This window comes from Pristiophorus japonicus, chromosome 7, assembly GCF_044704955.1.
Source record: "Pristiophorus japonicus isolate sPriJap1 chromosome 7, sPriJap1.hap1, whole genome shotgun sequence".
NCBI classification, from domain to species: Eukaryota; Metazoa; Chordata; class Chondrichthyes; family Pristiophoridae; genus Pristiophorus; species Pristiophorus japonicus.
The window spans coordinates 230,061,388-230,133,172 of NC_091983.1; the positions used below are offsets into that span (position 1 = coordinate 230,061,388).

Consider the following 71,785-nt stretch of genomic DNA (forward strand, 5'->3'; position numbering starts at 1 on the left):
TGCAAATGGACAAACTTGCAGAAAGCACTTGGACTAAAACAAACTGCGATTCACAGAAAGCCATAAGCAACCTGAAGAGGACACCACCAATTTCGACCCTCCGACGCACACACAAGTGGCAACCGACATAACGGTTGACCATGAAGCTGAACTCATCACCCTCTGCAGCCCAGCAAGACCAGCTGCGCAGCAACCCAGTGAAGAACCAACCAACTCACCTGCACCTGCATTTGTACTGAGGTGATTAACGAGGGAACGAAAAGCCCCAGATCGTCTCACCCTGTAAATAAGTGTACGATTGACTTTGGGAGGGAGTGATGTTATATATGCAACCCTATGTAACCAGCATTCTACCGCCACCAGAGGGCATGTCTGTTGGAGTCCCAATGAATCCCAGCATCCCTTGGGAGGACTGTATATAAGCAGGCCTCCCATGCTGTTCCAACACTCTGGAGTTAGAATAAAGAGACTAAGTTCACACTTACTCATGTCTACAGTACTCAATCACATTACTCTATTCTGGACATAACAAGATCCAGTCTCAACCCACTGAAATTGGCTTTCTTCCAATTAAGTATTTTTACTCTAGATTGCTCCCTGTCTAAACCTTATAATACTATGCTCACTGTTCCCTAAAGGCTCCCCTACTGCCACTTGCTCTACTTGACCCACCTCATTCCCAGAACCAGATCCAGCAATGCCTCCTTCCTCATTGGGCCAGAAACATACTGTTCAAGAAAGTTCTCATGACGCACTTCAGAAAATCTTTGCCCTCTCTGCCCTTTATACTATTACTATCCCAGTCTACATTAGGATAGTTGAAGTCCCCCATTATCACTACTCTATAATTCTTGCCCCTCTCTGAAATTTCCCTGCAAATTTGCTCCTCTATATCCTTCCCACTAGTTGCTGACTTATAGAATACACCAAGTAGTGTAATGGCACCTCTAGTGTTTCTCAACTCGAACCAAATAGATTCTGTCCTTGACCCCTTCAGGACATCCTCTCTCTCCAGCACTGTAATAATCTCCTTAATCAATACTGCCACCCCACCTCCTTTCTTTCCTTCCCTATCTTTCCTGAACACCTTATATCCAGGAATATTTAATACCCAATCCAGCCCTTTATTGATCCAGGTCTCCGTTATCACCACAACATCATATTCCCATCTGTCCATTTGTGCCTGCAGCTCACCAACCTCATTTACCACACTTCATGCATTCACACACATGCACTGTAAACCGCTCTTACACCTTCTTGTGTTCTCTCTTAGTCTGACCCTACCTAATACCGTAATATTTCTTACTCCAGTGCTATCTGTCTCCCCAATCCTTTGCGCACCTTGTTTCTCCTTTCTAATATAAGAAAAAGGAGCAGGCGTAGGCCACTGGCCCCTCTTGCCTGCTCCGCCATTTAATAAGATCATGGCTGATCTGATCTTGGGCTTAGCTCCACTTCCCTGCCCACTCCCCATAACCCTTCACTCCCTTATCGTTCAAAATCTGTGTCTCTCCACTTTCAATATATTCAATGACCCGGCCTCCATGACTAATGACACATCCTGGTGGCCATCACAGCGAAATTAGTTTAAACCCTCCCCAACAGCGCAAGCAAACCCCCCCACTTCGCCCCCCCATCCACCATCCCCCGCCCCCCCCAGGCCACCCATGAGGAAATTAGTCCCAGTTCTGTTGAGGTGTAACCTGTCTGGCCTGTACAGGTCCCCCCTCCCCCATAACCGATCCCAATGTCCCAGGGGTCTGAAGCCCTCCCTCCTGCACCAAGCCATGTATTCATCTGCTCTATCCTGCTATTTCTCTACTCATGTGTTACTGACATATTTATAATTAAACACCAGCCTTTTAATTCCATGTAAACTGCGCTGTAGGAGCAGTGGCTGATGTTGCTGGGGTGCCGAGATCAGGGCAGTCATTTCATTCATTGACATTCTCTGTGAATGTGGAGAAAATCGATGGTTTGTTCCTGACACACACAGCAGGACAGACACAGGGCAGGCAGGAGGGAGAATCACTTAATTCATTCTCCGCATGTTGGCATTGCTGGCAAGGCCGGCATTTATTACCCATCTCTAGCCGCTCTTGAGAAGGTGGAGGTGAGCCGCCTTCTTGAACCGCTGTGGTCCGTGTGGTGAAGGTTCTCCCACAGGGCTGTGAGGGAGTGAGCGTTTGAAGGGAAGAAGTCTTGGCGAGTTGCTGCAATGCGTTTGTAGATGGTACACTCTGCAGCCACGGTGCGCCGGTGGTGGAAAGAGTGAGTTTGGCACTAATTAGATGTCAGCTATGGCTCAGTGGGCAGCACTCCTGCCTCTGAGTCAGAAGGTCGTGGGTTCAAGTGCCACTCCAGACACTTGATCCCATAATTAATGCTGACATTCCCAGTGCAATACTCCCAGCTGCACTGTAGGAGGGGCAATACTGAGAGAGTGCTGCACTGTCAGAGGGGCAGTACTGAGGGAATGTTGGTTTCAGAGGGGCAGTATTCAGAGTGCGCTGCACTGTAGGAGGGGCAGTACTGAGAGAGTGCTGCACTGTCAGAGAGGCAGTACTGAGGGAGAGCTGCACTGTCGGAGGCTCAGAACTGAAGGAGTGCTGCACTGTCATAGGCTTAGTACTGAGGGAGTGCTGCACTGTTGGAGGGGCAGTACTGAGGGAGTGCTGAGAGGTGCCATTATTGAGATGAGATGTTAAACCGAGGTCCCATCTGTCTTTTCAGTTCAATGTATAAGATCCCACTGCATTCTTGATGAAGATCTTACTGTGCGCAGATTGGCTGCCATGTTTCCCACATTAAACAGTGACTACACTTCAAAAATACTTCATTGTCTGTGAGGCACTTTGTGACGTCCTGAGGTGGTGAAAGGCGCTATAGAAATGCAAGTCCTTTCTTTCTTTACTGTCTGCGGCCCAGAGCTGGGGGGTTTCAGACCTGGTTCTCGCTCAGAGTGAAACGACTGCCTTTGTTCCCTGGGGACGGACAATAAATGACGGCAGATTTCAGATTACGCTCTGCCCCCGAGTCTCGGCCTCAGCTGATGTTTCCCGTCACGTTTCTCAATTCTCCTAGTTTTATTTTGCTAGATCGGGCTGTCCATTGAGGATCGAATTACATCGAGCTTTACTCATTTATCTCGCCCTGTTTACAGATTGGCCTTTATTGCAAGGGAGATGGAGAATAAAAGCAGAGATATCCTGCTACAACTATACAGGGTATTGGTGAGGTCACACCTGGAGTACTGCGTACAGTTTTGGTCTCCGTATTTAAGGAAGGATATATTTGCATTGGAGGCAGTTCAGAGAAACATAGAAACATAGAAACATAGAAAATAGGTGCAGGAGCAGGTCTTTCAGCCCTTCTAGCCTGCACCGCCATTCAATGAGTTCATGGCTGAACATGAAACTTCAGTACCCCCTTCCTACTTTCTCGCCATAACCCTTGATCCCCCGAGTAGTAAGGACTTCATCTAACTCCCTTTTGAATATATTTAGTGAATTGGCCTCAACTACTTTCTGTGGTAGAGAATTCCACAGGTTCACCACTCTCTGGGTGAAGAAGTTTCTCCTCATCTCGATCCTAAATGGCTTACCCCTTATCCTCAGACTGTGACCCCTGGTTCTGGACTTCCCCAACATTGGGAACATTCTTCCTGCATCTAACCTGTCTAAACCCGTCAGAATTTTAAACGTTTCTATGAGGTCCCCTCTCATTCTTCTGAACTCCAGTGAATACAAGCCCAGTTGATCCAGTCTTTCTTGATAGGTCAGTCCCGCCATCCCGGGAATCAGTCTGGTGAATCTTCGCTGCACTCCCTCAATAGCAAGAATGTCCTTCCTCAAGTTAGGAGACCAAAACTGTACACAATACTCCAGGTGTGGCCTCACCAATGCCCTGTACAACTGTAGCAACACCTCCTTGTCCCTGTATTCAAATCCCCTTGCTATGAAGGCCAACATGCCATTTGCTTTCTTAACCGCCTGCTGTACCTGCATGCTAACCTTCAATGACTGATGTACCATGACACCCAGGTCTCGTTGCACCTTCCCTTTTCCTAATCTGTCACCATTCAGATAATAGTCTGTCTCTCTGTTTTTACCACCAAAGTGGATAACCTCACATTTATCCACATTATACTTTATCTGCCATGCATTTGCCCACTCACCTAACCTATCCAAGTCACTCTGCAGCCTAATAGCATCCTCCTCGCAGCTAACACTGCCACCCAACTTAGTGTCATCCGCAAATTTGGAGATACTGCATTTAATCCCCTCGTCTAAATCATTAATGTACAATGTAAACAGCTGGGGCCCCAGCACAGAACCTTGCGGCACTCCACTAGTCACTGCCTGCCATTCTGAAAAGTATCCGTTTACTCCTACTCTTTGCTTCCTGTCTGACAACCAGTTCTCAATCCACATCAGCACTCTACCCCCAATCCCATGTGCTTTAACTTTGCACATTAATCTCTTGTGTGGGACCTTGTCGAAAGCCTTCTGAAAGTCCAAATATATCACATCAACTGGTTCTCCTTTGTCCACTTTACTGGAAACATCCTCAAAAAATTCCAGAAGATTTGTCAAGCATGATTTCCCTTTCACAAATCCATGCTGACTTGGACCTATCATGTCACCATTTTCCAGATGCACTGCTATGACATCCTTAATAATTGATTCCATCATTTTACCCACTACTGAGGTCAGGCTGACCGGTCTATAATTCCCTGTTTTCTCTCTCCCTCCTTTTTTAAAAAGTGGGGTTACATTGGCTACCCTCCACTCCATAGGAACTGATCCAGAATCAATGGAATGTTAGAAAATGACTGTCAATGCATCCGCTATTTCCAAGGCCACCTCCTTAAGTACTCTGGGATGCAGTCCATCAGGCCCTGGGGATTTATCGGCCTTCAATCCCATCAATTTCCCCAACACAATTTCCTGACCAATAAAGATTTCCCTCAGTTCCCCCTCCTTACTAGACCCTCTGACCCCTTTTATATCCGGAAGGTTGTTTGTGTCCTCCTTAGTGAATACCGAACCAAAGTACTTGTTCAATTGGTCTGCCATTTCTTTGTTCCCCGTTATGACTTCCCCTGATTCTGACTGCAGGGGACCTACGTTTGTCTTTACTAACCTTTTTCTCTTTACATACCGATAGAAACTTTTGCAATCCACCTTAATGTTCCCTTAAGGTTCACTAGGTTGATTCCAGAGATGAGGGGGTTCATTTATGAAGATAGGTTGAGTAGGTCAGGACTATGCTCATTGGAGTTCAGAAGAATGAGAGGTGATCTTAGCGAAACATATAAGATAATGAGGGGGCTCGACAAGGTGGATGCAGAGAGGATGTTTCCACTCATAGGGGAAACTAAAACTAGGGGGCATATTCTCAGAATAAGGGGCCGCCCATTTAAAACTGAGATGAGGAGAAATTTCTTCTCTCAGAGGGTTGTAAATCTGTGGAATTCTCTGCCCCAGAGAGTAGTGGAGGCTGAATCATTGAATATATTTAAGGTGGAGATAGACAGAATTTTCAGCGATAAAGGAATAAAGGGTCATGGGGAGCGGGCAGGTAAGTGAGCTGAGTCCATGATCAGATCAGCCCTGATCTTATTAAATGGAGGAGCAGGCTCGAGGGGCCAAATGGCCTACTCCTGCTCCTATTTCTTATGTTCTTATTGTCGCTGTAAATCCTGTGAAATGAGCAAAGCTGGGAGTTGGGGGATTGGGACTAATATCACACGGAGTGATTTAGGGAAATCACGGTGTGTGCAGCGGGAAATTAACAGGCAATCATCGTTAATTCATTCTCAGGATGTGGGCGTCGCTAGCAAGGCTGGCATTTATTGCCCATCCCTGGCTACATAGCAACAGGAGGAGGCTATTGTGCCCCTCGAGCCTGTTTCACTTTACTCTCCATGTAACCCTTGCTATACCTGCCCTGGGAGTGTTTGATGGGACAGTGTAGAGGGAGTTTTACTCTGTACCTAACCCGTGCTGTACCCTCCCTGGGTGTGTTTGATGGGAGAGTGGAGAGGGAGATTTACTCTATATCTAGCCCCATTATGTACCTGTCCTGGTAGTGTTTGATGAGGCAGTGTAGAGGGTGTTTTACTCTATATGTAAACCATTCTGTTCCTGCCCTGGGAGTGTCTGATGGGACAGTGTAGAGGGAGCTTTACTCTATCTAACCCGTGCTGTACCTGCCCTGGGAGTGTTTAATGGGACAATGTAGCAGGATCTTTACTCTGTCCCTAACCCGTGCTGTACCTGCTCTGGGAGTGTTTGATGGGACAGTTTGGAGGGAGCTTTATTCTGTATCTAACCTGTGCTGTACCTGCCCTGGGAGTGTTTAATGGGACAATGTAGCAGGATCTTTACTCTGTCCCTAACCCGTGCTGTACCTGCTCTGGGAGTGTTTGATAGGACAGTTTGGAGAGAGCTTTACTCTGTATCTAACCCATGCTGTACCTGCCCTGGGAGTGTTTAATGGGACAATGTAGCAGTCCTTTACTCTGTCTCTAACGCATGCTGTACCTGCCCTGCGAGTGTTTAATGGGACAGTATAGCGGGATCTTTACTGCTGTGCCTGCCCTGGGAATGTTTGATGCCGTCACTGGGTGATGAAATGGGAATGTGTTTCTGTCCCAGCACCAACATCCTTCACCTTCAGGAGCACAAGAGGAATGAATAAAGCTCCAGATTCTCATGTGATAAAAATACAATGTGACTTTATTCAGAGTCCCAGACCATAAATAATTCATTCCTTAACAGCAAATATTCATTGCTTGAGAGCTCGGCTTGTGACTGGAGCTCTGCATATTGATGGTAACCTGGTTACTCTCGATCACTGACTGCAGATTGATGGTAACCTGGTTACTCTCGATCACTGACTGCAGATTGATGGTAACCTGATTACTCTCGATCACTGACTGCAGATTGCTGATAACCTGGTTACTCTCGATCACTGACTGCAGATTGATGGTGGTTACTCTCAATCACTGACTGCAGATTGATGGTAACCTGGTTACTCTCGATCACTGACTGCAGATTGATGGTAACCTGATTACTCTCGATCACTGACTGCAGATTGATGGTAACCTGGTTACTCTCGATCGCTGACTGTAGATTGATGGTAACCTGGTTACTCTCGATCACTGACTGTAGATTGATGGTAACCTGGTTACTCTCGATCGCTGACTGCAGATTGATGGTAACCTGGTTACTCTCGATCACTGACTGCAGATTGATGGTAACCTGGTTACTCTCGATCATTGACTGCAGATTGCTGATAACCTGTTTACTCTCGATCACTGACTGCAGATTGATGGTGGTTACTCTCGATCACTGACTGCAGATTGATGGTAACCTGGTTACTCTCGATCACTGACTGCAGATTGATGGTAACCTGGTTACTCTCGATCACTGACTGCAGATTGATGGTAACCTGATTACTCTCGATCACTGACTGCAGATTGATGGTAACCTGGTTACTCTCGATCGCTGACTGTAGATTGATGGTAACCTGGTTACTCTCGATCACTGACTGCAGATTGATGGTAACCTGGTTACTCTCGATCACTGACTGCAGATTGAATTAATCCCACACTTTGCATGAGAATGGAATTGTCACTGTGAGTGTTTAATCCCCTCTCACTGCACTTCATGGGATTGAAGGCCGATAAATCCCTGGGGCCTGATAGTCTGCATCCCAGAGTACTTAAGGAAGTGGCCCTAGAAATTGTGGATGCATTGGTGACCATTTTCCAACAGTCTATCGACTCTGGATTAGTTCCTATGGACTGGAAGGTAGCTAATGTAACACTACTTTTTCAAAAAGGAGGGAGAGAGAAAATGGGGAATTATAGACCGGTTAGCCTGACATCAGTAGTGGGGAAAATGTTGGAATCAATTATTAAAGATGAAATAGCAGTGCATTTTGAAAGCAGTGACAGGATCGGTCCAAGTCAGCATGGATTTATGAAAGGGAAATCATGCTTGACAAATCTTCTAGAATTTTTTGAGGATGTAACTAGCAGAGTGGACAAGGGAGAACCAGTGAATGTGTGTATTTGGACTTTCAAAAGGCTTTTGACATGATCCCACACAAGGGATTGGGATGCAAAATTAAAGCACATGGTATTAAGGGTAATGTATTGATGTGGATAGAGAACTGGTTGGCAGACAGGAAGCAGAGAGTCGGGATAAACGGGTCCTTTTCAGAATGGCAGGCAGTGACTAGTGGGGTGCCGCAGGGCTCAGTGTTGGGACCCCAGCGATTTACAATATACATCAATGATTTAGATGAAGGAATTGAGAGTAATATCTCCAAGTTTGCAGATGACACTAAGCTTAGTGGCGGTGTGAGCTGTGAGGAGGATGCTAAGAAGCTGCAGGGTGATTTGGACAGGTTAGGTGAGTGGGCAAATGCATGGCAGATGCAGTCTAATGTGGATAAATGTGAGATTATCCACTTGGGTGGCAAAAACATGAAGGCAGAATATTATCTGAATGGCAGCAGATTAGGAAAAGGGGAGATGCAATGAGACTTGGGTGTCATGGTACATCAGTCATTGAAAGTTGGCATGCAGGTACAGCAGGCGATGAAGAAGGCAAATGGCATGTTGGCCTTCATAGCGAGGGGATTTGAGTATAGGAGCATGGAGGTCTTACTGCAGTTGTAGAGGACCTTGGTGAGGCCACACATTGAATATTATGTACAGTTTTGATCTCCGAATCTGAGGAAGGGCATTCTTGCTATTGAGGGAGTACAGCGAAGGTTCACCAGACTGATTCCAGGTATGGCTGGACTGACATGTGAAGAAAGATTGGATCAACTAGGCTTATATTCACTGGAATTTAGAAGAATGAGAGGGGATCTCATAGAAACATATAAAATTCTGACGGGATTGGACAGGTTAGATGCAGGAAGAGTGTTCCTGATGTTGGGGAAGTCCAGAACCAGGGGACACAGTCTGAGGATAAGGGGTAAGCCATTTAGGACCGAGATGAGGAGAAACTTCTTCATTCAGAGAGTTGTTAACCTGTGCAATTCTCTACCGCAGAGTGTTGTTGATGCGAGTACCTTAGATATATTCAAGTGGGAGTTAGATATGGCTCTTACGGCTAAAGGGATCAAGGGGTATGGAGAGAAAGCAGGAAAGGGGTACTGAGGTCAATGATCAGTGATGATCTTAATGAATGGTGGTGCAGGCTCAAAGGGCCAAATGGCATACTCCTGCACCTATTTTCTATGTTTCTATTCGCCTGTGGGACACAGTATCCCAGCACAGTCCCCCATTCCGCTGTGGGACACAGCCCAATATCCCAGCAAAGTCCTCCATTTCCCTGTGGGACACAGCCCAGTATCCCAGCACAGTCCCCTATTCCCCTAGAAGGTGCACGGCCCGGAATTTTTTTTATGGGCAACAATAGTTTTAGGGTGGAAGGAGGTTACAGAGATAGGGACGGTGTAGGTTGGAGGGGATTACAGAGATAGGAAGGGGTGTAGGGCAGGAGGGGGGATACAGAGATAGGGAAGGTGTAGGGCTGGAGGCGGTTACAGAGATAGGGAAGGGTGTTGGGCTGGAGGAAGTTACAGAGATAGGGAGGGGTGTAGGGCTGGAGGAAGTTACAGAGATAGGGAGGGGTGTAGGGCAGGAGGTGGTTACAGAGATAGTGAGGGTGGAGGGCTGGAGGAGGTTACAGAGATAGGGAGGGTGTAGGGCTGGAGGAGGTTACAGAGATAGGGAGGGGTGTAGGGCTGGAGGAGGTTACAGAGATAGGGAGAGGTGTAGGGCAGGAGGGGGTTACAGAGATAGGGAGGGTTGTAAGGCTGGAGGAAGTCACAGAGATAGGGAGGGGTGTAGGGCGGGAGGGGATTACAGAGATAGGGAGGGTATAGGGCTGGAGGAGGTTACAGAGATAGGGAGGGTTGAATGGCTGGAGGAGGTTACAGGCATAGGGAGGGTTGTAGGGCTGGAGGAGGTTACAGAGATAGGGAGCGGTGCTGGGCTGGAGGGGGTTACAGATAGGGAGGGGTGTAGGGCTGGAGGGGGTTACAGAGATAGGGAGGGGTGCTGGGCTGGAGGGGGTTACAGATAGGGAGGGGTGTAGGGCTGGAACAGGTTACAGATAGGGAGGGGTCTGGGGCTGGAGGAGGTTACACAGATAGGGAGGGGTATTGGGCTGGCGGGGAGGCAGTTACAAAGATAGCGAGTGGTATAGGGCTGGAGGTTATAGAGGTTGGGAAGGGTGTAGGGTTGGAGGAGGTTACGAGATATGGAGGGGTGCAGGGCTGGAGGAAGTTAGAGAGATAGGAAGTGATGTTGGGCTGGAGGAGGTTACAGACATAGGGAGAGGTGCAGGGCTAGAAGGGGTTACAGAGGTAGAAACATACAAATATCGAAAATAGATGCAGGAGTAGGCCATTCAGCCCTTCGAGCCTGCACCACCTTTCAATAATATCATGGCTGATCATTCCCTCAGTATCCCTTTCCTGCTTTCTCTCCATACCCCTTGATCCCCTTAGTGTAAGGCCACATCTAACTCCCTCTTGAATATATCCAATGAACTGGCATCAACAACTCTCTGCGGCAGGGAATTCCACAGGTTAAAAACTCCCTGAGTGAAGAAGATTCTCCTCATCTCAGTCCTAAATGGTCTACCCCTTATCCTAAGACTATGTCCCCTGGTTCTGGACTTCCCCATCATTGGGAACATTCTTTCCACATCTAACCTGTCCAGTCCCGTCAGAATCTTATACGTTTCCCCTCTCATCCTTCCAAACTCCAGTGAATAAAGGCCCAGTTGATCCAGTCTCTCCTCATATTACAGTCCAGCCATCCCTGGAATCAGTCTGGTGAACCTTCGCTGCACTCCCTCAATAGCAAGAAGGTCCTTCCTCAGATTAGGAGACCAAAACTGAACACAATATTCCAGCTGAGGCCTCACTAAGGCCCTGTAGTTAGATTTCCCTGCGCCTATACTCAAATCCAGTATCTGTGAAGGCCAACACACCGTTTGCCTTCTTCATCGCCTGCTGTACCTGCATGCCCACTTTCAGTGACTGTTGAACCATGACACCCAGGTCTCGTTGCACCTCTCCTTTTCCTATCTGCCGCATTCAGATAATATTCTGCCTTCGTGTTTTTGCCCCCAAAATATATAACCTCACATTTATCCACATTATACTGCATCTGCCATGCATTTGCCCACTCACCAAACCGTCCAAATCACCCTGCAGCCTATTAGCGTCCTCCTCACAGCTCACACCGTCACCCAGTTTAGTGTCATCTGCAAACTTGGAGATATTACACTCAATTCCTTCATCTAAATCGTTAATGTGTATTGTAAAGAGCTGGGGTCCCATCACTGAGCCCTGCGGCACTCCACTAGTCACTGCCTGCCATTCTGAAAAGGACCCGTTTATCTCGACTCTCTGCTTCCTGTCTGCAAACAAGTTCTCTATCCATGTCAGTACATTACCCCCAATACCATGCGCTTTGATTTTGCACACTAATCTCTTGTGCGGGACCTTGTCAAAAGTAGGGAGGGGTGTCGGGCTGGAGGGGGTTATAGAGATACGGAGGGGTGTAGGGCTGGAGGAGGTTACAGAGATAGGGAGGCGTGTAAGGCTGGAAGAGGTTACAGAGATAGGGAGGGGTGCAGGGCTTGAGGGGTTTCAAGAGAGAGGGAGGGGCGTGGCCCTGGAAGGATTTGAACACAAAGATGAGAATTTGAAAATCTAGGCGTTGCAGAGATCCCAGTTTTATTTCAGTGACAGCAGAGTGTGGAATTTTGAAGCTCTGTTTATATTTGGATCGATTTCTTTGTCCTCAGATATCTTTTAAATCTAACCTCAGGATCAGTTTACAGAAGTCTCTCTAAATACCAATAAATCGCGAGTTATTGCTTGTGTTGTTCTGGGGTTTATCAAACGGACACGTTGATTGTTGTACATTGTTCCTTGGGGGAACAGTGTGGAGCAGAGTTTGGGAGAGAATTCCTTTCACCGTATCTAACCGCACGGCCGAGGGTCTGATCGAGTCGATGGTCCAGCCAGCGATCCGAAGCAGCTCGATCTGGGTGTGTGGCGACGCTCTGATCCGGATTGACGGGCTGAGGAGTTGCTGCTGCAACAATTGAGATGCCTGAAGGACAGAAGTTTATTCGGCGAGTCTCTGCGATCCGGTCACTGGGCGTGTTGGTCACTGAGGCTTCGGAGCGGGAAATCTGCGGATGTCCCAGATCAGGAGGGGTGGGTAATGGTTCAGAAGGTCCAAGGGCCCGGCACAGGGACATTATGGGATGGGGAATGGGCCGGACAGGGGCAGGGGGATATTGTAGGATGGGGAGTGGGCTGGACAGGGACAGTGGGATATTATGGGATGGGGAATGGGCTGGACTTGCCTTCATTTCTCGAGTTAAATGCTGCAGGCCGATGGGTCCATGAACCCCCACTCCAAGGTTTATGTGTTTAATCCTTCCATACAATCAGACAGCAGAGGAGGGGGCCATTCGGCCCATCGTGCCTGTACCGGCTCTTTGAAAGAGTGATCCAATCAGTCCCACTCCCTGCTCTTTCCCCAGAGCCCTGTATAGATGGGATATTAGTCAGCTCTCCCAGGAAGATTGTAAAAAGCAACAGGACAGATCCCTGAAGCAGTGCAGACATCTGACCTCCACCCTGACTGTCAGCTCCCCTCCCCCATATTATTAAATCTGTCATTACCGCATTTTATATGGAATTTTATACATAAGTAACAGCAGAACATTTTTCACAGCTCACAACCGTGCTGAATATCCGATTCGTTTTGATTGGGGTGGAAGAGTGTTAAAGGAATTGGATATTTAAATCTGGAGGGCTTTAGGACCGCGCGGAATGCTGAGCTGGGGCGACGTTCCCAGTCTGAGCCCCTGGATTGAGATTTCAGTTTTCTCTCTCTGTGAGTCTCGGGATCGCGATTTCTCTCTCTCTCTCGTTTTCTTTCCCCTTTTCTCTTTCTCTATTTCTCTCTCTCTCAATCAAATTTTCTCTTTCTGTTTCTCACTCCCTTTACTCACTTCTGTCTCTTTCTCTTTTGTTCCCTTCCCTCTCTCTCCCCTCCCTCTCTTCCTCTCTCTCTCTCCCTCAATCTCTCTCCTCTCTCTCCCTTTCTCACTCTCTTTCGCTTTCCTTTCCTCTCCCTCTCTCTTTCCCTCCCTCTCTCCCCCTCTCTCTCACTCTCCCTCCCTCCCTCTCTCTTCCTCTTTCCCTCTCCATCAATCTCTCTCTCCCTCCCTCCCCCTCCCTCTCTCCCTCTCCCTCACTCTCTCTCTCCCTCTCTCCCTCACTCTCACTCTCGCTGTCTCCCTCTCTCCCTCACCCTCCCTCTTCCCCTCTCCTCCCTCCCCCTCTCCCTCTCCCTCCCTCCTTCCCCTTGAGGGCAGATTCTGTGCTAAACTCCTCCGGTCCATTGAGGAGGCTCCTGGACTTGTTGCTGAGCAATGCGGAGCTGTGTCCGGGACCTCGCCGCGCCCGGAGCTCGCTGATCTCCCCCAGAGTGAGTCAGACTCTGTCCCGGGATCTCCCGGGATCGCCTTGCTGTTTCCAGCAGAGATTGGCGGCTTGGCGCGGGGATCAGACTGGTTCCTGTGTGGATTGTATCGGAGGGCTGGAGAATTGGAGAGGACGATTCTGTGTGCATTCTAGAGTAGCAATCTTCCATTGGATAAGAGTGCATTGTATCTGAGGATTGCATGCATTGCATAGGAGAGCTGTGCATTGTATCGGAGCGCTGCAGCAATCTGTACGATGAAGGAACACATTGGACAACAATTTGCGACTCAACCCAGTAAAATATTCCAAGGCGCTTCACAGGAGTGTAAATCAGGTGTGACTGGAGATGGTGAGTGTGTGTTGGGGTGTGACTGGAGATGGTGAGTGTATGTTGGGGGTGTGACTGGAGATGGTGAGTTTGTGTTGGGGGTGTGACTGGAGACGGTGAGTGTGTGTTGGGGGTGTGACTGGAGATGGTGAGTGTGTGTTGGGGGTGTGACTGGAGACGGTGAGTGTGTGTTGGGGTTTGAGCAGGAGGAGTGACGTCAGGCCCAGAAGGTGACTGTGGATTGTGATGCTCGAGCTGAAGGGGAACAGCATTACGGGGGAGGAAGTGAGACATTCAGAGACTATTCCTGCTCGCAGTGCAGCAGTTTGTAAAAGCTCATTGAATTCATGATAGAAAATAGATTATAAATATCCCTGTTACTAATCTGTATATCACTCACAGCCCAGAGTAACACCTTGTGTCATAAAACAGGCTGTGGGAGGGTCACCAAACACAGAGTCTATCAGTGTTTAAAGGGGCGACTTTTTAAAGTAGGCAGTAGAATAATTTTGCTTTTCCAGTGTGAGCTCTGAGATTGAGGTGAGATGATGGAGTAAGGAGAATAGATTTTGCTGAAGGAGCTGACTCAATCCCACTCCTGAGACTCGAGCCCAGCATCCAGGCTGACACTCCCAGTGCAATACTGAGAGAGCGATGCACTATCGGAGGGGCAGTACTGAGGGAGTGCAGCACTGTCGGAGGGGCAGTATTGAGGGTGTGCAGCACTGTCAGAGGGGCAGTACTGCGGGAGTGCAGTACTGTCGGAGGGGTAATACTGAGGGGGTGCTGCAATGTTGGAGGGGCAGTACTGAAGGAGTGCAGCACTGTCGGAAGGGCAGTACTGAGGGAGTGCTGCACTGTCAGAGGGGCAGTACTGCGGGAGTGCAGTACTGTCGGAGGGGTAGTACTGAGGGGGTGCTGCAATGTTGGAGGGGCAGTACTGAAGGAGTGCAGCACTGTCGGAGGGGCAGTACTGAGGGAGTGCTGCACTGTTGGAGGGGCAGTACTGAGCGACTGCAGCAATATCAGAGGAGCAGTACTGAGAGAGTGCTGCAGTGTCGGAGGGGCAGTTCTGAGGGAATGCTGCACTGTCGGAGGGGCAGTACTGAGGGAGTGCTGCACTGTTGAATGCTCCATCTTTTGGACAAGACGGTAAACCGAGGCCCCGTCTGCCTTCTCAGCTTCACATCAAAGATCCCTCGGCTTTATTTCAAAGAAGAGCAGGGGATTTCTCCCCAGTATCCTGAGCAATATGTATCCCTCAACCAACATCACTAAAATAACATAATTGTTCATTTGTCTCATTTGGTATATTAACGAGAGTGATTTAGCCACCTCCTATTGGCTGCGGTGATTCCCAACTGGTGATTATTTCTGTGTAACGCTGCAGCTAATGGGAGGCGATATTGGAGGGTGGGCTCGAAGATCAGGAGCAGCACCTGTTCCGAAATGCATTGATTTTATTTCTCTCCGCATAGGGAACTGATGGCAGAAGGAAGAGATGATCGATGGGAAACAGACTCTGGTCAGGAAACAGTCATCACATTGGGCCCCAGTTCTGACTGATCAGCCAATCAAAGCATCTGTCTGACACAGCGGCCAGCTGGGTGGGAAACAGCTGGAATCCCAACACCTGGAACATCTGTACCAACACTGGGAAAACAGCTGGAATCCCAACACCCGTAACATCTGTACCACCACTGGGAACACAGCTGGAATTCCAACACCCAGAGCATCTGCACCAACACTGGGAAAACAGCTGGAATGTTAACACCGAGAACACCTGCACCAACTGGGAAAACAGCTAGAATTCCAACATCCAGAACATCTGTACCAATGCTGGGAAAATAGCTGGAATTCCAACACCTGGAACATCTGCAAGCATAGTGATCGCCCCTCTTTGAGCGGGTCCAGTCGGAGCAGGGCCCCCCGAATCACCCCCATACGGACTGAGATCGCCCCTCTCTGAGCGGGTCCAGTCAGAGCAGGGACCCCCTGAATCTCCCCCAGACGGACCGAGATAGCGCCTCTCTGAGCGGATTCAGTCGGAGCAGGGACCCCTTGAATCACCCTCAGATGGACTGAGATTACCCCTCTCTGAGCGGGTCCAGTCGGAGCAGGGACTCACTGAATCACCACCAGACGTACCGAGATGGCCCCTCTCTGAGCGCGGTCCAGTCGGAGCGATGCGTCTGTCCGGTTTGTTGCCCCTTCAGGCCCTTTGGGCGGCCCTGTCTCTCACTGCGCAGCACTTCCCGTCCTGGGGTCACTACGACCTGTGTAAGGCCCAGCTTCACTGGGACCAGGCCATGAGTTGGGATTACATGGCCTGCCAGCCCGAGGCCGCCCTGCTCACCAGGTCACTGAAGGTCAGCTTGGATCCCTCCGACAGTACGTGTGGAGAGACCCCCGAGATGTACTGCACGCTGGTGAGTAGAAGCCTTTCTGAGACAGCCTCTGTTATGTGTCGCGCTGTGAATGGACGCTCACTGAACGGCCTTTATCAAAGTGAATTCCATCCAAACTCCTACATTTGCTTCATCGAGTGCAAAAGCAAGGGAGTCATGGTGAACCTTTATGCATCATTGGTTAGGCCCCAGCTGGAGTATTGTATCCAATTCTGGGCACCACACTTTAGGAAGGATGACAAGGCCTTGGAGAGGGTGCAGAGGAATTTTAATGGAATGTTTCCAGGGATGAAGGACTTCAGTTATGTGAAGAGACTGGAGAAGCTGGGATTGTTCTCCTCAGAGTAGAGAAGGTTAAGGGGAGATTTGATGAGGTGTTTAAAATCATGAAGGGTTTTGAAAGAGTAAATAAGGAGACAATGTTTCCAGTGGCAGGAGAGCCGATAACCAGAGGACACAGATTTCAGATAATTGGCAAAAAAGCCAAGGGGGGAGATGAGGAGAATGTTTTAATGCAGCGAGTTTTTATGATCTGGAATGTGCTGCCTGAAAGGAAGGTGGAAGCAGATTCAATAATAACATTCAAAAGGGAATTGGATAAATACTGGGAAAGGAGAAACATACAGGGCTATGGGGAAGGAGCAGGAGAGTGGGACTAACTGGACAGCTCTGAGCCAGTGGCAGAGACAGACGATATCACGGAGGTGAAAGTAGGCGGGCTTGGTGAAGGAGGAGATATGGGGATGGAATAACAGTCTGATAAGTTGCATTTACTGGAACTGTGAGGAGAAGTCAAACTGCTGGGCTGAACAGGAAAGGTCAGGACACGTAAACCACAAAACTCGCTGCTTCCCAGTGTCGCACCGTAAGGGGTGGCAGTGTTTGTAAAATTAGACACGGAAATAGATGTGAGGAGGGAGGTCGAATGTTTATAAACAACCCCTGGAGCTCCTGACCCCTGTGTCTGAGCCCTGCCCAATATCTCCAGTGGGGAATATGTCCCATTGTGTCTGAGCCTTGCCCAATATCTCCAGTGGGGAATATGTCCCACTGTGTCTGACCCCTGCCCAATATCCCCAGTGGGGAATATGTCCCATTGTGTCTGAGCCCTGCCCAATATCTCCAGTGAGGAATATGTCCCATTGTGTCTGAGCCCTGCCCAATATCCCCAGTGGGGAATATGTCCCATTGTGTCTGAGCCCTGCCCAATATCCCCAGTGTGGAATATGTCCTTGAGATGTAAATTCAAGCCTCTTTCTAAATATTAATGATGCTCTTGTTGAGTGAATCATCTCCTCAGGATAATTGGTTCCTACATCATTGTTCGAGGGGAAACACCTGGTTTAATAATCAGCCGTATGTTTCAGCAATAATTGAAAATGTATAATTTATTGCAGAACATGCAGTTCATAAGAGGGAATTATTCTCCAGCTCAATTAGTAATCTGTTATAAAAATAATACGAGTCTTTGAGGTAAACTTCCAGCTGTCCCATATCGCACTGTGGGAGCTGTGTGTGAAACAGGGCCCGGACCCAGTGAGACCACACTAGATGTTACTGTCTCAGTTTTACACCTCAGGACGTCCCAAAGCGCTTCACAGACAATTGAGGACTTTTTGAAATCGCAATCATTTTTTCTTTCACCGATAAAAACGCGGCTGAATTTATTGGCCTTTTTTTAATATGTAACAATTTTTGACAGGTGTACTCGCTCCTTCTTTCCAGATGTGTCCCGACTTCTGAACTTGTGTTCCCTGATTGTGTGTTGACTGTGAGTGGGTGAGTGAGACAGAAAGACTCCAGGGTGAGAATGTATTCAGACTGTGGCTGTAACCTTGGTGCAAAGACACGAATTCCTGGTCATAAACTGTTGTGATCGAATTGGGCATGGTGGTGCAGGGCTTCTGTGACTGGACCAGTAATCCACAGAACTGCACTTCCAATCCCTCCATGGGCTTTGAGACTGGGCAGAGGGAGATACTGCCGGTCCTGCTGGGAGACTCAGTCCCAGGCACATCCTTCAGTTTTTTATTTGTTCCTGAGATGTGGGCATCGTTGGCAAGGCCAGCATTTATTGCCCATCCCTAATTGCCCTTGTGAAGGTGGTGATGAGCTGTCTTCTTGAACCGCTGTAGTCTGTGTGTTGAAGATTCTCCCACAGTGCTGTTAGGAAGGGAGTTCAGGATTTTGACCCAGTGACAATGAAGGAACATTGAATATATTTCCCAATCAGGATGCGGTGTAACTTGGAGGGGAACATGGTGGTGTTCCCATGGAGACCATGGGTTTGTGAGGTGCTATCGAAGAAGCCTTGGTGAGTTGCTGCAGTGCACCTTGTAGATGGTAAACACTGCAGCCACGGTACGCCGGTGGTGGAGGGAGTGAATGTTTAAGGTGGTGGATGGGCTGCTTTGTCCGGGATGGTGTGAAGCTTCTTGCGTATTGTTGGAGCTGCACTCATCCAGGCAATTGGAGAGTATTCCATCACCCGCCTGACTTGTGCCTTGTAGGTGGTGGAAAGGCTTTGGGGAGTCAGGAGGTGAGACACTCGCTGAGAATACTTGCCTCTGACCTGCTCTTGTACCACAGTATTTATGTGGCTGGTCCAGTTAAGTTTCTGGTCAATGGCGATCCCCAGGATGCTGATAGTGGGGGATCCGACAATGGTAACGCCGTTGAATGTCATGGAGAGGTAGTTGGACTCTCGCTTGTTGGAGATAATCATTGCCTTCCACTTGTGGACCACAAATGTTACTTGCCACTTCGGTGTTGCCGGACTGGGAAACAACGTCGGTGAGTGAGCACAGGGGCGATGGGGGAACAGGACTTGTGTGTGTTAGGACACGGGCAGCACAGGTTTGGATGAGCTGAAATTTACGGAGAGTGGAAGATGGGAGTCCGGCCAGGAGAACATTGGAATGGTCGAGTCTTGAGGGAACAAAGTATGGATGAGGGTTTCAGCAGTAGATGTGCTGAGGCAGGGGCGGAGACGGGCGATGTTACTGAGGTGGAAATAGGTGGCCTTGGTGATCGAGTGGATATGATTGTTTGTTTTAGTTCTTCTCGACCAAAAGGCACCAGTTAATGCTCATCGATCTCCGTGTTAGAAATAGAATCTCCCGCTGGTCTGTAATCCCCAATTTGATTCATCTCTGGCACCAGCTCAAAGTATTCGCCTCCAATTCCACTTCAGTGCCGATTTGTTCATTGATTTGAGTGTTTCTCGTGCTGCAAAGCAAAACTCACAGTGTCTGAGCACAAACTGAGGGAGAGGCACATCTGGAATACTGCGGGCAGAGTGGGCTCCTCATTGTAGGGGAGAGATGGGACACAGTGACACAGTGTGACCGGGGGTGAGGGGGTGAGGGGGTGAGGGGAGAGAGAGATGGGGCACTTCTTCACCCAGAGAGTGGTGAACCTGTGGAATTCTCGACTACAGAAAGTTGTTGAGGCCAATTCACTAAATATATTCAAAAAGGAGTTAGATGAAGTCCTTACTACTAGGGGGATCAAGGGGTATGGCGAGAAAGCAGGAATGGGGTACTGAAGTTGCATGTTCAGCCATGAACTCATTGAATGGCGGTGCAGGCTAGAAGGGCCGAATGGCCTACTCCTGCACCTATTTTCTATGTTTCTATGTTTCTATGACACGGGGCACAGTGACACAGTGTGACCAGGGGTGAGGGGGTGAGGGACTGTGTTATGAGGTTAGCTCGAACAGTCAAATTAAAGGGAGAATCGTCTCCACTTCTGTAGAAACACAGTCTGTGCCTTGCTCGGGTAAAATTCTGACAGCTAATTATTTCTGAATCCGATCACCAATTCTGGAAATCCCAGCGAGTGGTGACAGCTGGTGAATGTTAACGTGGAGTTTCTGGGTAATTTCTGTAAGCTGAGTTTGAACTGATTGTAAACTGGTGCCTGGGGATTGTGTCTGATCCTCTCGGGATTGTTAACATCTGTATCCGTTCCCCTGCCAGCTGTTCACACACTCTCACAGCACAGCAGGAGGCCATTCGGCCCATCGTGCCTGTGCCGGCTCTTTGAGAGAGTGATCCAATTAGTCCCACTCCCTGCTCTTTCCCCATAGCCTTGCAAATTTATCCTTTTTCCCAAATTTATTAAGTATATTTTTCCCTGTTTTAAGGGAGTTTAGTTGAAGCAGGTTCAAACAGCTCCTCAAAGAATGGGTACAGGCACGATGGGCCGAATTGCCTTCTGTGCTGTGAGATTCTGTGATATTTCCCTTGTTTTAAGGGAGTTTATTTTCAGCAGATGCGAGCAGCAGACGGGATTTCAGTCTGAACGAGCCAAACATTCTCTTTGTAATATCGCAGTCCATTCTATTGGGTCTGGGACTAAACCTTTATTACTCAGACGGGAAATCGAGGGTTTGGGAGAGGCCGACAGGAAGTGGATTAAACCTGAGGCCATAGACTTTATCCCCATGAATCCGCCCCCTGCCCAATATCTCACTCACTGCCCACTGTCCCCAGTAAACCGGCTGCACATTAAACTTTCCCAGTCTCTTGATTCCTGGATCAGAGCTCCCTCACTGCGCTGCTCTCTGACAATGTTCCACTCACTTTAGCAGCTCAGACAGGAGAATGCTTGAAGAATGATTTACTGTTGTTGTGGCACTGACTAACTGACCCCTGAACCTGTCACCAGTGGATGGATTTTTCCATCGAGCAGTTTGAATGATGAGGAGTCTCGGTTCCATCTCCTGTTATTCTCTGTTACCCATTCTCTGTATTGACCACGCGCAAATTTCATTATAAACACAGATAGAGGCAGACAGGCAAGGTCGAGGGTTCAAGTCCCACTCCAGACACTTGAGCACAAAACCCAGGCCAAGACTCCCAGTGCAGTACTGGGGGAGTGCTGCACTGTTGGAGGGGCAGTACTGAGGGAGCGCTTCCCTGTCAGAGGGGCAGTACTGAGGGAGTGCTCCACTGTCGGAGGGTCAGTACTGAGGGAGCGCTTCCCTGTCAGAGGGGCAGTACTGAGGGAATGCTCCACTGTCGGAGGGTCAGTACTGAGGGAGCGCTTCCCTGTCGGAGGGTCAGTACTGAGGGAGCGCTGCACTGTCGGAGGGGCAGTAGTGAGGGAGTGCTACACTGTCAGAGGGTCAGTACTGAGGGAGCGCTTTCCTGTCAGAGGGGCAGTACTGAGGGAATGCTCCACTGTCGGAGGGTCAGTACTGAGGGAGCGCTTCCCTGTCGGAGGGTCAGTACTGAGGGAGCGCTGCACTGTCGGAGGGGCAGTAGTGAGGGAGTGCTACACTGTCAGAGGGTCAGTACTGAGGGAGCACTACATTGTTGGAGGGGCAGTACTGAGGGAGCGCTGCACTGTCAGAGGGTCAGTACTGAGGGAGCACTACATTGTCGGAGGGTCACTACTGAGGGAGTGCTGCACTGTCAGAGGGTCAGTACTGAGGGAGCACTAACTTGTCGGAGGGTCACTACTGAGGGAGTGCTGCACTGTCAGAGGGTCAGTACTGAGGGAGCACTAAATTGTCGGAGGGGCAGTACTAAGGGAGCGCTGCACTGTTGGAGGGGCAATACTGAGGGAGCGCTGCACTGTCGGAGGGGCAGTACTGAGGGAGCGCTGCACTGCTCTCATCCTGAGATAGTCAATGGCGCTTTAGAATTCAGTCTTTGCTCTCTCTTTCTCTCCTCTCTCTTTCTCACTCTTGCTCCCTCCTCCCCTCCCACATTACATGGGCTCATTCACCAGAAACACCCTGTTGCCGAATTTGCCCTCCGACCGAAAGGGGGCACACTCACTGAGCGAGACGATTTTCCCCGCCCCAATCCATGGAGTGGAGAGTTGAGCAAAATTCAGCTCTTTGTAGATTGTTTTTGTTGCGGGCGGTGCAGTCAGTTTGCGGCGGGGTGGAAGTGCGTGGGGAGCGGGGCGGACGGCGGTATATGTCTGCGAGCTCCTGTTTTATTTCCCACCCCCAGGAACCTGCTGACTGACGGAGCTGAAATGAGCCTGGGATTAAAGTGTTTGTTTAAACCTGGTTTGACAGACAGTCGGTGGGTTCCCTGAACACCTGCTCACAGCCCTGAGTCTCCATGAGGCTGGGGCACTGGGGACATTAGTTTGGAGAGAAGGCCCTTTATTGGGGACCTTTCATTAGAAGGAGGTCACCCATTGGGGACGGACGGTTTAAAATTGGAAGCTGGGTGTTTAATGAACGATGGCTGTGGTCTATAAGGACCGATCGACACAGGCCGGTCAATAATGTGGGATTACACCACAGCTGGTTGAAGATTTGCTGCAGATTCTCAATCCTTCCCCAGTCTGGTTTCTTTCTCTGAAACCTCCCTCTGGTCTTCTCATTGCTGAAATGTTTAGACACAAACACCAGGTGCAGAGTTCTGGGTTTCATTAACTTGAACAAACATTCATTTCTGCCGGCTCATGTTCTTTATAATTAAATTCCAAAGTGTAGAATCCCATCGAGCTCCCAGGCAAGATATGGACTTAAAACCGCCGTTCCTTTATTAAATTAATTCTGGGGATGTGGGCATCGCTGACACGGCCGGCATTTATTGCCCATCCCCAGGTGCCCTGAGAAGGTGGGGGTGGGCCGCCTTCTTGATCCACTGGGATCGGGTTTGATACAAACTGAGTGTCTCGCTCGGCCACTTCAGAGGGTCATTACTAGTCAACCACGTTGGTGTGGGCCTGGAGTCACATATAGGCCCGGGCAGGTTACAGAGGCAGGTTTCCTTCCCTAAAGGACATTACTGAACAAGTTGGGCTTCACGGCAATCTCCCTGAGCTGTGGGCCGTGGGGAGATGGACCCTCTCCCTGACCCACTGTGGGCCGTGGGGAGAGGACTCTCTCCCTGAGCTGTGGGCCGTGGGCAGAGGACCCTCTCCCTGACCCACTGTGGGCCGTGGGGAGATGGACCCTCTCCCTGACCCATTGTGGGCCGTGGGGAGATGAAGCCTCTTCCTGACCCACTGTGTGCCGTGGGGAGAGGACCCTCTCCCTGACCCACTGTGGGCCGTGGGGAGATGGATGATACCAGAAATGAGAGGGTATACATATCAGGAAAGGATGAACAGGCTGGGTCACTTTTCTCTTGAAAAGAGAATGCTGAGGGGTGATCTAATAAAGGTCTTTGAAATTATGAAAGGTTTTGATAGAGTGGATACAGAGAGAACCAAGAAATCCAATCGGGAATTCAGAAGAAACGTCTGTCCCCAAAGAGTGGTGAGAATGTGGAACTTGCTACCACAGGGAGCGGTTAAAGCAAATAGTGTAGATGCAGTTAAGGCGGGGGGGGGGGGGGGGGCGGTGGGGGTGGCTAGATAAGCGTATGAGGGAGACGGGAATAGAGGGTTGTGGATAGATTTAGATGAGGAAAGACGGGAGGAGGCTCGAGTGGGGCATAAACACCGACATGGACTAGTTGGGCCGAATGGCCTGTTTCTGTGCCGTATATTCTATGTAATCCTATATGTAATCCTATAAGTAATCCTATGTAATCTTTCAGCTCAGTACTGGCCCACTAAATACTGCTAACTGAGCAACTCTGCTCGAACATTAACTCCAACAAAGGGCCTGATTACTGGGTGATGGGGAGTGACAGCAATCTGCGAGATTGTACTTTATGGAGCCACTAACTTCTGTCCTCAATAATACACTAATTTACATCATTAACCAGGGGACTGAACCGTGCTGATCGCGAGTGGTTTAGTTGGTGATAACGACAGGCTCTTCGTCACACCACACAGTGTAAATCCGAGACAGCAACACTTAAACCCCCGAAATAAATGTCAAGGGGTGAGTGGATTTGTGGAAGGAACAATGATTTATAAGATGCTCCGTTTATGCTCCAGTGTTGCAGGAGCAGTTTCTGTAATACATGATCCTTCTATTGAAATATCTTCCCTTCCCCCGTTGATGCAGCCACACACAGCAGGAGCCCGTTGTGTCTCTCTCTCCCTGGGCTGTATGGTGAGGTTTAATTCTTCTCTTCTTCTTCGGCTGTCCCCCGGAGTTGAGGATGACTTGCTTCCACATTAAAATGAGTTCTCAGGTGACTGATGAGACCAATGTGGGATCCACAGTCTCTGTCACAGGTGGGGTAGATGGTGGTTAGAGGGACGGGTGGGTGGGGTGCTTGGGTTGTCGTACGTTCCTTCTGCTGTTTGTACTTGGCTTCCGCATTCTCCCGGCAAAGAGACTCGATGTGTTCGTCGCCTTCTCGGATGCTTCTCCTCCATTTTGAGCAGTCTTGATCCAAATGTTCAAAATGCGGCCACTCACAACAACATCGAGCAGACAATAGGGGTGTTCAAGCAGCGTTTCTGAAGCCTGGACCACTCTGGAGGCAGCCTACAATACTTCCCTCAACAGGTGTCGCTATTCATTGTGGTGTGCTGCATGTTGCACAACTTGGCCATCATGAGGGCCAAGGCCTTACCAGCGGGGAGTGCAGCCCCAACTCAGGAGGAGGAGAAAGAGGAACAGGAGCCTGGCGAGGCCCCGACTGGCCAGCCAGAGGAGGAGGTGCAGCAGCCACGGAGGAGACACCGTGGCACTGCTCCCGATACAAGGGCCACATGTCAGCGGCTCATCATACATCGGTTCTCCAACAACACAACACAACCCCTGACCAGCAACCAATAAACATTTAACAACAGCCCCTTGAAACACCATAACACACAATTAACATCAACAATATCTGTACACAGGCCCCTGCCATTTGTCATTCCTCAACAGTATCCATGTGCCATATTAGGCACATACACTTACAACAATAGCAGGCCTCAAAAACTGCAACCAGATCGTGACAAACATATTTACAGGGTGAGGCCTTCTGTCCATTGTGGCCAAAGTTTTTATTGAGACTAGCTCTGGCATTTGCTACCCCTTACCTTAACCCCCTCCCCCACCTCCTGCTCCTCCTCAATGTTGCCTCAGTGCCTGCAGCAAGGCTGCTTGAGGGCTGCTGTGTGTAACACAGACACTACAGATGGCCGAGTAGGATACATTGGACCAGCTCTGGGCCTGGAAGGCCCGGCTGCGGACTGCACCTCCTCAGCATCGGCGGCAGCAGTCTAGGTTGGCTGGTGTGTAGACCGCGGCAAGTGGAAAGGCAGAGTGGCAATGGTGGGAGCCAGAATGCTGTCATCTTGAGCAAAGACAACAAGTTTCATTTCCCACAGCCCACTGCCACTCCCCCAGGGCGGAACCTCAGCATCCGGAGCAATATGCGGGAGCGCGGATTACTGGCCTCCTTCGGCACCGTTACCTCCCCGTTTGATTTTGGGGAACAGAGAGGATGGCAGCAGTCAGTGTTTGCATGGCATCACTCTGTGACTGACTCAGAGCAGCCTGAGTCTCAAACGCAGCGTTCTGAGAGTTGTTGCCACAATCATTGACAGTATCACATCACAAAGGCTTTGCGTGGCTTGGGCCTGTGATGTGATAGCTGCTGCCACGTCAACCATGGCACGCGCTCTCCCCTCTGCAACTCCACTGTCGCTGGTTGAGTCCATCTCCCTCTGTAAGTGGGCAAGGATGGGTTCATTGAACTGCTGAGAGGCAGGGACAATGCTAGAGGCGGCCTCCCCCAACCTCAGGGCAAGTGTATCCATGCTCTGCGGGACCTTCTCCAATGCACTCTCTGGACATAGCCTCCAAGTCCAGGTCCACGTCTGACTTTCTCTGAGCAGGACTGATGGGTCGACTCACTGTCCGGGGAGATGGTCCCCGAGCTTCCCCTCGCTCTGGGCGCTGCTGCAGGCCACTGGATTCAGGAGCCTCAGGCTCTTCAAAGCCCAGGAATGTTGGTCCTTCCACCACGGTGGTGTCCCCACTCGATGCAACTGATGGAGGGTCCCACACAGGCACCACACTTTCCTCACCTTCCTCATCATCTTCCCCGTCAGTTGAAGTGGACGGCGTTTACTGTCAAGGGTCAAGGATCTCACAGAAATGCCAAAGGGCATTCACATACCGTCACGGTCCACAGGGGGTGCTGCTTCTCCGTCCACTACCGCACCAACTGGTGTGCCCATGGGGATGGACACTCGCTCCTCCACCTCACTGAGGGCTTGTATGTCAGGCTCCCCTCCACCGGTGCACTGCTGCTCTCTCCTGTTGTGAGCTAGTTTCACCTGTAGTAAGAAGCACAAGAAGGTGTGAGTGAGTGTGCAGCTCATCGTGTGCCACATGTGCCTTCCATAGTTGAATAGTTGCTGCTGTGTGGATGTGTGTAAACGTCCATTTGAATCTGCGTGGCTGCTCACAGTGCATGTGTGAACGGTGGGATGAGGTGAGAAGGGCCTCAGATTATGGTTGAGGCTGAAGTCTTGTGAAAGGGTAGTGTGAGGAGGGGTGAGGCTGAGTAGGGAACAAGAAGGTGAGCGAGGTTTGGATGGGCCGGGCATGGCTGGTGACCTGAGCTTGAACCTTTATGGTGCCTTCACCAACAAAGACCACGGCCTGGGACACACAGTGACGGAGCAGTCGGAGGTCAGTTGTAGCGCTGGGGCATGGTGCTGTTAATTATGTCCCGAGGACACGGCAATTCAGGAGCACGTCACATCTGCACCGTTCCATTATTCATTTATACTTTACACAGCTTTAGGATTGTGGTACTAATGTTACTCCATTCCTTCTACATCGAGTATTAAAAATAACCAATCCAATATGCGGCTTGAGTCACTGCCTTTAGTCGATGCTGTGACAATTATAGATTCATTAATCTCTATGATCTCTGTATATTGCCGCGCTCTCCATCTTTATCACACGCATTAGTTTTATTGATTGCTGCAACAGCCACTTTCTGATTATTTGGAAAAAGATGTCGGGCTGATTCTGTTTTGCCGATGTCAGGCAGAGTCCCAGTGTGTCCGATCCACAGGATGCACTGCAGCAACTCGCCAAGGCTTCTTCAGCAGCACCTCCCAAATCTGCCACCTCCAGCACCTAGAAGGACGAGGGCAGCAGGTGCCTGGGAATACCATCACCTCCAAGTTCCCCTCGAGTCATACAGTGTCGCGGCTTAGAATCACAGCATCATAGAATGATATAGCACAGAAGGAGTCCATTCGGCCCATTGTGCCTGTGCTGGCTCTTTGAAAGTGTTACCCAATTAACCCCACTCCCCGCTCTTTCACCACAGCTCTGTAAATCTTTCCCCTTCAAGTATTTCTCCAATTCCCGATTGAATCTGCTGCCATCGCCCTTTCAGGCAGCGCATTCCAGATCACAACATGTGGAGCTGCCGCTGTGTCCATCGCTGCTTCACCGCGGAAGGTCAATGAGCTGAAGTGACCCCAAGGGAGCCCTGCCACCTCCGACTGCTCCCTCACAAACCAGCCTGAGGTAAAGCATCATTAGGCCCACAGGCTGGGCGAGGGTCCGACACACAGAGCCCAGGGGTAAGGCCTGAGCACAAATAAGGGATTGTTTTAACAATAGACGATAAAAAGACAAGTTCCCGTCAATCATTCCGCTCACAAAACTTTTGTCGTTTCTCTCTCTCTAACCCAAACAGACAGCTGCAGTGAGACTCATTTTCCCATCTCTAGAGGTCAGAGGTCGGAGATTCTTTCACTGAACATGAACTTTGGAAAATCTAAACAAAGAAAACGTCCAAAATGTTGTCATGTCAGCTCCCTGGTCTCCTTGCAGTCCATTTTATTTTGCTCAAAACGATTCCCAAGGATGATTGGGGGACTGAGAGGATCTAACTATGGGGAAAGGCTGAACAGGCTGGGGCTCGTTCCTGGTCCCAGGGATGTGGGACTTCAGTTGCAGGGAAAGACTGGAGAAGCTGGGATTGTTCTCCTTACAGCAGAGAAGGTTAAGGGGAGATTTCATACAGGTGTTCATGGTCATGAGGGGTTTAGACAGAGTAGATAGAGAGAAACTGTTCCCATTGACGGAAGGCTCAAGAACCAGAGGACACATATTGAAGGTGATTGACAAAAGAACCAAAGGCGACATGAGGAAAATTGTTTTTGCGCAGCGAGTGGTTAGGATCTGGAATGCACTGCCTGAAAGGGTGGTGGAGGCAGAGCCCAGCGGGAGAATTGTGTCCAATTCTGGGCACCACACTGTAGGAAGGATGTCAAGGCCTTGGAGAGGGAGCAGACGAGATTTACTGGAATGGTCCCAGAGATGAGGGACTTCAGTTATGTGGAGACTCTGGAGAAACTGGGATTTTCTCCTCAGAGCAGAGAAGGTTAAGGGGAGATGAGGAGACCCCACTTTCTACCTTCTGACACTCTGAATAGCTGCCCTTTACCCCTACTCTCTGCTTTATGTCCTGAAGCCAGCGAGCTATCCATTCTGCTACTGGCTCCCTGACTCTGCATTCTCTGACCTTATTCATTAGTCTATTATGTGGTCCCTTATCGAAGCTCTTTTGGAAATCTGGATAAATTACATCGACTGCATTACCCTTGTCTGCTCTCTCTGTTACCTCTTCAGAGAATGCAATGAGGTTGGTCAAGCAAGACTTTCCCTTTTGAACTCCATGCTGACTATTCATTATTATACTTTTGCTCTCTAAATGTTCTTCTATATTCTCCTTTAGTAAGGATTCCATTATTTCTCCTACCACCGATATTAAGTTGACGGGTTTACAGTTCTCTGGACATGTTCTATCTCCCTTCTTAAATATAAGTATTACGTTAGCTATCTTCCAGTCCTCGGGTATGACACCTTTTTCTAACTAATTATTAAATATGTGCCTCTGCTATTTCTTCCCCAGATTCATTTAAAAAGCACAACGTGTTCCGTCCACACCTGGGGTTTTCTTTAACCCGTGCTGTACCTGCCCTGGGCGTGTTTGATGGTACAGTGTAGAGGGAGTTTTATTCTGCATCTAACCCATGCTGTACGTGCCCTGGGAGTGTTTGATGGGACAGTGTAGAGCAGCGAACCCGGGGACTGGGAGAAATTTAGAACTCAGCAGAGGAGGACAAAGGGTTTGATTAGGGCATGGAAAATGGAGTACGAGATGAAGCTTGCAGGGAACATCAAGACGGATTGCAAAAATTTCTATCGATAAGTAAAGAGAAAAAGGTTAGTAAAGACAAACGTAGGTCCCCTGCAGTCAGAATCAGGGGAAGTCATAACGGGGAACAAAGAAATGGCGGACCAATTGAACAAGTACTTTGGTTCGGTATTCACTAAGGAGGACACAAACAACGTTCCGGATATAAAAGGGGTCAGAGGGTCGAGTAAGGAGGAGGAATCGAGGGAAATCCTTATCAGTCGGGAAATTGTGTTGGGGAAATTGATGGGATTGAAGGCCGATAAATCCCCAGGGCCTGATGGGGATCAAGGGGTATGGCGAGAAAGCAGGAATGGGGTACTGAAGTTGCATGTTCAGCCATGAACTCATTGAATGGCGGTGCAGGCTAGAAGGGCTGAATGGCCTACTCCTGCACCTATTTTCTATGTCTATGTCTATGACTAAGGAGGTTGCCTTGGAAATAGCGGGTGCATTGACAGTCACATTCCATTGACTCTGGATCAGTTCCTATAGAGTGGAGGGTAGCCAATGTAACCCCACTTTTTAAAAAAGGAGGGAGAGAGAAAACAGGGAATTATAGACCGGTCAGCCTGACATCGGTTGTGGGTAAAATTATGGAATCAATTATTAAGGATGTCATAGCAGTGCATTTGGAAAAAGGTGACATGATAGGTCCAAGTCAGCATGGATTTGTGAAAGGGAATTCATGCTTGGCAAATCTTCTGGAATTTTTAGAGGATGTTTCCAAAAGGGAGAACCATTTGATGTGGTATATTTGGACTTTCAGAAGGCTTTCGACAAGGTCCCACACAAGAGATTAATGTGCAAAGTTAAAGCACATGGGATTGGGGGTAGTGTGCTGACATGGATTGAGAACTGGTTGTCAGACAGGAAGCAAAGAGTAGGAGTAAATGGGGACTTTTCAGAATGGCAGGCAGTGACTAGTGGGGTACCGCAAGGTTCTGTGCTGGGGCCCCAGCTGTTTACACTGTACATTAATGATTTAGACGAGGGGATTAAATGTAGTATCTCCAAATTTGCGGATGACACTAAGTTGGGTGGCAGTGTGAGCTGCGAGGAGGATGCTATTATGCTGCAGAGCGACTTGGATAGGTTAGGTGAGTGGGCAAATGCATGGCAGATGAAGTATAATGTGGATAAATGTGAGGTTATCCACTTTGGTGGTAAAAACAGAGAGACAGACTATTATCTGAATGGTGACAGATTAGGAAAAGGGGAGGTGCAACAAGACCTGGGTGTCATGGTACATCAGTCATTGAAGGTTGACATGCAGTACAGCAGGTGGTTAAGAAAGCAAATGACATGTTGGCCTTCATAGCGAGGGGATTTGAGTACAGGGGCAGGGAGGTGTTGTTGCAGTTGTACAGGGCCTTGCTGAGGTCACACCTGGAGTATTGTGTACAGTTTTGGTCTCCAAACCTGAGGAAGGACATTCTTGCTATTGAGGGAGTGCAACGAAGGTTCACCAGACTGATTCCCGGGATGGCGGGACTGACCTATCAAGAAAGACTGGATCAACTGGGCTTGTATTCACTGGAGTTCAGAAGAATGAGAGGGGACCTCATAGAAATGTTTAAAATTCTGATGGGGTTAGACAGGTTAGATGCAGGAAGAATGTTCCCAATGTTGGGGAAGTCCAGAACCAGGGGACACAGTCTAAGGATAAGGGCTAAGCCATTTAGGACCGAGATGAGGAGAAACTTCTTCACCCAGAGAGTGGTGAACCTGTGGAATTCTCTGCCACAGAAAGTTGTTGAGGCCAATTCACTAAATATATTCAAAAAGGAGTTAGATGAAGTCCTTACTACTAGGGGGATCAAGCGGTATGGTGAGAAAGCAGGAATGGGGTACTGAAGTTGCATGTTCAGCCATGAACTCATTGAATGGCGGTGCAGGCTCAAAGGGCCGAATGGTCTACTCCTGCACCTATTTTCTATGTTTCTATGTTTCTATCACACTCACTCACTCAAACACATAACCTGTGTTGTTCCGTCTCTGTTTCCAGGAGAACCCGTACATGTGCAACAACGAGTGTGATGCTCACATGCCCGAGCTCGCACACCCGCCCGAGCTGATGCTGGATGATGAGGGGCGGATTCCCAACACCTTTTGGCAAAGCGTCTCCTGGAGGAGTTTCCCCGAGCCCCTCCTGATCAATATCACTCTGTCCTGGGGCAAGACCATCGAGCTGACCGAGGACATAGTCATCACCTTCGAGTCGGGCCGGCCGGAGCAGATGGTCCTGGAGAAGTCTCTGGACCACGGCCGTACGTGGCAACCCTACCAGTTCTACACGGCCGACTGCCTCACCTCCTTCGGGATGGAGCCGAGAAGCGCCCGGGATCTGAGCCCGGCCTCAGTGCTGGATATCATCTGCATGGAGGAGTATTCCAGGGGCTACGTGTGGAAGGTGGACAAGATGGTCCGCTTCGAGATCCAGGAGCGTTTTGCCCTGTTCGGGGGGCCCGGTCTCCAGGACATGGCCTCGCTGTACGGCCAGCTGGACACCACCAAGGACCTGAGGGACTTCTTCACCCTGACCGACCTGCGGGTCAGGCTGCTCCGGCCGGCCACTGGGGCCACCAGTGTTGACCAGCACAACCACTCCAAATACTTCTACGCCATCTCCAACCTGGACATTCGCGGCCGGTGAGAGCTCCCCGCCCCTTCTGGCCAGAGTCGCAGACCCCACACTTCACACCCAGGGGGCGCCGTGTCAGGCCAACATCTGGGGCACTCACAAACCCAACATTTGGGGGTAACGCACGGGGCCAACATCTGGATGGGCACTCAGGGTCAACATCGGGGGGCACTCACAGGGCCAACATCTGGGGGTAACGCATGGGGCCAACATCTGGATGGGCACTCACAGGGTCAACATCGGGGGGCACTCATAGGGCCAACATCTGGGGGCCGTCAACAGGACAACATCTGGGGGACACTCTATCAAGGCAACAACTGGGGAACTCTATCAGGGGCAACATCTGGGGGATATTCTCAGTCTATCATCTTGGTGATACTCCATCAGGGTAAATATCTGGTGTTCCCTATCAGAGTTAACATTTGGGATACTCTATCAGGTATAACATCTGGCATGACACTCAATCAGTTATTATCTGGAGGGCACTATATCGGAGTTAACATCTGGCACACAATCTCAATGAACATCTGAAGGTCAGTCTATCAGGGCCAACATCTAATTACGAGGAGAGATTACATAAACTAGGTTTGTGTTCCCGAGAATTTAGAAGGTGTTTTGATAAGTTTTCAAAATATTAAGGGGAACTGAAGGGTTAGATAGAGAGAAACTATTTCCCTGGTTGGGGATTCTTGGAGTAGGGGCATAATCTATAAATTAGAGCCAGACCTTTCAGGGGTCAAATTAGGAAACACTTCTACACACAAAGGTTGGTCGAAGTTTGGAATTCTTTTCCACAAATGGCAGTTGATGTTAGATCAATTGTTAATTTTAAATCTGAGATTAATAGATTTTATTAACCAATGGTATTGAGGGATGTGGGGCAAAGGCGGGTGAATGGAGTTCGGTCACAGATCAGCCATGTTCCCATTGAATGGCGGAGCAGGCTCGAGGGGCCGAATGGCCTCCTTCTTTTCCTATGTGAGCGCTGGGTAACTGGGGAGGTTTGACGTGATCCAGAGAGTGAGAAGATCACACAACACAGGGGGAGGCCATTCAGACCATCGGGCCTGTGCCGGCACTTTGAAAGAGATATCCAATTAGTCCCACTCCCAACTCTTTTCCCATAGCCCTGCAAATATTTCCCTTGAAGTATTTATCCAATTCCCTTCTGAAAGTTCCGATTGAATCTGCTCCCACCGCCCTTTCAGGCAGCGCATTCCAGATCAAACTCTCCTTATCTCCCCTCTGGGTCTTCTACCAATTACCTTCAACCTTTGACCTCTGGTCCCCGACCCTACTGCCACTGGAAACAGTTGCTCATTATTTACTCGATCCAAGTCCTTCCTGATTCGATGACTGATTGTGACTGAAGGCTTCCTTCGTGTTGGATCTATATTCAGTCTGGGTCAGTGAGTTCCCATTCTCCCATCACACAATCTCCAGGGCTCGGAGCCATTCCCTCATTATTCCACACTCAGCTTCTGAGAGGCTCGTTCCAGCTTTTAGCCGAGGACAATCTTCAGACACTAATTGGAGAACAGGAGCAGTAAAATGTTTACGCTGCCGTTAATGTGACTCCAAGGAACTGTCTGGGTATCTGCTTAGTTCAGCATACAGTGCCCAGAACTGACAATTTGCTGAATGTGCAACATACAATCTGCGGATTGTGAAGCTTCACCCTCTCAGTGAGTTAAACAGCGGCTCGATGCTGTTAGCACAGAGTCACCGAGACCAGCGTTCTCACGCTTCACGGTACAGAGACCGTCACAGCACTTTGTGCCTTTCCAAATCGCATTTCCTGAACAACAACAACAACAAAATCTCATCCTTGTCTAAAAATCCCTCCATGGCCTCTCCCCCTCCCTATCTCTGTAACCTCCTCCCACGCTACAGCCCTCCAAGATCTCTGCTGTCCTCCAACACCAGGAACAGCACTCCGAGGTCGCTGCTCTCCTCCACCACAGGCCTCTTGTCCATCCCCCACTCCCTTCGCCCCTCCATTGGTGGCCGTGCCTTCAGCTGCCTGGGCCCTAAGCTCTGGAATCCCCTCCCTAAACATATCCACTTCTCAACCTCTCTATTCTCCCTTAAGACGCTCCTGAAAACTGACCTCTCAGACTAAGTTTTTGGTCACCTGTCCAAATATCTCCTTAAGTGGCTCGGTGTCAGTTTATCTGATTTACGCTCCTGTGAAGCACCTTGGGACGTTTTACAAGTTAAATGCGCTATATAAATTCAAGTTGTTGTTCCAGGTTTTATTGTTGTTGTTGTAAAGAAATAACTTGTGAGAGGCGCTCTATAAATGCAAGCTCTTCCTTTGAGGGGCCTGGAAGGCCGGAGCTGATCAGAAACTCTCTCCTAAAGTGTTCTTGTTGCTGCCCAGAATCTGATCGTCAATCAGCGGAAACACACCCAGAAACTGACCCGCCGCCTGGGTTGAAAGGCAGTAAGTGGGAGAAAAATGTTGCTGTTTGCAGAGCGAAGCTGGGAAAGGGAGAGCAGACTCGCGGAGCGGCCAGTCCCCAGTCTAACCCGGCTGCTCAGCTTATTTGAAACCAGCTTGCTATTGTTTTTTGCCAGGTGTAAGTGCAACCTTCACGCCAACAACTGTATCTGGGAGAAGGGGAAGCTGAGTTGCGAGTGTGAGCACAACACCACGGGGCCGGACTGCGGGAGATGCAAGAAAGGCTTTCAAGGCCGAGCGTGGACAGCAGGCTCGTACCTCCCAATCCCCAAAGGGACGGCCAATGTCTGTGAGTAACCAGAGCTGCTCCAGCCCGGCTCAGTGCCGGCACCAGATTCCCTTCACATTTCATTCTCAGCCCAACTCCCGGCAACGCACCGACTCCAAAATACAACCCACCCATCTTTGTCATTGTGTTCATGTGGGAACAGAGACTCACAGCGGGAGATTGGACAGAGCCAGGGACAGAGATAGGGTCCGTGCCCACAGCTCCACACTGAGCCGGGGGGAGGGAGAGAGAGGGAGAGGGGAGAGAGCAGGGCAGAGGGAGGGAGCGAAAAAGGGGGGAGAAAGAGAGACAGAGACAGAGAAAGAGAGAAGCAAAGAATGAAAGAGAGAACAAACAAAAAGAAAGAGAAAGTGGGAAACAGAGACATAGAGAAAGTGATAAAGAGGGAGAGAGAGAAGCAGAGAAAGTAAGTTAGAATGAGAGACGGAAAGTAAGAGAGAGGGAAAGAGAGAGAAAAGGAAAGTGAGAGAAAGAATTAGAGATACAGCGAAGAAAAAAAATAATGAAAGAAAGAAAGATTATCCAATTAGTCCCACTCCCCGCTCTTTACCCATGGACCTGCAAATGTTGCCTTTTCAAGTATTTATCCAACTCCCTTTTGAAAGTTATGATTAAATCTGCTCCCACCGCCCTTTCAGGCAGCGCATTCCAGAGCACAACAACTCGCTGCTAAAAATAATCCTCATCTCCCTCTGGGTCTTTGGCCAATCACCTTCAACCTGTGTCCTTGGGTTACCCACCCTCCTGCCCCTGCAAACAGTTTCTCCTTATTCACTCCATCAAAACCCTTCCTCATTTTGAAGCCCTCTATCAATGTAATGTCGGGGTCAGTGAGCGAGGGGGATTGCTGGCATTATGTAGAGGGTGAGGTTGTAATAGCCGCAGGGGTTGAATTTGCTGAAACCTCACTCCGGACACCCACACATACAGAGCCAGCAGTGAGGTGCAGACTGATGTGAGAATGGAATGTTCACAGCTGGATGAACATCTGGGGAACAGCTGGGGAAGGTTAGAGGAGAATCAGCCTCTGTGTAATCAGTATCTGAAGCAGATCAGGAAGTGAAGGTTGTGAGGGATATTTGTGGCCTGCTGTGTGTGGAATGTCCCGAGATCAATATCCAGATAGTGAGCTGACTGGGCAGTGGGGGAGGGGTGTGTGTGACCACTGATGCCCTTACGTATTAACTCTGCGTACTTACACACTAATCGCACGTAGTGGGAGCGTCCCCACGTACTACTCTCACACTCACCTTACGGGAGCACTTTAGCAACTCTACCTGGTCTCACACAGGGCTGGTGTGAGCGCTCAGAGGATGCAGCACGCCAATCCCCCATCAGTTCCTTGTTCGTGAGTTTGAGTGACGTCGATCTGATGAACACTCCGTGTGATGGGTTGTGTTAATGTGTTTATCGATAAAGATTGTTAATCAGATGTCTCTCTAACTCTGTTTCCATTTCCCTCTCCAGGCCTCCCTGACCCCTCCGTGGCGAGTGGCCGTAAGTAGAACCTATGCTCTCTGACCTGTGACTTGCTGACCCAGAGCTCATTTCTGTATCGGGAATGATCCGATTCCCTCAAACCTCCCTTGTCGCTCAGTGAGCGAGGAACAGGTGTAGGTGTGAGCAGGGATTGAGTGTGAGCAGGGGCTGAGTGTGAACAGATGAAAGTGTGAGGCAGATTAGGTATGAACAGGGCTGGGATCAGGAGTCTGCTTGCCTGTGTATCTATGCAGTAAAGTATAATCTCCTCGAGCAGTGCAGCAGATATAAAGCAGGGAAGATGTAATCTGTACGACGGACATCTTAGCTGAGACGAAAATGCTTCTCACTGTGTCTCAGTGAGAATGTTCAGTGGGAAGTGGAAGGAAGATTTGTAGAAATCCATTTGGTGGTTGAGGCCAAGATCAATGGGGACGTGTTGTAATCCCGTTATCCCATATGCAGGAATGGGAACTAGGTGAGTGTCTCGGCCTCAATCTGTTCCTCTTTGTTCCTGGATCTTACATCAACTTGTTCCCGTTTATTTAACCCTTCACATGCTGTCCATGTCATTCCAAACCATCCGCCATAACGCAACCCCGAACCAACACCCAGACTGACCGGGAGCAGAGTGACCATAACTCCCCACACTGACCAGGAGTGACCATAACTCCCCACACTGACCGGGAGTGACCATAACTCCCCACACTGACCGGGAGTGGCCATAACTCCCCACACTGACCGGGAGTGACCATAACTCCCCACACTGACCGGGAGTGACCATAACTCCCCACACTGACCGGGAGTGACCATAACTCCCCACAGTGACCGGGAGTGACCATAACTCCCCACACTGACCGGGAGTGATCATAACTCTCCACACTGACTGGGAGTGACCATAACTCTCCACACTGACCGGGAGTGACCATAGCTCTCTGATCAGGAGTGACCATAACTCCCCACACTGACCAGGAGTGACCATAACTCCCCACACTGACCGGGAGTGACCATAACTCCCCACACTGACCAGGAGTGACCATAACTCTCCACACTGACCGGGAGTGACCAAAACGCCCCACACTGACCAGGAGTGACCATAACCCACCACACTGACCGAGACTGGGGGTCTATGAAACGTTACATTTTGACCCCAAACCTGCTCCTTTGCTACCCAGGTACAAACCCTCAATATACCGTAATCCCACAATAACAGCCTGTCACGGCCTCACCCCATTTAATCATCTCTCCGCGGACCAGATTCCCACTAATTATCCATCGATCCGGTTTGATTGACAGCCGGGCAGTGAGTAGACCCGGGGAAGTGATTGATTGATCCGACATTGGCTCCCGGTCCAGCAACGCCTCCAATTTATAATTCTCAACCTCGCGTTCAAATCCCTCCGTGGCCCCACCCCTCCCTATCAGTAAAGCCTCACACTCTACAGCCCTCCCTATCTCTATAACCCCCTCACACCCTACACCCCTCCCTATCGCTGTAACCTCCTCCCACCCTACACCCCTCCCTATCTCTTTAACCCCCTCCCACCCTACAACCCTCCCTATCTCTATTACCCCCTCCCACCCTACAACCCTCCCTATCTCTGCAACCTTCTCCATCCCTAACGCCTTCCCAAGCCTCCAGCTGCCTGGGCCCGAAGCTCTGGAATTCCCTCCCTAAACGTCTCCGCACCACCTCTCTCTGCTCCTTTAAGAATCTCCTTAAAACCTACCACTTTGACCGAGCTTTTGGTCACCTGTCCTAATATCTCCTCCCGAGTCTCGGTGTGAGTTTCTGTCTGATTGGCGGTGTAGCGGAGATGGAAATGTCTGTTTGCTTGTCTCTCGGATACTCCTGCCATCCTGGACAGTGTCCACTCGATGTGTGTGCGTACAGTACAGATGTTCTGTTCAGAAAGCGTGTTCTCCAGCTGGGATTAATAATTGCTGATTTCTCCTGACACATGCAGCTGACCCAAAGCTCGGTCGCACACGGCCAAGAATCTCATCACTAGAGGTCACGACCCCAGAGCAAGGTAGGAGCTCTCAAACACCGCGACTGGCTCAGAGCACATGAGAAAGCAAGGATTTGCATTTATATATTGTTCCTTCAGGACTGCCCCTCCGGCAGGGCAGCAATCCCTCAGTACTGCCCCTCAAACAGTGCAGTGTTCCCTCAGTACTGTCCCTCCGACAGTGCAGCACTCCCTCAGTACTGTCCCTCTGGCAGTGCAGCAGTCTTTCAGTACGACCACTCCGGCAGTGCAGCAATCCCTCAGTAATGCCCCTCGCACAGTGAAGCAATCCCTCAGTACTCCCCCTCACACAGTGCAGCACTCCCTCAGTACTCCCCCTCACACAGTGCAGCACTCCCTCAGTACTGCCCCTCCATCAGTGCAGCAATTCCTCAGGACTGCCCATTCGACAGTGCAGCGCTCTCTCAGTACTACCCCTCCGACAGTGCAGCACTCACTCAGTACTGCCCCTCCGACAGCACAGTGCACCCTCAGAACTGCCCCTCCGACACTGCAGCGTTCCCTCAGAACTTCCCTTCCGACAGTGCACCACTCCCTCAGTACTGCACTGGGAGCGTCAGTCTGGATTATGGGCTCAAATCTCTGGAATGGGACTTGAACCGATGATCTTCTGACTCCGAGGCGAATGTGCTGCCCACTGAGCCACAGTTGAAAGGCCCCTAACTTGGCAGTGCTGTGTAAAACCCGGCACAGAATCTATAAACCTGGGATTGGGACCATCCATTGCCATCTGCCTGATTCAATGCAAACCGTAACTAGCCAGGAATCTGATGTTTTCCCCTCACGGCTAAAAGCCTCAGTGTTCCCTCCCTCCCTCCCATTCCAGCCATTTCCTCCCCACCTCTCATTCCTGCAGCATGTGACCCTCTCACAGTCTGCAAACTGCCTGTGTCCCGTCTACACTCTCTGTCTTTTCCCTGCAAGCCTGCGAATGCTTCGGCCATTCGAACCGGTGCAGTTACCTCGAGCTGCTCACCACCGCCATTTGCGTGAGCTGTAAGCACAACACTAGAGGCCGACACTGCCAGTTATGTCGGCTGGGCTACCACCGAAACCCTTCAGCACAGCTGGACCACCACAACGTTTGCCGAGGTCATTTCCTGTTACAATCTCTGCTCTCTCCTTCTTTCACCCTTCTGCTTTCAGCCCAAAACAAGATAAAGAAACAAAGAAAATACCTTCAACAGGGATGAGCAAAGCGCGTCGGAAATCAGCCCCTCTTTCCCCAGTGACCAGCCTCAATCCAACCTTTCCCCAGCGACTAGACCATGACCCAACCTTTCCCCAGTGACTAGACCCCGACCCAACCTTTCCCCAGTGACTAGACCCTGACCCAACCTTTCCCCAGTGACTAGACCCCGACCCAACCTTTCCCCAGTGACTAGACCCCGACCCAACCTTTCCCCAGTGACTAGACCTCGACTCAACCTTTCCCCAGTGACTGGACCTCGACTCAACCTTTCCCCAGTGACTAGGCCCCGACCCAACCTTTCCTCAGTGACTGGGCCCTGACCCAACCTTTCCCCTGTGACCAGACCCCGATCCAACCTTTCCCCTGTGACTAGACCCCGACCCAACCTTTCCCCACTGAATAGACCTCGACTCAACCTTTCCCCAGTGAATAGACCTCGACTCAACCTTTCCCCAGTGACTAGACCTCGACCCAACCTTTCCCCAGTGACTGGGCCCTGACCCAATCTTTCCCATGTGATTTGGCCCCGACTCAACCTTTCCCAAATGACTCGGCCCCGACCCAACCTTTCCCCAGTGACTAGGCCCCGACCTAACCTTTCCCCAATGAGTAGACCCCGACCCAACCTTTCCCCAGTGACTAGACCCCAACCCAACCTTTCCCCAGTGACTAGGCCCCGACCCAACCTTTCCTCAATGAGTAGACCCCGACCCAACCTTTCCCCAGTGACTAGACCGCGACTCAACCTTTCCCCATTGATTAGACCCCGACCCAACCGTTCCCCAGTGACTAGACCCCGACCCAACCTTTCCCCAGTGACTAGACCCCCGACCCAACCTTTCCCCAGTGACTAGACCCCGACCCAAACTTTCCCCTGTGACTAGACCCCCGACCCAACCTTTCCCCAGTGACTAGACCCTGACCCAACCGTTCCCCAGTGACTAGACCCCGACCCAACCTTTCCCAGTGACTAGGCCCCGACTCAATCTTTCCCCAGTGACGAGACCCCGACCCAACCTTTCCCCAGTGACTGGGCCCCGACCCAACCTTTCCCCAGAGACTAGGCCCCGACCCAAACTTTCCCCAGTGACGAGACCCCGATCCAACATTTCCCCAGTGACTGGGCACCGACCCAACCTTTCCCCAGAGACTAGGCCCCGAGCCAACATTTCCCCAGTGACTAGACCCCGACCCAACCTTTCCCCAGTGACTAGACCCCGACCCAACATTTCCCCAGTGACTAGACCCCGACCCAACCTTTCCCCAGAGACTAGGCCCTGACTCAACCTTTCCCCAGAGACTAGGCCCCGACCCAACCTTTCACCTGTGACTAGACCCCGACACAACCTTTCCCCAGTGACTAGACCCCGACCCAACCTTTCCCCAGAGACTAGGCCCTGACTCAACCTTTCCCCAGAGACTAGGCCCCGACCCAACCTTTCCCCAGTGACTCGGCCCCGACCCAACCTTTCCCCAGTGACTAGACCCCGACCCAAACTTTCCCCTGTGACTAGAACCCCGACCCAACCTTTCCCCAGTGACTAGACCCCGACCCAGCCTTTCCCCAGTGACTAGACCCCAACCCAACCTTTCCCCAGTGACGAGACCCCGATCCAACATTTCCCCAGTGACTGGGCACCGACCCAACCTTTCCCCAGAGACTAGGCCCCGAGCCAACCTTTCCCCAGTGACTAGACCCCGACCCAACCTTTCCCCAGTGACTAGACCCCGACCCAACCTTTCCCCAGTGACTAGGCCCCGACCCAACCTTTCCCCAGAGACTAGGCCCCGACTCAACCTTTCCCCAGTGACTAGGCTCCGACCCAACCTTTCCCCATTGACTGGACCCCGACCCAACCTTTCCCCAGTGACTAGACTCCGACCCAACCTTTCCCCTGTGACTAGACCCCCGACCCTACCTTTCCCCAGTGACTACACCCCGACCCAACATTTCCCCAGTGACTTGACCCCGACCCAACCTTTCCCAGTGACTAGGCCCCGACTCAATCTTTCCCCAGTGACGAGACCCCGACCCAACCTTTCCCCAGTGACTGGGCCCCGACCCAACCTTTCCCCAGAGACTAGGCCCCGACCCAACCTTTCCCCAGTGACGAGACCCCGATCCAACATTTCCCCAGTGACTGGGCACCGACCCAACCTTTCCCCAGAGACTAGGCCCCGAGCCAACCTTTCCCCAGTGACTAGACCCCGACCCAACCTTTCCCCAGTGACTAGACCCCGACCCAACCTTTCCCCAGTGACTAGACCCCGACCCAACCTTTCCCCAGAGACTAGGCCCCGACTCAACCTTTCCCCAGTAACTAGACCCCGACTCAACTTTTCCCCAGTGACTAGACCCCGACCCAACCTTTCCCCAATGACTAGACCCCCGGCCCAACCTTTCCCCAGTGACTGGGCCCCGACCCAACCTTTCCCCATTGACTGGACCCCGACCCAACCTTTCCCCAGTGACTTGACCCCAACCCAACCTTTCCCCAGTGACTGGACTCCGAACCAACCTTTCCCCAGTGATTAGGTCCCGACTCAACCTTTCCCAGTGACTAGACCCCGACCCAACCTTTCCCCAGTGACTAGGCCCCGACCCAACCTTTCCCCAATGAGTAGACCCCGACCCAACCTTTCCCCAGTTTCTAGACCCCGACTCAACCTTTCCTCAATGAGTAGACCCCGACCCAACCTTTCCCCAGTGACTAGACCCCGACCCAACCGTTCCCCAGTGACTAGACCCCGACCCAACCTTTCCCCAGTGACTAGACCCCCGACCCAACATTTCCCCAGTGACTAGACCCCGACCCAAACTTTCCCCTGTGACTAGACCCCCGACCCAACCTTTCCCCAGTGACTAGACCCCGACCCAACCTTTCCCCAGTGACTAGACCCCGACCCAACCTTTCCTAGTGACTAGGCCCCGACCCAAACTTTCCCCAGTGACTAGACCCCGACCCAACATTTCCCCTGTGACTTGGACCCGACCCAACCTTTCCCCAGTGACTCGGCCCCGACCCAACCTTTCCCCAGTGACTAGACCCCGACCCAACCTTTCCCCTGTGACTAGAACCCCGACCCAACCTTTCCCCAGTGACTAGACCCCGACCCAACGTTTCCCCAGTGACTAGACCCCGACCCAACCTTTCCCCAGTGACTAGACCCGGACCCAACCTTTCCCCAGTGACTAGACCCCGACCCAACCTTTCCCCAGTGACTAGGCCCCGACTCAATCTTTCCCCAGTGACTAGACCCCGACCCAACCTTTCCCCAGTTACTGGGCCCCGACCCAACCTTTCCCCAGAGACTAGACTCTGACCCAACCTTTCCCCAGTGACTAGACCCCGACCCAACATTTCCCCAGTGACTGGGCCCCGACCCAACCTTTCCCCAGAGACTAGGCCCCGATCCAACCTTTACCCAGTGACTAGACCCCGACCCAACCTTTCCCCAGTGACTAGACCCCGACCCAACCTTTCCCCAGTGACTAGGCCCCGACTCAACCTTTCCCCAGTGACTAGGCCCCGACCCAACCTTTCCCCATTGACTGGACCCCGACCCAACCTTTCCCCAGTGACTAGACCCTGACCCAACCTTTCCCCAGTGACTAGGCCCCGACCCAATCTTTCCCCAGTGACTAGACCCCGACCCAACCTTTCCCCAGTGACTAGGTCCTGACTCAACCTTTCCCCAGTGACTAGACCCCAACCCAACCTTTCCCCAGTGACTAGGCCCCGACCCAACCTTTCCTCAATGAGTAGACCCCGACCCAACCTTTCCCCAGTGACTAGACCCTGACCCAACCTTTCCCCAGTGACTAGACCCCGACCCAACCTTTCCCCAGTGACTAGACCCCGACCCAACCTTTCCCCAGTGACTAGGCCCCGACCCAACCTTTCCCCAGTGACTAGTCCCCGACCCAACCTTTCCCCAGTGACTAGACCCCGACCCAACCTTTCCCCAGTGACTAGACCCCGACCCAACCTTTCCCCAATGACTAGGCCCCGACTCAACCTTTCCCCAGTGACTAGTCCCCGACCCAACCTTTCCCCATTGACTGGACCCCGACCCAACCTTTCCCCAGTGACTAGACCCCGACCCAACCTTTCCCCAGTGACTAGGTCCTGACTCAACCTTTCCCCAGTGACTAGACCCCAACCCAACCTTTCCCAAGTGACTAGGCCCCGACCCAACCTTTCCTCAATGAGTAGACCCCGACCCAACCTTTCCCCAGTGACTAGACCCCGACCCAACCTTTCCCCAGTGACTAGACCCCGACCCAACCGTTCCCCAGTGACTAGACTCCGACCCAACCTTTCCCCAGTGACTAGACCCCCGACCCAGCCTTTCCCCAGTGACTAGACCCCGACCCAAACTTTCCCCAGTGACTAGACCCCTGACCCTACCTTTCCCCGGTGACTAGACCCTGACCCAACCTTTCCCCAGTGACTTGACCCCGACCCAACCTTTCCCAGTGACGAGGCCCCGACTCAATCTTTCCCCAGTGACGAGACCCCGACCCAACCTTTCCCCAGTGACTGGGCCCCGACCCAACCTTTCCCCAGAGACTAGGCCCCGACCCAACCTTTCCCCAGTGACGAGACCCCGATCCAACATTTCCCCAGTGACTGGGCACCGACCCAACCTTTCCCCAGTGACTAGACCCCGACCCAACCTTTCCCCAGTGACTAGACCCCGACCCAACCTTTCCCCAGTGACTAGACCCCGACCCAACCTTTCCCCAGTGACTAGACCCCGACCCAACCTTTCCCCAGAGACTAGGCCCCGACTCAACCTTTCCCCAGAGACTAGGCCCCGACCCAACCTTTCCCCTGTGACTAGACCCCGACACAACCTTTCCCCAGTGACTAGACCCCGACCCAACCTTTCCCCAGTGATTAGACCCCGACCCAACCTTTCCCCAATGACTAGACCCCCGACCCAACCTTTCCCCAGTGACTGGGCCCCGACCCAACCTTTACCCATTGACTGGACCCCGACCCAACCTTTCCCCAGTGACTTGACCCCAACCCAACCTTTCCCCAGTGACTTGACCCCGACCCAACCTTTCCCCAGTGACTAGACCCCGACTCAACCTTTCCCCAGTGACTTGGCCCCGACTCAACCTTTCCCCAGTGACTAGGCCCTGACCCAACCTTTCCCCAATGAGTAGACCCCGACCCAACCTTTCCCCAGTTTCTAGACCCCAACCCAACCTTTCCCCAGTGACTAGGCCCTGACCCAACCTTTCCTCAATGAGTAGACCCCGACCCAACCTTTCCCCAGTGACTAGACCGCGACTCAACCTTTACCCAGTGACTAGACCCCGACCCAACCGTTCCCCAGTGACTAGACCCCGACCCAACCTTTCCCCAGTGACTAGACCCCCGACCCAACATTTCCCCAGTGACTAGACCCTGACCGAACCTTTCCCCAGTGACTAGACCCCGACCCAACCTTTCCTAGTGACGAGGCCCCGACCCAAACTTTCCCCAGTGACTAGACCCCGACCCAACATTTCCCCAGTGACTGGGCCCCGACCCAACCTTTCCCCAGAGACTAGGCCCCGATCCAACCTTTACCCAGTGACTAGACCCCGACCCAACCTTTCCCCAGTGACTAGGCCCCGACCCAACCTTTCCCCAGTGACTAGACCCCGACCCAACCTTTCCCCAGTGACTAGACCCCGACCCAACCTTTCCCCTGTGACTCGGACCCGACCCAACCTTTCCCCAGTGACTAGACCCCGACCCAACCTTTCCCCAGTGACTAGGCCCCGACCCAACCTTTCCCCTGTGACTCGGACCCGACCCAACCTTTCCCCAGTGACTAGGCCCCGACCCAACCTTTCCCCTGTGACTCGGACCCGACCCAACCTTTCCCCAGTGACTAGACCCCGACCCAACCTTTCCCCAGTGACTAGGCCCCGACCCAACCTTTCCCCAGTGACTAGGCCCCGACCCAACCTTTCCCCAGTGACTCGGCCCCGACCCAACCTTTCCCCAGTGACTAGACCCCGACCCAAACTTTCCCCTGTGACTAGACCCCGACCCAACCTTTCCCCAGTGACTAGACCCCGACACAACCTTTCCCCAGTGACTAGACCCCGACCCAACCTTTCCCCAGTGACTAGACCCCGACCCAACCTTTCCCCAGTGACTAGACCCCGACCCAACCTTTCCCCAGTGACTAGACCCCGACCCAAGCTTTCCCCAGTGACTAGGCCCCGACTCAATCTTTCCCCAGTGACTAGACCCCGACCCAACCTTTCCCCAGTGACTGGGCCCCGACCCAACCTTTCCCCAGAGACTAGACTCCGACCCAACCTTTCCCCAGTGACTAGACCCCGACCCAACATTTCCCCAGTGACTGGGCCCCGACCCAACCTTTCCCCAGAGACTAGGCCCCGATCCAACCTTTACCCAGTGACTAGACCCCGACCCTACCTTTCCCCAGTGACTAGACCCCGACCCAACCTTTCCCCAGTGACTAGACCCCGACCCAACCTTTCCCCAGTGACTAGACCCCGACCCAACCTTTCCCCAGTGACTAGACCCCGACCCAACCTTTCCCCAGTGACTACACCCCGACCCAACCTTTCCCCAGTGACTAGGCCCCGACTCAACCTTTCCCCAGTGACTAGGCCCCGACCCAACCTTTCCCCATTGACTGGACCCCGACCCAACCTTTCCCCAGTGACTAGACCCTGACCCAACCTTTCCCCAGTGACTACACCCCGACCCAACATTTCCCCAGTGACTTGACCCCGACCCAACCTTTCCCAGTGACTAGGCCCCGACTCAATCTTTCCCCAGTGACGAGACCCCGACCCAACCTTTCCCCAGTGACTGGGCCCCGACCCAACCTTTCCCCAGAGACTAGGCCCCGACCCAACCTTTCCCCAGTGACGAGACCCCGATCCAACATTTCCCCAGTGACTGGGCACCGACCCAACCTTTCCCCAGAGACTAGGCCCCGAGCCAACCTTTCCCCAGTGACTAGACCCTGACCCAACCTTTCCCCAGTGACTAGACCCCGACCCAACCTTTCCCCAGTGACTAGACCCCGACCCAACCTTTCCCCAGAGACTAGGCCCCGACCCAACCTTTCCCCAGTGACTAGACCCCGACCCAACCTTTCCCCAGTGACTAGACCCCGACCCAACCTTTCCCCTGTGACTAGACCCCGACACAACCTTTCCCCAGTGACTAGACCCCGACCCAACCTTTCCCCAGTAACTAGACCCCGACTCAACTTTTCCCCAGTGACTAGACCCCGACCCAACCTTTCCCCAATGACTAGACCCCCGGCCCACCCTTTCCCCAGTGACTAGGCCCCGACCCAACCTTTCCCCATTGACTGGACCCCGACCCAACCTTTCCCCAGTGACTTGACCCCAACCCAACCTTTCCCCAGTGACTGGACTCCGAACCAACCTTTCCCCAGTGACTAGGTCCCGACTCAACCTTTCCCCAGTGACTAGACCCCGACCCAACCTTTCCCCAGTGACTAGACCCTGACCCAACCTTTCCCCAGTGACTGGACTCCGAACCAACCTTTCCCCAGTGACTAGACCCAGACCCAACCTTTCCCCAGTGACTAGACCCAGACCCAACCTTTCCCCAGTGACTAGACCCTGACCCAACCTTTCCCCAGTGACTAGACCCCGACCCAACCTTTCCCCAGTGACTAGACCCCGACCCAACCTTTCCCCAGTGACTAGACCTCGACCCAACCTTTCCCCAGTTACTGGGCCCCGACCCAACCTTTCCCCAGAGACTAGGCTCCGACCCAACCTTTCCCCAGTGACTGGGCCCCGACTCAACCTTTCCCCAGAGACTAGGCCCCGACCCAACATTTCCCCAGTGACTAGACCCTGACCCAACCTTTCCCCAGTGACTAGGCCCCGACCCAATCTTTCCCCAGTGACTAGACCCCGACCCAACATTTTCCCAGTGACTAGGCCCCGACCCAACCTTTCCTCAATGAGTAGACCCCGACCCAACCTTTCCCCAGTGACTAGACCGCGACTCAACCTTTCCCCAGTGACTAGACCCCGACCCAACCGTTCCCCAGTGACTAGACCCCGACCCAACCTTTCCCCAGTGACTAGACCCCCGACCCAACCTTTCCCCAGTGACTAGACCCTGACCCAACCTTTCCCCAGTGACTACACCCCGACCCAACATTTCCCCAGTGACTTGACCCCGACCCAACCTTTCCCCAGTGACTACACCCCGACCCAACATTTCCCCAGTGACTTGACCCCGACCCAACCTTTCCCCAGTGACTAGGCCCCGACTCAATCTTTCCCCAGTGACGAGACCCCGACCCAACCTTTCCCCAGTGACTGGGCCCCGACCCAACCTTTCCCCAGAGACTAGGCCCCGACCCAACCTTTCCCCAGTGACTGGGCCCCGACCCAACCTTTCCCCAGAGACTAGGCCCCGAGCCAACCTTTCCCCAGTGACTAGACCCCGACCCAACCTTTCCCCAGTGACTAGACCCCGACCCAACCTTTCCCCAGAGACTAGACCCCGACCCAACCTTTCCCCAGAGACTAGACCCCGACCCAACCTTTCCCCAGAGACTAGGCCCCGACCCAACCTTTCCCCAGAGACTAGACCCCGACCCAACCTTTCCCCAGTGACTAGACCCCGACTCAACCTTTCCCCAGAGACTAGGCCCCGACCCAACCTTTCCCCTGTGACTAGACCCCGACACAACCTTTCCCCAATGACTAGACCCCCGGCCCAACCTTTCCCCAGTGACTAGGCCCCGACCCAACCTTTCCCCATTGACTGGACCCCGACCCAACCTTTCCCCAGTGACTAGACCCCGACCCAACCTTTCCCCAGTGACTAGACCCCGACCCAACCTTTCCCCAGAGACTAGACCCCGACCCAACCTTTCCCCAGTGACTAGACCCCGACCCAACCTTTCCCCAGTGACTAGACCCCGACTCAACCTTTCCCCAGAGACTAGACCCCGACCCAACCTTTCCCCAGTGACTAGACCCCGACCCAACCTTTCCCCAGTGACTAGGTCCCGACCCAACCTTTCCCCAGTGACTAGGTCCCGACCCAACCTTTCCCCAGTGACTAGGTCCCGACCCAACCTTTCCCCAGTGACTAGACCCCGATCCAGCCTTTCCCCAGTGACTAGACCCTGACTCAACCTTTCCCCAGTGACTAGACCCCGACCCAACCTTTCCCCAGTGACTAGGCCCCGACTCAATCTTTCCCCAGTGACTAGACCCCGACCCAACCTTTCCCCAGTGACTGAGCCCCGACCCAACCTTTCCCCAGTGACTAGACCCCGACCCAACCTTTCCCCAGTGACTGGGCCCCGACCCAACCTTTCCCCAGTGACTGGACCCCGACCCAACCTTTCCCCAGTGACTAGACCCCGACCCAACCTTTCCCCAGTGACTCGACCCCGACCCAACCTTTCCCCAGTGACTAGACCCCGACCCAACCTTTCCCCAGTGACTCGACCCCGACCCAACCTTTCCCCAGTGACTGGACCCCGACCCAACCTTTCCCCAGTGACTAGGCCCCGAGCCAACCTTTCCCCAGTGACTGGACCCCGACCCAACCTTTCCCCAGTGACTAGACCCCGACCCAACCTTTCCCCAGTTACTGGGCCCCGACCCAACCTTTCCCCAGTGAATAGACCCCGACCTTACCTTTCCCCAGTGACTAGACCCCGACCCAACCTTTCCCCAGTGACTAGGCCCCGACTCAACCTTTCCCCAGTGACTAGGCCCCGACCCAACCTTTCCCCATTGACTGGACCCCGACCCAACCTTTTCCCAGTGACTAGACCCTGACCCAACCTTTCCCCAGTGACTAGGCCCCGACCCAATCTTTCCCCAGTGACTAGACCCCGACCCAACCTTTCCCCAGTGACTAGGTCCTGACTCAACCTTTCCCCAGTGACTAGACCCTGACCCAACCTTTCCCCAGTGACTAGGCCCCGACCCAACTTTTCCCCAGTGACTAGACCCCGAACCAACCTTTCCCCAGTGACTCGGTCCTGACTCAACCTTTCCCCAGTGACTCGACCCCGACCCAACCTTTCCCCAGTGACTAGGCCCCGACCCAACCTTTCCCCAGTGACTAGACCCCGACCCAACCTTTCCCCAGTGAATAGGTCCTGACTCAACCTTTCCCCAGTGACTAGACCCTGACCCAACCTTTCCCCAGTGACTAGACCCCGACCCAACCTTTCCCCAGTGACTAGACCCCGACTCAACCTTTCCCCAGTGACTAGATCCCGACTCAACCTTTCCCCAGTGACTAGACCCCGACCCAACCTTTCCCCAGTGACTAGACCCCGACCCAACCTTTCCCCAGTGACTGGACCCCGACTCAACCTTTCCCCAGTGACTAGACCCCGACCCAACCTTTCCCATGTGACGAGGCCCTGACCCAACCTTTCCCCAGTGACTAGACTCTGACCCAATCTTTCCCCAGTGACTTGGCCCCAACCCAATCTTTCCCAGCGATGAGATCTGGCGAGGCTTTCCCAAGCGATGAGGCCTGGCCCAGGCTTTCCCTAGCGATGAGGCCTGGCCCAGGCTGTGTTGAGTTATATTGAAAGCTCTGTGTTTTGACGATATAATCGTTGCCTCCCTGTCTCCATTGTTTTTCAGGAATTTGTATGTTGTTTGTAATATGTCCTTACTATACAGTATAAATGCACACGAGGCCCATACTTGAGAAAAGGTCACTCTGTGACCAGTTACCTTTATTGCCAAGACCTCAAGAGACAGACGGTGGGTGGAGCTTCCCCATTTTACCGGAAAGTCCAGGTTAGGAGTGTCTCCCACAAGTCCGTCCCCTGTGGTCAGTGTTCTCAAGGTGTACAACTTAGGTCAGCTTATGCATGGGTCACAATGACAATTGAATACATGACATCACCTCCCCTCAAAGTCTTATTGGGATCACAGGTTAAGTCTCTCTGGTGGTTTGCGCTCCCTTGTAGAGCGCCTGAGTTGGGGCTCTGGTTGTTGGGCACTGGCCTGAGTGTCTGCTGTTTGCGGTGCCTCAAGCCTGTCTGGACTGCCTCTAGCCTGTCTGGACTGCCCACAGTGACTGGGCTCTCCTCCACTTGATTCCGGTGTTCGGTCACCTGTGGTGGAGTAAACTCTACGTCGTGTTCTTCCTCTGCTTCTTCTATGGTGTTGCTGAACCTCCTTTTAGTTTGATCCACGTGTTTGCGGCAGATTTGTCCATTGGTAAGTTTAACTGCCAAAACCCTATTCCCCTCTTTGGCAATCACAGTGCCTGCAAGCCATTTGGGCCTTGCAGCGTAATTAAGGACAAAAACAGAGTCATTGACATCAATACATCGTGCCCTCGCATTCCTGTCATGGTAGTCACATTGTGACTGACGCCTGCTCTCAACAATTTCTTTCATAGTAGGGTGTATAAGGATAACCTGGTTTTGAGCGTCCTTTTCATTAGCAGCTCTGCAGGTGGAACCCCTGTGAGCGAGTGTGGTCGGGATCTATTGGCCAACAGGAGACGTGATAAGCAGCTTTGTAGGGAACCCCCTTGGATTCTGAGCATCCCCTGTTTGATTATCTGCACTGCTCGTTCCACCTGGCCATTTGAGGTCGGCTTGAACGATGCCATTCTGACATGGTTGATTCCATTGCCCGCCATGAAGTCCTGGAATTCAGTACTTGTACGGGCCATTGTCGCTGACCAAGACGTTCGGTAGACCATGGGCAGCAAATATTGCCCATAGACTTTCTACCGTGGCAGAGGATGTGCTTCAATTTAAAATCCACACTCAATCCATTTGGAGTAAGCGTCTACTACAACCAAAAGCATTTTTCCCATGAAAGGACCTACGTAGTCCACGTGGATGTGTGACCATGGCTTGGCGAGCCAGGACCAGGGCTAAGGGGGGCTTCCTTGGCTGCGTCATGACAATGCCCGGGTGCTCATTGTGTAGTTCTCTGATAAACACCTCTCTGCCCTTCGGGGGCATGACTACTCGGTTTCCCCACAGTAGGCAATCGGCCTGAATCAAGAGTTCATCCTTGCACCTATGAAACGGTTTAAACTCCTCAGGGCATGCCCCGTACGTGGCTGCCCAGTCCCCATTCAGGACACATTTCTTAACTAAAGACAGTAGCGGGTCTTTATTTGTCCAGAACTTAATCTGATGGGCTGTCACAGGTGAGCCTTCGCTTTCGAAAGCTTCATCAGCCATGACCATCTCAGCATCATGCTCAGCTGCCCCCTCAGTGGTGGCTAGTGGGATCCTGCTGAGTGCATCGGCGCAGTTTTCAGTGCCTGGTCTGTGTCAAATTGTGTAGTCATAGGCGGCTAACGTGAGTGCCCACCTCTTTATGCAGGCTGATGCATTCGCATTTATGGCCTTGTTGTCGGCCAAAAGGGATGTTAGTGGTTTATGATCTGTCTCCAGCTCAAATTTCCTGCCAAACAGATGCTGATGCATTTTTTTTACTGCATATACACATGCTTGTGCTTCCTTTTCTACCATCCCGTAACCCCTTTCTGCCTGGGACAGACTTATGGAGGCATAAGCTACCGGCTGTAACTGACCATTGGCATTCACATGCTGCCACACACACACGACCCCAGAGGATGACGCATCATCTGTTAAAATTAGTTTCTTACACGGGTCATATAACGTTAACAGTTTTTTAGAGCACAACAAATTGCGTGCTCCATCAAAAGCCTTTTCCTGGCTGTCCCCCCAGACCCAATCACGACCTTTGTGTAGGAGCACGTGTAGCGGCTCTAACAGCGTGCTCAATTTGGGAAGAAAGTTCCCAAAATAGTTCAGGAGCCCCAGAAACAAATGCAGTTCCGTCGTGTTATGGCTCCCTGGATCGTTTCCGTTTTGGACGCAGTAGGTCTGATCCCGTCTGCTGCCACCCTCCTCCCGAGGAATTCTACCTCTGTAGCTAAGAAGACGCACTTCGCTTTTTTCAGTCGCAGCCCGACCTGGTCCAGTCTGCGTAGCACCTCCTCCAGGTTGTGGAGGTGTTCTTCAATATCGCGACCCGTGATGAGGATGTCATCTTGAAAGACCACTGTCCTTGGAATTTACTTGAGGAGGCTTTCCATATTTCGCTGAAAGATCGCGGCGGCCGAATGAATCCCGAACGGACATCTGTTATACTCAAACAACCCATTGTGTGTCGTGATTGTGGTCAGCTTCTTTGACTCACTCGCCAGCTCCTGGGTCATGTAAGCTGAGGTCAGGTCCAATTTTGAAGAAAGTTTGCCACTGGATAGCGTCGCAAAGAGGTCCTCCACTCTCGGTAGCGGGTACTGATCTTGGAGTGATACCCGATTGATGGTGGCCTTGTAATCGCCACATATCCTGACCGACCCATCCGCCTTGAGCACTGCCACGATTGGGCTCACCCAGTCACTGAATTCGACTGGCGAGATGATGCCTTCCCTCAGCAGGCGGTCCGATTCGCATTCTATCTTTTTCCGCATCACGTACGGCACCGCTCTGGCCTTGTGGTATACTGGCCTGGCGTCCGGGTTTATGTGAATCACTACCTTGGTCCCCATGAAAGTGCCGATGCTGGGTTGAAATAATAAGTCAAATTTGTGCAGGACCTGTGAGAATGATACTCGCTCCACAGAAGAAATTGCATTGACATCGCCCATTTCCAGTTCATGAGAGCAAGCCAACTCCTCCCCAGTAGTGCGGGACCGTCCCCTGGGAAAATCAAGAGTGGCAACCTGTTCTCCGAATCTTTGTGGGTCATGGCTACCGTGGTGCTGCCTAGCACCGGAATGATCTCCTTTGTATATGTCCGTAGCAATGCGTCAATCGGCAATAATTTTGGCCTCCTGGGCTTGGACACCCACAACCTTTCGAACTGTTTGATACTCATCAGGAACTGGCTGGCCCCCGTGTCTAGCTCCATTAATATTGGGATGCCATTGAGGAGCACTTTCATCATTATCGGTGGCGTCCTGGTGTATGAACTGTATCTGTCCTCCACCTGAACTCGCTGAACTTCAGCTTCCAGTGATTTCCCCCAGTATTCATTTGGCTTTGTAGGGCTTACATCGGGCCCGTCCTCCTCGTACAGCAACCTGGCTGCAGGCTTGCTGCACATATGCGCCAAGTGACCGCTGATGTTGCAGTTTCTGCAGGTATATTGCTGATACCTGCAAGCTCTGGCTGGGTGTTTGCTTCCACACCTCCAGCATGAGCTGGAGGCTCCATTGTTGGAAACAAAAGATCCATTACCAGTCGATCATCTCTGACTGTCTCTGTAACTGTCCTTAAGCGCACCATTAACAGGTATTGATGAACCCATTACTGGCCGCACATTGTCCATTGCGATGGCCTGAATCGCCATTCAGCTAGCCATTGTCTCTGTTGAATTCCCCCTTTGGGTTCGACTACATGCTGGGGCATGTCTGATTGTCCTTGTCTGCCTTGAGAACTGTGTGCCGCATTAACAATGTTGAGTCCTTGGTCATTTGCCGCATTTGAGCCAAGATTTTTGCCATAAATCATTCTAGTCTCTTCCTCCCCTGAGATAATTGTCTGGGCTATCAGAGCCGCCACTTCCAAGGTCAAGTCTTTGGTCTCAATCAGTTTACTGAAAACCCCAGCATGCCCGATGCCCTCACTAAAAAAGTTTCACAGCATCTCCGCTCTGCATGCACCTGGGAACTTACATAGGCTCGCCAGTCGCCGGAGATCTGCCATGAAGTCTGGAACGCTTTGCCCTTCTCGCCGCCGGTGCGTGTAAAACCGGTGTCTCGCCATGTGCATGCTGCTCGCTGGTTTAAGGTGTTCCCCGATCAACTTATTGAGCTCTTGCAAAGTCTTATCCGCCGGCTTCTCTGGCACTAGAAGGTCCTTCATCAGGGAGTACATTCTGGATCCACAAACAGTCAGGAGATGAGCCCTGCGTTTGTCGGCTGAATCCTGTCCCAACCATTCCTTAGTGACAAAACTTAGCTATCGTCTCTCAATAAAATCGTCCCAATCATCACCAACACAGTAACTCTTTTCTGTGCTGCTAGTGGCCATGCTCGCGTGGTTTAAATCCCAGTTTCTCGTTGCCAATAATATGTCCTTACTATACAGTATAAATGTACACAAGGCCCATACTTGAGAGAAGGTTACCCTGTGACCAGTTACCTTTATTACCAAGACCTCAAGAGACAGACGGTGGATGGAGCTTCCCCTTTTATACCGGAGAGTCCAGGTTAGGAGTGTCTCCCACAAGTTCGCCCCCTGTGGTCAGTGTTCTCAAGGTGTACAACTTAGGTCAGCTTATACATGGGTTACAATGACAGTTGAATACATGACAGTTTGTATTCTCGGTAAACGACCATCCTGCATCGTAGCAGCGTTGCTTCCCTCTGCTCAATGTTACCCCTCCCCCACAGTGTCCACCAACAATCCCCTCTCTCCATTTCCTCATCTCCTCCCATTCTCCACACACACAATTACACAGAATGTACAGCACTGAAACAAGCCATTCGGCCCAACCGCTCCATGCCGGTGTTTATGCTCCACACGAGCCTCCTCCCACCCCTCTTCATCTCACCCTATCAGCATATCCTTCTATTCCTTTCGCCCTCATGTGTTTATCTCGCTTCCCCTTAAATGCATCAATACTATTCGCCTCAATCATTCCCTGTGGTAGTGAGTTCCATTCTCTGGATAAAGAAGTTTCTCCTCCATTCCTTATTGGATTTATTAGTGATGATCTTATATTTATGACCTGAGTTTTTGACTCCCCACAAGTGGAATCATCTTCTCTATGTCTACCCTATCAAACTTCTTCACAATTTTAAAGACCTCGATCAGGTCACCCCTCAGTCTTCTCTTTCCCAGCAAAGAGCCCCAGCCTGGTCAGCCTTTCCTGATAGGTACAACGTCTCAGTTCTGGTATCATCCTTGTAAATCTACTTTGTACCTTCTCCAGTGCCTCTCTGTCCTTTTTATAATACGGAGACCAGAACTGTGCCCAGTGCTCCAAGTGCGGTCTAACCAAGGTTCGATACAAGTTTAACATCACTTCTGTGCTTGTGCATTCTATCCTCTATTGATGAACCTGGCTTGTTTTTTCTGGCCTTGTTAACCTGCGTTAATTCTGTGCAGTCGCCCCAGGGAGTGGAACACGGGCCGTGTGCAGTCAGTGTGTGGAGGATTGAAGCTGTTTGTAAAGTGTTGGAGACTTGTTTCACCCCCACAGTCTGAGCCTCCCTTGTCCCGGCTCGCACTCATTCCTGTCGCTGAGGTTGTGTCGCTGTGTTTATTGGGAACAGCCGTGTGCAGTGTGTGTGTTGTCTTGTTTCTGCAGACTGTGAGTGTCACCCTGATGGCTCGCTCCACCATCGCTGTAATGACACGGGATATTGTGACTGTAAGGAGGGGGCGACAGGGCCCAAGTGTGACAGGTGCCTGCCCGGATATTACTGGCACAGGGGCTGTCGAGGTAAGTAACCGTTCCAGCACCAGCCCCTCCCCTCACTCCGCCCCGGCTTCTGGGTGTCAGGGTCAGCAGAGTATCCGATAGCAGAGGTACCGTGGGGGGAAACACAGAGGCTTTTAGTGAGTGAATCCCCCTGGATTCTCCCATCACCTGCCACACAATTAGTGGCACAGCTCCTCACAAAAGGAGGCCTGGAGTTCAGTGAGGGTGGGTCATAGAATCAGACAGCACAGAAGGAGGCCATTCGGCCCATCGGGTCTGTGCTGGCTCTTTGAAAGAGCGATCCAATTACTCCCACTCCCTGCTCTTTCCCAATAGACCTGCACATCTTTCCTTTTCAAATATTTATCCAATTCTCTTTTGAAAGTTACGATTGAATCTGCTCTCACCGCCCTTTCAGGCAGCGCATTCCAGATCACAACAACTCGCTGCGTAAATAAACTCTTCCCATCTCCCCTCTGGTCCTTTGCCAATTACCTTCAACCTGTGACCTCTGGTCCCTGACTCTCCTGCCCCTGGAAACAGCTTCTACTTATTTACTCGATCAAAAACCTTTCATAATTGTGAACACCACTATTAAATCTCCCTTTAACCTTCTCTGCTCGAAGGAGAAGAATCCCAGCTTTTCCAGTCTCCCCACATAACTGAAGTCCCACATCCCCAGTATCATTCCTGTAAATCTTCTCTGCTCCCTCTCCAAGGCCTTGACATCCTTCCTAATGTGCCCAGAATTAGATAGAATAATTGGACACAGAATTTAATCCTCAGTCTCAGCCTCAATATTTAATCCCATCCTAATTTGCACCAAGTCCTGTTCACCCATCCCCGCTGTGCTCGCTGATCCTCATTGGCTTCCAGTCTGGCAATGCCTCGAATTTAAAATTCTTATGTTTGTGTTCAAATCCCTCCATGGCCACATACCCCAATATCTCTGTAACCTCCTCCATCCTACAACCTCCCTATCTCTGTAACCTCCTCCATCCTACAACCCTCCCTATCTCTGTAACCTCCTCCATGCTACAACCCTCCCTATCTCTGTAACCTTCTCCAGCCCTATACCCCTCCCTATATCTGTAACCCCCTCCAGCCCTACACCCCTCCCTATCTCTGTAACCCCCTCCAGCCCTACACCCCTCCCTATCTCAATAACCCCCTCTAGCCCTCCCTATTTCTGTAACCTCCTCCAGCCCAACACCCCTCCCTATCTCGGTAACCCCCTCCTGCCCTACGCCCCTCCCTATCTCTGTAACCCCCTCCAGCCCTACACTCCTCCCTAACTCTGTAACCCCCTCCAGCCCTACACTCCTCCCTATCTCTGTAATCTCCTTCAGCCCTACACCCCTTCCTATCTCTGTAACCTCATCCAGCCTCATAACCCTCCCTATCTCTGTAAACCCCTCCAGCCACATAATCCTCCACGAACTCTGTGCTTCTCCAGTTCTGTCCTCTTGCATATCCCCAACTCTAATCGCTCAACCATTAGCGGCCGTGCCTTCAGCTGCCTGGGCCCGAAGCTCTGGATTTCACTCACTAAACCTCTCCACCTCTCGCTCCTCCTATAAGACAATCCTTAAACCCGACTTCTTGGGCCAAGCTTTTGGTCCCCTGTCCTAATATCTCCTTTTGTGTCTCGGTGTTAAATTTTGTCTGATAACCTGTGAAGCACCTTGGGACGTTTTATTACGATTAAGATGCTATATAAATGCAAGTTGTTGTAAAAGTGAGAGAGAGTTGGAACAATCTGTAACGTGGGAGAGTTTCTATGACCTGACCTTTCTTTTCTCTGACCTCTTGCAGCGGGCGTGTGCGATAACTTTCTGACGCGGTGTGAGAACGGAGGAGTGTGTGAGGACAATGGGAGGTGTGTGTGCCCCGCTCCCTACACCGGGCTCCTGTGTGAGAAAGGCCAGTGTGGGGAGGAAGTGGGAGGGTGTGTCTCCCAATCCCCGCGGGACCCCACCTTACACCGGGTGCTGCTGTCGCTGACTGCGCTGCTAACCACCGCTAACGGCCGCCCGCCGCTCTGACCGGCTTCCAGCGCCATGGCCGCTCACGGGAAGGTGCGAAGAGCGCAGGAGAATCCAGCGTTTACTGCGTCGCCGGTAAAACACGCTCCCCTCCCCCGCTCCCACCCCTGGGAAAGACAAAGTGGAACCGAGGCCGGAGCCCACCCAGCCCGACTGGATGTGAGAGGCCGGAAGGAATGGGCAGTCAGTGGGGACTGGACTCTCGGACTCCCCGCGGGGCCCAGGCAGCTGCTAATATTCATTCTGTAATCGCCAGCTGCTCGGCCCATGTCCAGCTTTGGGACAAAGAAAGAAAGAAAGGACTTGCATTTCTACATCGCCTTTCACCCTCTCAGGATAGCCCAAAGCACCTAACAGACAATGAAGGACTTTCTCAACAAACAGCAATGTGATAATGACCAGACAACCTGTTTTAGTGATGTTGGTCAAGGGATAAATATTGGTGAGGACACCGGGGATAATTCCCCCGCTCTTCTTCCAAATAGTGAAATGGGATCTTTTACACCCACCTGAGAGGGCAGACGGAACCTCGGTTTAATGTCTCATCCAAAAGATCGTACCTCCGATAGTGCAGCACTCACTCCCTCACTCACTCACACTTGTTACACTCCATCACTCTCATTCCATCCATTCCCTTCCTTCCTCATTCCTTCCCTCACTCCATTTGATAGTGCAGCACTCCCTCAGTACTGATCCTCCGACAGTGCAGCACTCCTTCTGTACTGCTCCTCCTACAGTGCAGTGATTCCTCAGTACTGCCCCTCCGACAGTACAGTGTCCCCTCAGCACTGCCCCTCCGACCGTGCAGCACTCCCTCAGTACTGCCCCTCCGACTGTGCAGCGCTCGCTCAGTATTGTCCCTCTGACATTGCAGCGCTCCCTCAGTATTGTCCCTCCTACAGTGCTCCTGTCCTTCAGTACTGCCCCTCCGACAATGCAGCACTATCTCAGTATTGTCCCTCCGACAGTGCGGCACTATCTCAGTATTGCCCCTCCGACAGTGCAGCACTCCCACAGTTGTGCCCCTCAGACAGTGCAGATAAACTCTGACCTGAGACCTTGACTGACCACGGCTGAGAAATGATTCACTTTGCTCTGAGTTTATCTTACATAGAGGATTCAAAGCTTTTACAACAAAATAGAAGAGAGATTGTGTCCTGAAAATATTTCATTCATTCGACAGGGACATTAATCATCATTTATTTCTTGTTCTGGAGAATCTTTTCCTGACCTGTCTCGGGAACTCTTGTAGAATATTTCCTGGTTCCAAGGAATTATCATCAAAGCCCATTTATCTGACATTTCAGATATTAAATGTTGAAAAGTCACTCGCCGGTGTTAAGTCCGGACTCTAATGTACTGACTTACACAAGACACATGCTGAAGTCAAGGTCACTCAGGACCTGCACCTTTCATTCCAGCTCTCCAGTCCTGCACTTGCCTGAGACCTCCCTTTATATACCTCAGTGGGACAGGTATGGAGTGTCTCCTGCAAGTGCACCCCTGGTGATAAGGTATGCTTATTGTTACAGGCCATATCCAGTTACAGTCATGTATAGCATGGTAAGATACAGTTATATAGAGTAATGTGAGATACATGACAGCCGGGGTCAGAATGGCTCCACTGGGCCCTTTCATCTCAGTTTAACGCTCTGCACTTGCTCTCAACAGGTTGTGTGAAGATTTATCGGCAGATTTACAACTTGCTTGTTGCTGATAACAGACGATGATTTGCTCTTTAGATTCGAGCCATTCCACACGGACTGGAACTGGAGCCCAGTGTTTGGGGAAATTATTTCCCTTTAGTTTATGGTTTTGAAGAGCTGTCTCTGTTGGGTGCCTTTGTATCAAATGGTTTTGGGGCTGAAATTGCCCCTTTTTTTAAGAGCAGTTACCAATTAGCTACCGCTCAGTCGGGACGGAGGTGCCGCCATTTTAGAAATTGCCCTGGTGCATTTTTATGGCGGTGTAAGCTACCACCCTGCCCGTGTTCCCATCCCGTCGGGCGCACGCCAACCCCTTACCTTGCAGCGTTGACCCCCTTTCCGCCCCGCAAGGGAAATTGCCCCATGGGAAATTGTCCCGCGAGAGCAGATCGGCCGGCGGTCGGTGTCACTGACAGCTTTCCCCGGTGGGAAGCTGCTTGTGGCTGCGTGGGGCGTCTGCCCTTAAAGAGGAGGGCGCACTGCCGCGGCCGCCATTTTATTTTAATTGTCGGTCGCTGGCCCGGCCAAAACCCTCCCTGGTGGCCCAGTGGGCACCACTAAAGTTGATGCAGAGCTGGCAGCGGCCCTCCCCTTTAACTGAAGGGGAGGGACGTTGTGACACGTCAGCGCGACGCCCCTGAATCCGCCCACCTTCCGCCCCGCTCCCCACCGACTTCCGCCCCGCCGCAGCCCGGCTTCACCGTCCCGCCAGGGAAACATTTAACAAAGGTCCAAAATCGATCCAGACACAACGATTGGGGCGGTAAATCAGCAAAGGAAACGGTGAGTGTGTCCCGTTTTGGTCGGAGAGCAATTGCGGCCCCTTTGTGTTCTAACTCGCACCAAGTCCCGTTCACCCACCACCCCGCCGTTCACTGACCGACATTGTTCCCAGTCCGGCCACACCTCGATTTTAAATTCTCACCCTTGTGTTCAACTCCATCCATGGCCTCGCCCCTCCCTATCTCTGTAACCCCTCTCCAGCCATACACCCCCTCCCTATCTCTGTAACCCCACTCCAGCCCTACACCCCTCCCTATCTCTGTAACCCCTCTCCAGCCATACACCCCCTCCCTATCTCTGTAACCCCCCTCCAGCCCTACACCCCTCCCTATCTCTGTAACTTCCTCCAGCCCTACACACCTCCCTATCTCTGTAACCCCCCTCCAGCCCTACACCCCTCCCTATCTCTGTAACCCCTCTCCAGCCATACACCCCCTCCCTATCTCTGTAACCCCTCCAGCCCTGCACCCCTCCCTATCTCTGTAACCCCTCTCCAGACATACACCCCCTCCCTATCTCTGTAACCCCTCCAGCCCTGCACCCCTCCCTATCTCTGTAACCCCACTACAGCCATACACCCCCTCCCTATCCCTGTAACTTCCTCCAGCCCTGCACCCCTCCCTATCTCTGTAACCTCCGCCAGCCCTGCACCCCTCCCTATCTCTGTAACCCCCCTCCAGCCCTGCACCCCTCCCTATCTCTGTTACCTCCTCCAGCCCTGCACCCCTCCCTATCTCTGTAACCCCCCTCCAGCCCTGCACCCCTCCCTATCTCTGTAACCTCCTCCAGCCCTACACCCCTCCCTATCTCTGTAACCCCACTACAGTCATACACCCCCTCCCTATCTCTGTAACCCCCCTCCAGCCCTACACCCCTCCCTATCTCTGTAACCCCACTACAGCCATACACCCCCTCCCTATCCCTGTAACTTCCTCCAGCCCTGCACCCCTCCCTATCTCAGTAACTCCCTCCAGCCCTGCACCCCTCCCTAATCTCTATAACCTCCTCCAGCCCTACACCCCTCCCTATCTTTGTAACCTCCTCCAGCCCTACACCCCTCCCTAATCTCTATAACCTCCTCCAGCCCTACACCCCTCCCTATCTTTGTAACCTCCTCCAGCCCTACACCCCTCCCTATCTCTGTAACCTCCTCTAGCCCTGCACCCCTTCCTATCTCTGTAACCTCCTCCAGCCCTACCACCCTCCGAGATCTGTGCACTTTTGTACATCATCGATTTTAATCACTCCAACATTGACGGCCATGCATTCAGCTCCCTGGGCCCCAAACTCTGGAATTTCCTCTCTAAACCTCTCCGTCTCTCCCTCCTCAAAGATGCTCCTTAAACCTCACCTATCCGAATATCTCCTTACGTGACTTGGTGTCAAATAATTTACGCTCCTGTGAAGCACCAGGTTTCCTCCCCTGCCAAAGTATCGAAACAACTCTCATCAAAGTCACAAGTGACGTACTGCCCCCTCTGATAGTGAAGCACTTGCTCAGTACAGCCCCTCTGACAGTGCAGCCCTCCCTCAGTACTGCCCCTCTGACAGGGCAGCCCTCCCTCAGTACTGCTCCCTCTGACAGTGCAGCACTCCCTCAGTACTGCCCCTCTGACAGTGCAGCCCTCCCTCAGTACTGCCCCTCTGACAGGGCAGCCCTCCCTCAGTACTGCTCCCTCTGACAGTGCAGCACTCCCTCAGTACTGCCCCTCTGACAGTGCAGCCCTCCCTCAGTACTGCCCCTCTGACAGTGCAGCCCTCCCTCAGTACTGCCCCCTCTGACAGTGCAGCCCTCCCTCAGTACTGCCCCTCCGACAGTGCATAGATGAGATGACATCACTCCCTCAGTACTGCCCCTCTGACAGTGCATGGATGAGATGACATCACTCCCTCAGTACTGCCCCTTCCGACAGTGCATAGATGAGATGACATCACTTCCTCGGTACTGCACTGGGAGTATGTGCCTGGATTATGGGCTCAAGTCCTTAGGGGCCAACTTGAACCCACGACCTTCTGACTCAGAGGTGAAATGCTGCCAATGAACCACAGCTCACACCTAAAGTTCAACTTTCCGTTAAAAAACTCTGAAATTTCTCCGAATCTGTTTCTCATCGACTGTCAGACTGAAATCTGAGCAAAGAATGATACCAACAGATTTCCTCAATGAAATATTTGCTGCCTCTTTTGACAGGATGTCGAATGAGAGTTAAAAGAGCTTGAAATAAACAGGTCGGAAAGATCAATAATTCAAAGATGTGTTTCTTATTTCTGACTGAAGTCAGCTGAAATATAAATCTCAGGCCCAGACACACGGGACAGGGAGAGCCTGTGGAAAGTATTTGGGTTTCTGTGTGTTCACTTTCCAGTGACCTTTTTATCAGTGTCGATGTTTATTTGTAAACTTCTCCCTTCTTCCTCCTTCATTGTTACAACCATTCCATCTTCCCGTTTCCTCCCTCTCACTGCCCAACATTGACTGGATGGGAGGGTGGGCTTGTAACTCCCTCCTAGGCCTCTGACACAGCTGCTGCAACATCTGGGGAAGGGCCTTAGACTCAAACAACAACATCCTTTAAAGAAAGACCTTGTCTTGATATAAATGGTGCTCAGGAGATAGAAAGTCCTTGAATATAGAAATATTTCTCTAACCTCCATTATTTTTTGAATTGGGCTTTAAACTAATGAAGGGTGGGTAGGAGGTTTCAGGAAAGAGTAAATTTAAAAGCAGCAAGAGAAATGTCAAGGCACTGGAGCAGAGTAAAGTTTTGGGTAAAAATAAGCAGAATGGATCAGGAAGAGACGGAGAAAATAACAAAGTTAATAAGGCATCAGTGACTAAGGTGACATCAGGGAAGAATATAAATAAGTCAAAGCTAAATGCACTACATCTGAATGCGCGAAGCATTCACCATAAAATAGATGAATTAATAGCGCAGATAGAAATTAATAGGTTTGATCGAAGAGCCATTACAGCGACGTGGTTGCAAAGTGGCGAAGGTTGGGATTACAGGGATATTTTAGAAGAGATGGGCAACATGGAAAAGGAGGAGAGGTAGCCCTGATAATAAAGGATGGGATAAAGACAGTAGAGAAAGGACCTTAGCTCTGAAAATCCAGAAATAGAATCAGTTTGGGTGGAGCTAAGAAATAGCACGGGGCTGAAAACTTTGGTGGGAGTTGTTTATAGGCCCCCGAACAGGAGTTGTAATGTAGGGCAGAGTATAAATCATGGGAATTTGGAAACTCATGTAATAAGGGTAATACAGTAATCATGGGGAACTTCAATCTACATATCGACTGGGCAAATGAAATTTTCAGTAGTAGTGTAGAGGACGAATTCATGGAATGTGTATAAAATAGTTTTCTAAATCAACATGTTGAGGAACCTACTGGGGAACAGGCTATTTTAGATATATTATTGTGCAATGAGGAAAGGTTGATTAATAAGCTGTAGTAAATAGGCATTCAGGGAAGAGTGACGATAATATGATAGAATTTTACATAAGTTTGAAAGTGATTTAGTTAAATCCGAAACTAGGGTCTTAAATCTAAACAAAGCAAACTACGTAGGTATGTGGGGTGAGTTGGCTAAGGTAGATTGGAAATTACATTAAAAGGTATGATGGTGGACAGGCAATTATAGCATTTAAAGAATTAATACATAAATTTATAACAAAAATACATTCCTTTAAGTACCAAAATCCCACATGAAATGTGGTTCAACCGTGGCTAACGAGAAGTTAAAAATAGTATTAGATCAAAGGAAGAGGCTTATAATGTTGCCATAAAAAGTAGCAAACCAGAGGATTGGGAGAATTTTAGAATTCAGCAAAGGAGGACCAAGAAATTGAAAAAGAAAGAGAAAATAGAATATGAGAGTACAAACAGACTAAAAGCTTCTGTAGGTATGTAAAGAGGTATAGGTATATAAACAGGAAAAGATTAGTGAAAGTAAATGTGGGTCCTTTACAGGCTGAATTAGGAGAAATTATAATGGGGAATACAGAAATAGCAGGGAAATTAAACAGATATTTTGTGTCTGTCTGTCTTCACTGAAGAAGACACAAACAACTTAGTGGAAATAGTGGAGAACCAAGTGTCTGGCGAGAATGAGGAACTAAAAGAAATTAATATTAGTAAAAAAATGGTACTGGAGAAATAAATGGCATTGAAAGCCTATAAATCCCCTGGACCTGATGACCTACAGCCTAGGGTTTTGAAAGAGGTGGCTATAGAAATAGTGGATGCATTGGTTATCATCTTCCAAAATTCTATAGATTATAGGATGGTTCCCGTGGATTGTAAGATAGCAAATGTAACCCCACTATTTAAGAAAGGAGGGAGAGAGAAAACGGGGAACTACAGTCCAGTTAGCCTGGCGTCAGTTGCAGGGAGAATTCTCAAATCTATTATTAAGGGCACATAGAAAATAATAAGATTGGGCAGAGTCAACATGGATTTATGAAAGGGCAATCTGTCTGTCTGTACAATACAAGGGACATAGGCTGAGAATATTAATCCTCAAATAATTAAATCTTATTCACTCTTAATAAATATCCATCATTTTCTGCAAATTAATTTCAAATTCCTTTTGAAAATTGATCTAATCCCCCTCCAATATGTAATGCTTTCTGATATCACCATTATAAAAACCTGATCCTCTTTCCACAAATATGAAATCTCAGGAATAAGTTCAGTCTCAAAGGCCCCAATCTTTGCTCCTTCTTTCTCCTGTCTGAGCTCAGATGCTGCAATTTGATTTCGGTTTCATTTCTCCTGGTATTTGTCAAAGAAAGATTTTTCCCTTCACTAAACTAATGATGAACCTGAGATCAGACAGCTCCAGCATTCAAACCCAGCAACCTTTCCCCCATATCCACCTCACATCACAGCGGCTCCCACACTTTCTCACTTTACTCCTTGGGTTTTGCAGCTTGTGACCTCCTTCCACCAATCTCCCGTCATTAGAAAATGGTCACATTGATTTCTGTAACTGCAGGGAGTAGAGCTCAGGATTCCGCCCCTCTCGAAATGTGAAAAGAAATCAGATTCTATTCATGGGTTCAGTATCCAGGGTCAATGTGAGCAAAGTATAAATCAGGACATTGCTGGCACAGAATAATAAGCAGCAATAATCCCAATCTCAACCCCAACCAGACCCCAAACCCCAATAATAATATCATATAATCCCTGCAAGGTCAACACTCATTAGTTCAAGTGTCAATCTGATGGACACCACTCAGGCCAAGAGTCAGTCTGATGGTCACCGCTCGGTTCAAGGGTCAGTCTGATGGACACCACTCAGTCCAGGGGTCAAGGGTCAGTCTGATGGACACCAGGGTCGGCCAAGTTGATTGGACGGGGACTTGTTGAAAAGAAAGTTGTTATATCACAGTTTAATAACGGGAGTGAAATAAAATTGAAATCCAGAGACTAGAAGCAGGATGAGAATCTCAATAACCCGTCAAATTGCAAACACTGAAATCTCTGATCCTTTATGTGTAGAAAGCTCTTTATAGAATAATCCCAGGGTTCAGAGGAATTAAACTGACATTGTCCCAGTCCGGCCACATTTCATTCTTCAATCTCCACACTGACTCGTTTTCTCATTCGATGCATCAGCGAAAAAACAATTTCAACCAACAACTCAGAGTCAGGCATGGCTCAGTGGGCAGCACTCTTGCCTCTGGGTCAGAAGGTCATGGGTTCAAATCTCACTCCAGAGACTCAAGCACAGAATCCAGGCTGACACTCCCAGTGCAGTACCAAGTGAGTGCTGTGCTGTCGGAGATGCAGTACTGAGGGAGTGCTGCACTGTCGGAGGTGCAGTACTGAGGGAGTGCTGCACTGTCGGAGGCGCAGTACTGAGGAAGCTTTGCATGGTTTATATTGCTCATTATACAGCACAGTGTGGGATATGCTGTGGTTGGGAATAATTGTCTGGTACTTGGAATAATATAAATGAAAGATTTGTCATGGAATTCTGGGAAACCGTGAGGATGATCCGATGGTTAATGATTGTAATAAATCGAGGCCAACACACACTATAACTGAATGTTACCGCTGGAAATTCTCGATCAGCACAAGGCCATTACTGCGAGAGATGGGACTATACCATTGAGTGAGACTTAACCTTGTCTTATTCCAGTAATTTTACTGCCTGTTAAATGTACAGATGTTCTCAGTATTGATATTGTGTTAACACAATCTGTCAGGGTTATGGGTCAGGTTATTGATACTATTAGCGCTCCCAGTAATACCAGGAGATCTGAGTATCAATATAATCACAGGAAGAGTCACAGAGAGCCCGCCCTCAACACACTGCCTCAATCCATGGGGCCAGGAGGCACTCACTGATTCCTGGAGAGTTTGGGCTCAATTCAGGCCATCGTTAATTAACACTGCGCTCTCTCACAATCATTCTTCATTCATCACTATGGTAACAGTATCATGGGATGTATCAGAGGGGTATGGTTAGTGTAGTGGCCATCCTATAACATCATCAATTTGCATTTATATAGCACCTTTAATGTAGTAAAACATCTCAAGGCACTTCACAGGAGCGTAAATCTGACAAAATATGACACCGAGCCACATAAGGATATATTAGGGCAGGTGACCAAAAGCTTGGTCAAAGAGGTAGGTTTTAAGGAGCATCTTAAAGGAGGAGAGAGATAGAGAGATGGATTGGTTTCGGGAGGGAATTCCAGAGCTTAGGGCCCAGGCAGCTGAAGGCACGACCACCAATGGCAGGGTGATATAATTTAGAGATTCGCAAGAGGCCAGAATTGGTGGAGCACAGAGAGCTCAGAGGGTTGGAGGGTGGGAGGAGGTTACAGAGATAGGGAGGGGCAATGCCATGGAGGGATGTGAAAACAAAGATGAGAAGTTAACATCGAGGTGTTGCCAATGTAAGTCAGCGAGCACAGGGGTGATGGGTGAGCGGGACTTGGTGCGAGTTAGGACTCGGGCAGCAGAGTTTTTGATGAGCTGTAGTTTACGGAGGGTGAAAGATGGAAGGCTGACCTGGGGAGCTTTGAAAGAGTGAAGTCCAGAGATAACAAAGGCATGGATGAGGGTTTCAGCAGATGAGCTGAGTCAGGTGCGGAGTCGGGTGATGTTACGGGGATGGAAATAGACGGTCTTGGTGATGGGGAGGATTTGGGGTGGGAAGCTCAGCTCAGGGTTAAATAGGATTCCAAGGGTGTGGACGGTCTGGTTCGGCCTTAGACAGTGGTCAGCGATGGGGTCGGGGGTCAGGGAACAGAGTTTGTGGTGGGGACTGAAGACAATGACACTGGGCTTCCCAATATGTCAATATGTAAAGGTCTTGTTGGAGAACAGAATTTACACTGAAACAAGGGACCTGGTGCTGGTATATTTACCATTCACACAGAATAACAATCGGAAGAATCCCAATGGATATTCAACAGAAATTATCCTTCACAAACCATGAGAATATTTGCCGGCACTCTGCCAGTTTCTGAGCAAGACCTTTAACTCTTTCCCAGTTCACAGTGGGGATCCCGAGACAGACGGTCCCTGGGCTGTGAGTCTGTTCCTGCAAATTATCACATTGTTCACAATAATGATCTGTATAAATCCCAACCTTGTTTCTGAAATGAACAAATGTGTAAAGCACAAAAAACAAAAGGATCATCAGGAGATAAAGCAAACTTATTTCAAATAAAGCTGGTCATTGATAATGGGAATGGTTGGAATGTCTCCCAGGCTGGTTGTCCCCTCTCAGAATCTTGGTCCTGTTCAGGGTAACGGTTACACAGGGAGCAGCAGTGGGCCCAGACACTTCCTTTGGGATTCTGGGGGAGAGATTTTCTGGAAGGAGAATGTGGTAGAATCAATTAGAAATGGGACTGGATCAGCCCAGGAATGTTTGGTAGAATCTGGCACCAACACTCTGAGCCGTGACTCTCTCTCTGGGAGTGAGCATTGAAGTTTAAAGCTTGGTGAGGAGGGCTGATGTGAGCCAATCGAGGACTGAATCTCAGTCTTTAAAGAGTCTCGGGAGAGACAGTCTGAAGATGATGTTATAAAGCACAGAATAGGGAGAGATTCCTCGGAGGAGCAGTTTCAGTTCAATGAAATTCTGACTGAGATCCTGGAGGCAAATATGGGAGTAAAGGCCGATGTAAAACAGGACACAGGGACAGGCTCCCAGTGCAGGCACAGTGTGGGAATACTGCAGTAATATGGGAGTAAAGGCCGATGTAGAACAGGACACAGGGACAGGCTCCCAGTGCAGGCACAGTGTGGGAATACTGGAGTAATATAGGAGTAAAGGCCGATGTAAAACAGGACACAGGGACAGGCTCCCAGTGCAGGCACAGTGTGGGAATACTGGAGTAATATGGGAGTAAAGGCCGATGTAAAACAGGACACAGGGACAGGCTCCCAGTGCAAGCACAGTGTGGGAATACTGCAGTAATATGGGAGTAAAGGCCGATGTAAAACAGGACACAAGGACAGGCTCCCAGTGCAGGCACAGTGTCGGAATACTGGAGTAATATGGGAGTAAAGGCCGATGTAAAACAGGACACAGGGGCAGGCTCCCAGTGTAGGCACAGTATGGGAATACTGGAGTAATATGGGAATAAAGGCCGATGTAAAACAGGGCACAGGGACAGGCTCCCAGTGCAGGCACAGTGTGGGAATACTGGAGTAATGTGGGAGTAAAGGCCGATGTAAAACAGGACACAGGGACAGGCTCCCAGTGCAGGCACAGTGTGGGCACACTGGAGTAATATGGGAGTAAAGGCCGATGTAAAACAGGACACAGGGGCAGGCTCCCAGTGCAGGCACAGTGTGGGAATACTGGAGTAATATGGGAGTAAAGGCCGATGTAAAACAGGACATAGGAACAAGCTCCCAGTGCAGGCACAGTGTGGGAATACTGGAGTAATATGGGAGTAAAGGCCGATGTAAAACAGGACACAGGGGCAGGCTCCCAGTGCAGGCACAGTGTGGGAATACTGGAGTAATATGGGAGTAAAGGCCGATGTAAAACAGGACACAGGGGCAGGCTCCCATTGCAGGCGCAGTGTGGGAACACTGGAGCCTTGTCTCCGTTCAAAGGGTTGGGATTTACTGGCGACCAGAAACCATGTGCTCTCGGATTCCAATCCCAAGGACATTGGGAAGAGGTGAGATGAATGGCATTTTAAAATGAACTGAAAACTCGTGACAGAGATTAGCAAAATTCACAGGAGGATATGTCACAGTCATCAGGGACTGCTGCACTATTAGAGGGGCATTCCTGAGGGAGTGCTGCACTGTCGGAGGCGCAGTACTGAGGGAGTGCTGCATTGTCAGAGGAGCAGTAATGAGGGAGTGCTGCACAATCGGAGGGGCAGTACTGAGGGAGCGCTGCACTGTCAGAGGGGCAGTACTGAGGGAGTGCTGCACTGTCACAGGGGTGGTATTGAGGGAGCTGTTCGGGACGGTGTTGCAGGATTTTGACCCAGCAATGATGAAGGAATGGCCGATATATTTCCAAGTCAGGATGATGTATGTGACTCAAAGGAGAACTTGCAGGTGGTGATGTTCCCATGGGCCCGCTGCCCTTGTCTTTCTCGATGGTGGAGTTGGTGGGTTGGGAGGTGCTGTTGAAGAAACCTTGGCGAGTTGCTGCAGTGCATCCTGTGGATGGTACACACTGCAGCCACGGGGCGGTGTGGGTGGAGGGAGTGGGTTTGGGAGGTGCTGTTGAAGAAGCCTTGGCGAGTTGCTGCAGACACTAAGGTAGAGAAGAGCAGCAGTGAGGAGCCGGCTGCAGGGAGATCGGTGGTTAAATCCGTTCACCTCCATTTCTGGTCACGATGCGATCTACTGCTTCCGCTGTATCCGCCCCTCCAGTGAAATGAAACGCCCCGTGTTCACCAGCTGATATATCACAGCTCCCACACACTTCAATGTTATTAGATTGTTTCATCTGAGACCCGCTGAGCCTCAATAATCTGTTTAAAGATTCTGGTTAAACGCAACAACACTGAACATCTGAACATTGTCTTTAAGTGCGATCTTTCACAAAGATTTCTGCCTTTGGCAGCGAATGAAAGCTGACATCCCAAACAGCCCATAATCCAGGGGCTCCGCTCTCTCGCTTTGATGCTCAGTTCTGATTCTGGGCCACATTTGACTCTGTTCATCGCTCTAATTAATGTCTCATTATGTTAACCCGGGTCACACAGTCCATGGGATTTAGTGCAACACTCGCCCATATCTCCGATCCTCAAACACAGCTCAGTGTGTGAACGGGAATATCAGAGAGAATATTCAACTGTACAGAAATCCAACCCCTTATTACTGCCTCCTTCTGGTCTTCTCCCTCTGCCTGATATTTCTGGTGATCAATCGATGTGATTAACCCCAGGGCAGGTCAGGATACCAAGGACACAATTGGGGCCAGCAATCTGTCAATCAGCCTCGCTAATTGATATCAAACAGCTCACTGTTAAAATAGAATAGTAAACACATTGATATATCACTCCCCCTCCCCACCTCAGAGTAAACACATTGATATATCACCCCCCTCCCCACCTCAGAGTAAACACATTGATATATCACTCCCCCTCCCCACCTCAGTGAAAACACATTGATATATCGGATCTCACAGCTCTCTGTATAATTATTACCTCGAGTGTATAATTAAGCCGCGACGCAGATATTTGCACTACAAAATGCTCTGATTGGCTTTCCTTGATCACATGATCTGATTGCTGATTGGTCCCCTTGGAGGGTAAGACACACCTAGACGTTTCTCTGGAAAGTGTAATTGGAACTGCCCAGCCCAAGCTCTGAGTGACTTTGAAAAATGTAATTCGAACCATTCTGACTTCAGAGCCCAGACAGGATAAAGCTTCCTCATCCCAGCCCAATTTCCTGCTCCATCCCAGCCCAACTTCCTGCTCCATCCCAGCCCAAGTTCCTGCCCCATTCCCACCATAGATGGGGCATTGTACGTGGGTCACGGATTGTTAACAGGTTTATTAGGTCTGAAGTGAATAGTGACAGTGTCGTGACTTCCGGATTTTATCCGTTCCAGTGATGTCCCTTGTCACACACGTACCGAGCTTTCTGAGAAATTGGGTGTGGGTGTAAAGGGGGATGGAAGAATGTGATCCATCTTCCCTGAATTCTCTCTCCTCTGCGATCCAGTCTCCCACTTTCCCTCTCTCTACCGCAGCTCTTTCTCCCTCCCCCAGTCTCCCTCTCCCTCCCCAGTATCCCTCTCCCTCCCCAGTCGCTCTCTTCCACCCTCCTTCAGTCTCTCTCTCTCTCTCTCTCTCTCTCCCTCCCTCCCCAGTCTCTCTCGTTCTCCCTCCCTCCCCAGTCTCTCTCGCTCTC

General features: G+C 50.8%; 1 protein-coding gene across 1 annotated transcript; it reads left to right on the plus strand.

Moving 5' to 3' along the window:
- Window positions 1-15,500: 15,500 nt before the first annotated feature.
- LOC139266688 (netrin-G1-like) lies at window positions 15,501-57,932 on the plus strand. The gene is made up of 8 exons (XM_070884278.1): window positions 15,501-16,308; window positions 31,336-31,979; window positions 34,552-34,724; window positions 36,192-36,221; window positions 38,182-38,236; window positions 39,111-39,328; window positions 55,774-55,908; window positions 57,703-57,932. The coding sequence occupies exons 1-8, from the start codon at window positions 16,066-16,068 to the stop codon at window positions 57,930-57,932; spliced, it is 1,728 nt and encodes a 575-aa protein (XP_070740379.1). The 5' UTR covers window positions 15,501-16,065.
- Window positions 57,933-71,785: the final 13,853 nt, after the last annotated feature.

Excerpts from the sequence above, each read along its gene's own strand:
- LOC139266688 (XM_070884278.1), top strand. The coding sequence starts at position 16,066 with ATGCGTCTGTCCGGTTTGTTGCCCCTTCAGGCCCTTTGGGCGGCCCTG. Across the intron at positions 16,309-31,335 it reads CCGAGATGTACTGCACGCTG|GAGAACCCGTACATGTGCAA; the intron begins GTGAGTAGAAGC and ends CTCTGTTTCCAG. Across the intron at positions 36,222-38,181 it reads CCCCTCCGTGGCGAGTGGCC|CTCGGTCGCACACGGCCAAG; the intron begins GTAAGTAGAACC and ends GCTGACCCAAAG.